Consider the following 60948-nt stretch of genomic DNA (forward strand, 5'->3'; position numbering starts at 1 on the left):
TATCTCTTTTTTGTTCTCTCCAAGACTCCAACAGTCAAATTAATGTCCTACACTCCTAGTACTTAACACAAGACTTCCAAAGTCCATTGAATCATTTACAACACATCTCAAACTTAAACAAAACCATTCATCACCCAAACAAAATCCAACCATGACAATGATGTTGAGGGAACAAGAAGCAGCTTGCAAAGCAAAACCATTCATCATTTATCCTAATGACAAACACTACAGGTAATTTTTTCATTTCTCCTTTTTTTTTTTTCCATTGTGTTTGTCTTTTCATTTCTTCTTGATAGACAAAGTAGCATGCCTTCCAAAGTCTCAAAACATATATGTTCAAGGATTGTTCTGGTTGTTTCAATTTGAACATGCCAGATTGCATTTAGGTCTCGTAAAAGGCTTTACAAGTTCAAACCATTTCTTCTAGGTGACATATAGGATGTATAAATTAATAATCTTTTATGTTTAGACTCATCTTGACTTGAACTATTAAGTGATTATTATGACCTTTCTTTTTTCTTCTTCTTATTTCTTTCCAGGATATGGCAGAATATTCTTGTGACTCTCGCCTTCTACATTCAAATTGTATCTTCCTTCGTGTTTGCGTTCGTTGATGAACCACAAGCTCGAGTTTTCAACATCTTAAACTACTTTGTCAATTCATTTTTTTGTTTTGACATCATTTTAAATTTCTTTGTGGCTTTTCACCATAAAAACACTTTTGTGATTGTAGACAATCCAAAAAAGATTGTGCTAAACTATCTCAAAACATGGTTTGTGGTTGATGTCATATGTAACCTCGCTCTAATTGTTGCTGGAATGATCTTACATCCTCTACATGTAGTGTATGTCATTTTCTTTGTACTTCAAATACTTTGGTGTGTTGGAAAAGTCTTCTCTTTTTTTAATCGGTGAGACTATGAACCTTTGTCATTAAAAACTATGGTATGTTTCTTTTGTTGGGTAACTAATGATATTAAATCTTATGTTTTTTTGAGTGTAGGCTTGAGAAGGATATAAGGTTTAGTTTAACTCAAGTTCGGATTGCTAAGCTTATTTGGGTAAGTTTTTTAATGTTGCTTTTATCATTTTCATAGAGATACATATTTTGCAAGTGCTTCTACTAATAATTTGAATTTGAATATTTTTTACAGTTTATCCTAATCAATGTGCATCTTCGAGCATGTTGTATTCACTTTGCTGCTTCACATTATCAAATCATGGTCGAAATAGCACATGAATGAGGGAAGCAATGGATCTTAGCTTGTGAGAAAGTGATGTGAATTCCATTTTCTTGTTTGAGTCTTTTAGGTACTACTTTTAGAATAGTTTCTCTTGGAGATTTGCATGCTAATCTAGTGGAAACAATTTTTATTGTCTTGTTTAAGCTAATGTATTTAACTGATTGATTGCCTTGCATTGGTCTCAACCATTAACTAATTTTTATCCCTTCAAATTGATCTATGTTATTGACTTTTTGAGATGATTTTGTAATATTATTTTCCTTTTGGCTTCAAGTCGTTTCACTTATTTTGTTTTCAATTAATGCAATTCAATTTGTTTTGATGCACTTGTGACTTGTGATTATTGGCCAACTCTATTCAATTGGTCTAGCCATATTGGTGTGAAACGGTTAATGACAAATAAATTAAATTTGTAAGAAAGTAAAACAAGTGTTTTTTTTTTTAAGAAGAAAGTGAATCAAGCTAAAAAATAGAGTAAAACAACTAATGAAATAATGAAAACAAACACACAATAAAAATTTAAACTTTATCAATATGTGTACCATCAAATAAGGGGGGGAAAAAAATTAAATCATGAAATCAACACATGACATACAAGACATGAAGTTGCTTGTTGCAGTAAGTACTCTACTAACCTTCAAAGCATTGCTCATAAAGTGAAGGAAAACATAGTATTTTTTTTTAGCAGGAAAAAAAACAACATATGCAAAGACGAAAATGCATTTACATGTGTATGATCTGGTTGAAGATGAAGATGATAGTTTGACTATCATTTTAAATTTGTATGCTTTCATTTGATTTTCGGATGGATGAATGTATTTGTATTTCAACTATGTTTTTTTATTTTAGTTTAATTATGTTTTTTTATTTTAGTTTAATTGATGGATGCTTTGATTAAGCTGTTTGATGAAGATTTAGGATGGAGATATGTTTTAATTTGTTTGATGAAGTTGTTTCAATTTGAGTATGAAATATTTGAGTACAAATATGAAATGGTTCGACGGTTATGGACGGTGAATATCGTAACCGTCGAAAGTTAGAGAGTAATAAGGGGATGAAATGTTACGTTTCTAGAAAAAATATGATGATCTACAAGGGTAACTTCAAATGAGATAAGTTGAGGTAAACACGATCTTGGACCTTCATGGATCAACTTGTCCATGTTATAGAAAGGATCTTTTTAAGCAAGCACACATTTTGTAGTTATGTGTTTCACTATTTTTAAGATAACAAAAATCTAATAAAAGTTTAAAAAAATAAAAAATAAATTATATATAGGAACCAAGAGTTACAATGTGATTTATGTATCTAAATCATGCATTTTTTTTTAATCATGGTTTGCAGATATTGAAAGAGCTAAATGATCTAAACATGAATGAAAGATTCGAGAGAAACTAAAAGGAAGGCCATCCATCGTAAGGATATGATAGATCCACCTCCAGCTAATGGTTCATGTCATAGCTATATTATAAGTAAAAACATTGTTTCAGTCACACTTTGAATACTATGTGATTGAAATTTACAACAAAATTGTAAATTTATAACTGATGCATAGTTACAAACTGTTTTCAAGACAACACTTCAGTCACACTTTGGATATTATGCGATTGAAATTGCAATCACATCACTCTAAAACCAGAATAAAGAACTGCCAACGAATTTGGATGATTTGGAAAGAAAGAAATGAAAGGATTTTCAACAATCAAAGGAAGGAGGTGGAGGAGATGGTGGAAGAAATCAAAGCGGTATCTTGGTTTTGGGCGTTGAGTAGACTAAAGATAGCTTCATTCCTCTTCTATGAGTGGACTTGTAATCCTAGAGAGTGCCTAAATAGGAGATGAAGGGCGCTGTCTTTTGAATCTGCTAGGGGGCTTGTTTTTTAGGTTCCTTAAGCTGTTATTGTAGCAGGTTTTTATTATTGCTGTCCGGTGTTATGGGGGTTTGTACATAGCTGGTTTTTTCGGTTTACTAGTTTTGTTTTCCTCCTGTTATGCTGGCTTTTTCTTTTCCTGCTATCACCTTTGGCTGCTGCGCTATTATCAGTATCCAGGGGTGTTTTTTTTATTGTAACAGCTAGCCATTTTAGTACTTCTTGTGCGTGGCTTTTCATATATATGCTGATTCAAAAAAAAAAGAACTGCCAACGAATAAGGCTCAAAGAATTTCATGCTTAGCCGGATATTGAAAAGGAAACTACATCCCAGAAAATACACAGGGCATTGTTACTTTCGTTTATTTGCTATGACTTGCTCAACATTCAATTTTTTATTTTAATTCGAATTTTTGGTGCAACTGATGTATCTTCCGTGGCACCGTTTTTGTATCAATCTCTCCGATTTCTGATACAGGATTATAACCGCTGGGTTCAACAGATTTCAGTTGTTTTGCATCGTCCACTTCAGGCTCCTCTTTCTTACATGACAAGTTTATAGAGGATCTTTTAGCTTCATCGCTTGGCAGCTTTGCCAATTCTTTTTCCTTGCGTTTTTTCTCTTCAATCATTTTTGCTGTCCATTGTGACTTTCCCGTTTATGTTTCTTATCCTTGTGTTTGTGTTTATCTTTCTGACGAGCAGGAACTTCTTTGCCACATGATTCTCCATCACGATCTAATCCAACTAAAATTGTTTGAAGGCTAGCAAATCATCGTGCATCAGCATCTATATTGTTATCTTGAATAATACTAGACAGTGATGGATCTTCTAGCTGACGTTGTGAGTAAACTACACTTGAATCGGCAGTACATTGGAGTTCTTTGACCAATTCATCACCGTCACTCAAAATCTTTGCACCGCCAATGCTGGCAGTCATGCGGGAACCCTGATATTGTGATTATCAATGCTAACAGTCTTAGCAAAATTCCTCTGAGGTGCATCTACTGAAACTGATATGCTAGCTCTTGATCAGTTTCATTATGACCAACGTTCGGTCGATTATCAGTACCAGCCCTACTGGTGGCAGAAGATTGTTTACCTTGATTTTGATTAGGCTTTTCTTTCATGGCTGTTGGAAACAGCATCTACCTCCTTGGAAATTTCATTCGGAGCTTCAATTGGTGCTTCCTTTATAGCTACATGTACTTCTTTGGAAGTTTCAAAAGTGTGGTCCTTAGGAGCTTCATCAAACCCTCAAGTTATGATGAAATCTTGTGTAAGGTTTTGGGGGGAACCTGACAAATCCAAAGGTTTACTGTCGGAATCAAGAACAATGCTCCTCTGATAGTTAGAAGCAAAGATTAACATCATAATGGACTTCTTTCTTGTAACAAGCACAATATATAGTTAGAATTTGTCAACATTGAATGACCAAATATTAAACCTCGTGTGCATGTTAAGTTAGTAACCACTTAAGAAAATTAGACTATATTTCTCACTCCATTTTTTCCCTTTTACCTTAATTGAAATTTATTAACTAATAATTAAATCTTAACCATCAAAAAGAAAATTTTGGACAAACTATAAATATTTTGAAACCAGGCCAACGTTGATTAGGTTTTCATACATGGTTTTAATATGATCACCAATTCTATACTGGTACAACTTTAGCTAGATTTTAACAGATGATTTTACCTTTACCAATTCTAAACAACTTTCTAGATTGCCAAACGTTGTCATTGATCTTCTCTAAGGAAATGATTTACAACCTCTTAAGGAAGGCTCCTCGTCAACATAAAACTAGTGCTTGTTCAATATCAAGGATTGTTCTGCTTGTTTCAATTTGAACATGCCAGATTGCATTTAGGTCTCGTAAAGGCTTTACAAGTTCATATTTCCGATCCTGTAGCGAAGTTTTGGTAATAGATATGTTCATTACAACCTTTGAATGGAAGTATGATACTAAATAAGAAGGCGCCTACAAGATGAATGAATCCCAAGAGCTTTGGGCAATCTGGGCCAATGTCCGGATACTGTCTCGTTAGTTTTTATCAGAAAGGAGCTTGATTGTCAAAATGTTGTTGACTATTATGTTAAAATAAATCTAGAATAACAGTTCATGAAATACATAATCCAAAACTAAAAACATTTGCATCAACATGCACACCTCTCTTTAAAACTTAAATATTGTTTTTTTTTTGTTTTGCCACACTTATTTTTGGGGCCTATGACGCTCACCACTTATTTTTGTGGCCTATGTATGACGCTCGTCCTCTTTGTCCTAGCTTGGGTATGGCTCCGGCCCATGTACATTGGAATGAAAAGCCACGTCTCATAATTCATTGAACCTTGCACAGTACTGGCACAATAATGTAAAATTCAATAATGTGAGGAATTTCCTGAGATGCTAATAGCGTCTGCTGTCCATATGCACTTATTCCGTGTCTCATAACTTTGTTATGTATCATTGGCCATGATAACATATCAACTAGCTTTGTATGTATTTGCTTTTACTTAGCATGCAATTACCGTAACCAAGGCTCAGAGAATGAGAGAGACGTATCCACTATGCAGGGGCTCATGTATGTGTAGTCATTTTATAATAGTATTCTAATTTCCAAGTTCGTGTATGATTCAATTAGAAACATGGTATAATTTTCAGTTGGGGTCAATGTTTTATGTACCTTAATTGAAACCATTCAATCAATGCAACATGAATTCACCTCTTCGCTACTTAAAAAAAAAAAAGAAAAAGGAATTCAACTCTTTATATAGGCTTAAAAAAAAAAAAACAGAATTTTATGAATAGACGTAAGAACCTAGGTAAGTTGATTACACGCATATTCAACTTTTTCACTTCTCCAAATTTAATGTATATATATAGAGACGGGTTTGTAAGTTAAGGATTTTTCACTTTTTATTTAAGTCGATAATAAAATGTTATCTTTTCCAAAAAAATATGTAATCTGAAGCGTAATCTACTACAAAAACAATAAATTCACACCTAAAGGCCACAACATACTGCAACAAAATAAATAAATAAAAATTGAGGAAAAAAAAGATAAAATAAAACTTTTTATTTTTTTCGAGGGAATAAAACTTGTTATTTTAACAAACAAACTATTGATATTATTCACACTACCGTAGAAAAAACCGGAGTATAAGTGCCACAACAAAAAAGATTGCAAACCCTATTAAGATCCAATAAAGAATTGCAATATCTTCTGGAGCTTGACTGGGTCCTGGACTTGGAGTATCAGCTGCAATGTCACACAATAACAAACATCAATTGGAATTGAATGCATTTATATAATTAGTTGCGAAGTAATTTCATGCTTTTGAACCACACATTGATGGGTGGCACTTTGGTGACATTAATGTCACCGTGCCATTGCATCTGGGCCACACATTGTCATTGCCATTGTATCTGGGCCACACAACACATCTAATGTCACCCAATGTGTGGCCCAGATTTAATGTCACCGTGACATTAATGTCACACAAGTATTTCCCCACATTGAGGGTGAATGAATTGATGATGATTGGATTGACAATGACATACATAGGGGAGTAGAGTGGGACTGCCCAAAAGTATTTCTATTTAGAGAAACACTTGCTTGGGCATAAGCTTTTAAACACATCATTTAGGCACTCACACACAAAAGTATATTTCATTTAATTATTTAAAAAAGAAATATTATTTAATTATTTTCTCTCTCTACATTTTTTCAATTATGTATGTGTGCTCAATACTAGTGTTCAAACCCTTGTGCCCAATTAAGTATTTTCCTTCTATTTAATCACTTACCATAACATGGGAGTGATACGCCGCAAATAGTAGGTAGCTTCGTTGCCTTTGTGAGACCCATTGACCAATTGTCACTCTCCATAATATCACAAATGCAATTGGTATCGTTTGCTGATATAGATTTCACTGCAAGACAACATGAATGATCTGGTTGTTGTGAATTATCATCCTCGATAAAATATGGTAGACATTCCACCACCATGTAAGTTATAATGGCCCTACAGTAACGTGTTCTTGGTGTTGAAATTGGGGAAGAAATCTTCGATATAGCTGAGAATGGCATCAAAGCATTACTAGTTTCCAAGACCATCAATGCAAATAGAATAGCTGAAAGAACGAAAACATTTGCCATATTCATTACTTCAATCGAATCGAATCTCTCCCTCACAAAAGTTAAATTATTGAATATGGTCCTAACGTAAATGTATCCCAGGAATCGATCAATATTCTGAAAGAGAGAGACTTATTTTTTTGGCGGTGTATGTGTTTAGTGAGTATGAAGTTGTGTTAAAAGTGCTTTGAGTAGTTCTAGTTCTACCAAATAAAAAGTACTTTGAGTAGGTTTTTTTGTTTTGTTGTGGTGACGTGCTACGAGTAGTTTTAGTTTTTTTTTGTTCCTTATATATTGTTCCTACTTCCTAGCCACCACAATAACAGGGTAATATTGTTTTTTCCAGAGGGTATAGGGAAGATTTGTTACCAAATATAGATAAGCTTTGATCGAGTAAAAATATTAGTATTTTTTTGAACGGAAGTAAAAATATATTATTACTACTGTTATATTAAAACTATTGTCCATGTTTTTTTCACCAAAGGAAAATGAGATATATTGCTCAAAGCTATAGTGATTCATGTCGCACAAAAAAGTGGTGAAACACTAAGAGTTTGTTACAAAGTCAAAGGCACCTATCAAGAGACCAAACAAGAGGCCACCTGCAACCAAAATAAATAAGAAACTTACATGACACCCATACAAAGAAGCGGGTGTCGCCATCAATCATTACTTTCAACTTTAATTTTTCAACAATATTAAGAGGATTGGTGATCGCTTTTTTGAAGATACGATCATTCCTATCCTTCCATATTGCCCATGTGCAAGCAAACCAAATAACCTTAAAAGTCGAATGAGTAGATCTCGGCATACCCGCCAAATTAGTAAACTGAACACAGTGCATCGAAATTGAACTTGAAGAAACAAATTAAGGACATGCCTAGCCATTGACATATTAAATACCAGACAGAACCAAAAACGTCACAACCAATGAAGAGATGATCCGCCGTCTCAATGCTTCCACACCCTCCAGCGCACAAATTATCATTTTGTTGAAGTGCACTTCGTCTCACCAAATTAATTTTAGTTGGAAGCCAGTCTCGCAGCAGACGCCAAGGAAACAGAGAAACCTTTGAAGGAACCTGCCTGTGCCAAACATCATGAACAACACCCCTATCCTCTTCTTCATCAGCTGATGTCAGAAATTGATAAGTTCCACGAACCGAGTAACCTTGGATAGGGTCTAACAACCACCTCCAAGAATCATGTATATGATCCTGCAAAACAACATTACTCAACAAAAAAGAGCACTCCCTCACGCAATCCTCCTCCCATACCAAAAGACACCTCTTCCACACCCACGCATTCCTACCTTCCTCCCACCCCAACACAGCCATCTACTCCACCGAACACTCTATATTCATGGCCAAGTAAAAAAGGCGGCGAAATTTGATCTGAAGCGGAACTCCACCTACCCAATTGTCCATCCAAAAATAAGTATTATGGCCATTTCCTACCACCCGCCTAGAGTTATCATCAAATCAGCTCCCCACTCTCGACCCAACCCCTTCCCTAATGTTACACATCATCCTCCACCACCCTGAAAAGCGCCTACCCCCTCCTGAATCCTACCTCCCTCCTCGTCATACCGAGCCTTTAACACTCGATACCATAACCCAATCTTGTCCACCAACAACCTCCAACACCATTTTCCTGACAAAGATAAATTAAATTCTCTTAATCCCCAAACCCCCATCCTCCTTAGGTAAACAAACGGAATCCCATTTAATCCAAGCAATTTATTTAGATACCTCCCCCCCCCCCCCCCCCCCCCCAAAAAAAAAAAAAATCTTTTAAATATAGATTTGATAGAAGAAATTACACATGCGGGAGCCTAGAAGAAGGAAAGAAAGTACCAGAAGAGAAGACATCACAGACTTCAGAAGTACGAGACGGCCACCAAAAGACAGAAACTTATTATTACTCCACAATGACAATCAAGCATTTATACGGTCAACAACAGGTTTCTAGAAACAGATTTTCCTACTATCCCCTCCGATAGGCAACCCTAAATACACAAACAGAATTGTACCAGTTCGACAATGCATAAATGAAGCAGCTTTGATAACCAAGTTTGAGGAATTGTCCATGTTTTAATATATCTACCGGTAATCTAATATCTATTCCCTTCAACGTTAAAAAAAAAAAAAACTATTCCCTTACAAAAGACAAATCTAATATCTACTACGTACGACAAACAATTTTATTATTATAATATGTCTTCGGTTAGTTTTTTAATTTCCTTAATTTAATGTACTATATTTCCTCAAAAAAGTTTAATGTACTATATGGTGATTTGCAATACATACATCTACTACGTGCTTTTTTTTTTGGGTACAAACTACTACGTACTTTATATACAGTAAAAAAAAATCAACGTCCATTAAAGTTTTGTCAAAAAAATAAATTTACTAATGTGTCATTGATCAATTTCTTACTGACCATAATTTATTGTTATGGGAAAATCACCGATAGTCCAATCCTTGTTCTCACGCTAGTCGAAGCTCGCTCATTCATATCATGAATAAATCATTTCTTCTTCAAGACTTTCTACAAAATCTCTCTCGACACTCTATAATACGTCTTCTCCAAGGCAATGAAAACTAAGTGCAATTCATTTTTTATCCACCCGATATCGCTCCACACATGTGTAAGCAAGTAGATCGCTTCCATAGTAGACCTCTCAAGCATAAAACCAAATTGGTTTCAGTAACTTGAGTCTCTTTTTTTAGTTTTAATCGTTCAATCACTTTTCCATAGTTTCATGGTATGACTCATTTAGTTTAATTCCCTATATAATAAGCGCAATTTTGTATATCCTTGTTGTTCTTCTATATCGGAATTAAAGTGTTTCTTCTCCACTCATCCGACATTTTCTTTGTCCTCGTAATCTCGTTAAAAAGTTTGGTGAGTCACACAGTTCCTCTATCTTTAAGACTTTTCCACACTTCACTAGATATATTGTCTGGCCCAACTGCTTTATTTTTATTTTTTATATGCCAATGTTATGAATGATGAGTGGTAGCAAATTATTTATTGATTCACCATGTGGTTTTTAATTTTGTTATCAATGTTTTTAGCAAAGATTAGGCTATTTTGTACTTCCATAGTTGTTTTTTTACTGATTTAACTTAATGTTGCATGTTAATTTATATGCTTGACAGGAATGAAACGAAGATAACGATGACAACTACCCAGCCTCTTCCTGATGACGATGATGATCCATTTGAGTGAAGAACTAGATAGAGGGCTTTCCAGAGTTTAATTTCCGGATAGTTTTTTTTGTTCTGTTTGTTATGAATTGAAATGTATTTGATCACAAAGAAATTGGGAATTTAAGTTAGCAGTTATAGCTAGTGTCGTCAAGGGTCATTTTATCAACTATGCTATATGTAATGGTAACTATGCTATCCTAGGTATTAATCCTTTGACAGTGATGCAACGCAGAGCTTATTTATCTTGATAATTTTTTGAACATGTGTGCATGAATGAAATTGGCTTCTCGTAATAACGTTCACTTTTTAGAATTATATATTTGAAGTACCAGATATTGATTAATTAAGGAAATTTCTGTCATGGAAGTTAAATTTAAGGTATGGGTTTAGTTTATACAAGTTAGCCTGGTCCATCATGCATGTAGGTTGAGATGAAAAGCCACGTCTTACAAGTCACAATGCACTTATTTTGTGAGGAATTTCATGAGATGCTATGCTAATACTGTCCAAGTGTCCATATGCACTTATCTTGTGTGTCATAATTTTGTTATGTATCAGGGCAATAACAGCTAGCTGTATGTATTTGCTTTTACCTTTTTTTAGTCTAAAGTATTTTCCTTATATACTTGAGACTAAAAAAAGGTATTTCCTTATATAAAAAATAACCCTTTCTTCCTCTCTCTCTTCTCTCCTTCTCAAACCCTAGTCGTCACCCCCCCCCCCCCCCCCCCCCCCCCCCGTTTTTTTTAGAGGGGTGATTTAGGGTCAATTTTGACCCAAAAATCACTCATCCGAATTGTTTTTCCTTCTATCCTAATTGAATAAGTGATTTCACATATTTTCTGTTTTCTTTCGTTTTTTTTTCTTCTGATTTCGTCGTCTCTGAACGACGTTGTTTGTTTTGATTTCCCGTCTTTGTGCGGTGTGTTTTTGATTTCCCGTCTTAGTGCGGTGTTTATTTGATTCAGGTTGAAAGATTAGCTTTGAGCAAGTGCAGATCCGATCAATGACAATGACTTTGGAGTCGTCAACGTTGCAGATCCGGAGACATAAGTATTCCGGAGACATGAATATAGTCATACTAGTCATATTTGTAGGCATATGTACTTTGCCGTTTTATGCTATTAACATGGATGTTGTGAGTTTGTTCACAGATTCATCCCTTTTGTTTTTAGCGAATTTGGATTTGTATTGTATCGATGTACTCTATCAATTTGAATGAATGAATATCGTTTATTTTTGTCAAAAAAAAAAGTATTTTCCTTATATCAATATGGACCGTGATTGACTTCAGTCGGCAATTTGCCACATTCATGCAATTATGCATTCTTGGTCGTCCGATCATGATCGGATGATCCTGATTTGAGACCAGAATTATAAATAAAAATTAAATACTTTTTTTCTGAGTTGTTTGATCAAGATCAAATGTTTATTAATGTAATAAATGCGTGACCGTGAAAAAATGTAATAAATGCGTGACCGTGAAAAAGTTAATGTGAATCATTAGAATTCATTGATATAGACCTAGATAGTAGATGCATGTCATATAATTAATCTAACCAAGGCTGAGTGACTGAGAGACATACACCATCCGGTCACTATTATAAGCAAAAATCAACATTTTGGATTCATTTATTTAATTATGTATATGGTCTATAATAAAGACCACATAAATCATTAAATGAATGAACCTACAATATTGTTTTTTTGCTTATAATAGTGACCGGAGGATGTATATACTATGGAGAGCCCATGTAAGTATAGCACTTTATAATTCAATGTATTCTTTTTTCTTTTTTGACATGATTCAATGTATTCTCAGAGACATGGTATAATTTTCAGTTTTGATCAATGTAGTATGTACCTTACTTGAAACCCATTCAATCAATGTATCATGAATTTAACTCTCCGCTTGTCAAAAAGAAAAAAAGAATTCAACTCTTTACATAGGTATCAGGAAGCAAGATAAAATGAATGAAAGTGAATTCTCATTGATTGTTGAATGATTACAATAGGTATATATAGACATACTAAGGAGCATCATATCATAATATGTGCATGCAATATCATAACAAAGCCCTAGCTTCTATTACTTGCGCAGCAAGTTATTGTCTAAAACTAATCATTCTCATCATAAAACTAATCATTCTCATCACTCTGTAATAGCCCCCCACAAGTTGGAGGTTGATAAATGTTGATCAACCCTAACTTGGATAAAAGAGCATGAAAAGTCTTGGGAAGCAAGGCTTTAGTAAAGAAATCAGCCACTTGATCCTGGGAAGAAATGGGCAGAAGCTTAAGGATCCCTGCTTGTAACTTTTCTCTAATGAGGTGACAGTCAATTTCAAGATGCTTAGTACGTTCATGAAAGACAGGGTTAGCTGCTATATGAATAGCACTGTGATTGTCACAATATAGCACTGGCAGTTTGGAACAAGTGATGTGCAAATCTTTGAGGAGATAAAGGATCCACTGAAGTTCACAAGTGGCAGATGCTAAAGCCCTATACTTAGCCTCTGAAGAGGATCTGGACACAGTGAGTTGCTTCTTGGTTCTCCAAGAAATCAAAGAGCTACCCAAAAAGAAACATTGTCCAGATATTGACCTTCTGGTGTCAAGACAACCAGCCCAGTATGCATCTGAAAACCCTTGTAATGTGATGGAAGAACTTCTGGGAAAGAACAAGCCTTTACCAGGACATCCTTTGAGATACTTGAGAACCCTAAGAGCTGCTGCATGATGTGATTGTGTAGGTTTAGATAAGAATTGACTCAATTGTTGAGTGATGAATGTAATGTCAGGTCTAGTATTGTTAAGATAAAGCAGTCTCCCAACTAATCTTCTGTAGGCAGGAACATCTTCAAATGGTGCACTTGAATCTGAATGAAGCTTAAGAGAGGAATCAGAAGGTGTTGATAGAGGTTTAGATCCCAAGCTCTCAGTATCTGCAAGTAAATCCAGACAGTATTTCCTCTGGCAAAGTGAAATGCCCAGCTTGGAATGTGCAACTTCAATGCCCAGAAAATATTTCAATAAACCTAAATCTTTGATTTTGAATAAAGAATCCAAAATAGACTTGATGTGAGCAAACTCAGTGAGAGAGTTGCCTGCAAGGATGATATCATCAACATATACCAGAAGAATGGTGAATGAAGTGGGAGTTTTCTTAACAAAAAGGGAATGATCAGAAGCAGCTTGAGTATAGTTTTGATCATACAGTACAGAGGTCAATTTTTCATACCACTTTCTGCTAGCCTGCTTCAAACCATAAAGGGATTTGGTTAATTTGCAGACTTGATTTGGTTTGGTGGATTTGATGCCAGGAGGGAGCACCATGTACACATCTTCCTGTAAATCTCCATGTAAAAAGGCATTGTTAACATCAAGTTGATGTATGTGCCAATTATGAATAGATGACAAGGCAATAACAAGTCTCACAGTAGTGAGCTTGGCAACTGGGGAGTAAGTATCAAAGTAGTCTAAGCCATCAATTTGATTGTAGCCTTTAGCAACCAATCTTGCCTTGTATCTTTCAACAGTCCCATCAGCATGAAATTTCATTTTATAAATCCACCTGCAACCAATAGGCTTCACATTTGGTGGCAGATCCACCAGTTTCCAAGTCCCAGTTTTCTCAAGAGCTTGGAGTTCAACTTGCATAGCCTGTTTCCAACAATCAAGCTTACTTGCCTCTGCATAGGTCTTGGGCTCAGGTTGAGTATGTAAAGACATGACAAAAGAAGAGTGAGTATTAGATAAATGATGATGAGATATGTAATTAGAAATAGGGTATGTTGATGCAGTAATATTATTGCAGATGTAATCTTGAAGATATCCAGGAGTACTGACATTTCTAGATGAATGTCTAGGAGCAATAGGTGGTATATGTGGTGGAGGGGATGGAGATTCAGGTAAGGAGGGAGAGGGAGTGATAATGTCATCAATAATAGGTGGAGAATGTAAATCAGGAGATGCAGGAGAAGAATGAAAATGAGAGAAGTATTGCCAAGAAGGAGAGGTGGAAGAAGAAGTATGAGGATATGGAAGGAAGTTTTCATGAAAGGTAACATGTCTAGAGATAAAAATTTCTCTAGAATTGAGGTCATAGAGTGTAAAACCCTTATAACCTGACTAATAGCCAATGAAGACAGATTTCCTGGCTCTAGGGTTTAGTTTGGTTCTGTGAGAATGTAAAGTTGAAGCATAACATAAACATCCAAGCACTTTGAACAAAGAAATATCAGGGATTTTGTGATGAAGAACAAAATATGGGGATTGATTTTGAAGAATAGGTGTAGGAACTCTATTAATGAGAAAGACAGCATGTTGTAAAGCATAAGACCAATATGAAGGAGGTAACTTGAATTGATAAAGCAATACTCTACCAACATTGAGAATGTGTTGATGTTTTCTTTCAACACGACCATTTTGTTGTGGAGTTTCTACACATGACCTTTGATGAACAATACCATGAGAAGAATAAAAAGAAGACAACATGAATTCAGGACCATTATCAGTTCTCAAAACTTTAGGAGTAATGTAAAAATGGTTCTGAATCATAGTAATGAAGTTTTTAACATGAGATGATACTTCAGATTTGGTTTTAAGAAGAATGATCCAAAGGAATCTACTGTGATCATCAAGAATAGTTAAGAAATATATGTGTCCATGAACAGATGCAGTAGATATAGGTCCCCAAATGTCAAGGTGAATGAGATCAAAACAGTTTGAAGCATGAGAAGTGCTTGCAGTAAAAGGTAAATGTTTATGTTTGGCAAAATGACACAAATCACAAGCATCTTTATTATTTATAACTTTGATAGAGGGATACAAAAGAGACATAGTTTGTTGTCTTTGAGAAGACAAATGCCCTAATCTGAAGTGCCATAAGGCATTATTGGGAACAAAAGTATGGATTTATTACAATGGGAAGGTAAAACAGCATTACAAGAAATATTTTTGGAACTAGACAATTCTAAATTGCAGTCTTTGCTAGAAGGATAAAATTTGTATAGGCCATCCATTTGCTTAGCCAAACCAATCATCTTCAAAGATTGTTGGTCCTGTATGAGACATTTGTCAATGGAAAAGTGAAAGAAACAAGTCAAGGATTCACACAACTTGGCAACAGAAATGAGGTTAAGTAAGAAATGTGGTGAATAGAGAACATGGTTAAGGTAAAACTTAGAGTTAAATTCAACAGTTCCAGCATAATGAACTAGAACAATGTTACCATTAGGCAAAGAAACATGGACAGGTTTAATCTTATAGAATGAAGTAAAACAAGTAGAATCACAACATATGTGCTCATTAGCACCTGAATCAACAAGCCAAAAGGAAGGTTTCAATGAAGAGGAAAGAGGAATAGATACAGGTATACCTACAGATGAATCAGTAGCTGAGATGCTGGTAGAAAGAGTAGGATTGGCTGCAATATGGTTAGAAGTTGCTTGAGGAGTGGGTGATGCAGAAACAACTAAGTTTGATTGTTGCAGCAGAGATACAAGTTGAGACAACTGTTCTTGAGAAAAACTGAGATTGGAACTTGAAGAAGCACCAGAATCAGTTGAAGAAGAAGCACCAGCATCTGAATCCTCTTGAGAAGCAGCATTAGCACGAGGCTGCCTCCTATTAACATTGGGATATCCATGTTTCATATAGCAAAAATCAACAGTGTGATTTGTACGATTGCAAAATGTGCAAAATCTAGAAGGTTTGTTTTGTGAATAACTCTTGCCACGCCCTTGAGGTCTTCTAGTATCAGAAGCATTAACTTGAATAGAGGTATCATCAGTAACACTCAGAGAAGGAATAGAGGCATGATTACTCTCCTCTTGAACAACTAAAGAATAAACCTTGTTCAAAGAAGGAAGAGGATCAAGAAGCAACACTTGAGTTCTAACCACTGAGAATTGATCATTCAAGCCAGTAAGGAACTACATTATTTGATCTTCATTCCTATGAATCTTTGCAGTTCTAGAAGCAACACAACGACACTGATGAACACATACACAGTTTGGTATAGGTCTGTGTGAAGAAAGTTCTTCCCAAAGGGATTTCATTTCAGTGAAGTAATCCAAAACACTTTTATCACCTTGTTTCAAAGTGTTAATAGAGGAACGTAAATTTGCAATGCGAATACGATCTATTTTTGAAAAACGTTCTTTCAAGTCAAGCCAAACCTCAAGAGCTGTATCACAGAATATAACAGTTGGTGCAATTGATTCTGAAACTGAATTGATGAGCCAAGATTGCACCAAATGATTACAACGCTCCCAAGCTGCACGGTTCAGATCATCTTCATCAGGCATAGGAATAGATCCATTGATAAACCCGAGCTTGTTCTTTGTTCCCAAAGAACGTTCAACTGTGTGACTCCATGCAATATAGTTGGAACCAGTGAGTTTGGGAGTAATAGAAAGAGAATTAGGATTCTCACTAGGATGAACAAAGTATACAGACTCAGTATCTGGAGAGGAATTGCGAGGCGCCATGGAAATGCAGAGAAAACTCAAATTTCAGAAAAACAGAGTATGAAAAGCTTCAATGAAGAAGATGAAGAAAAGGTGAAATTGTGAAAAACAATGGCGTAACAAGGCTGAAACAACCACAAGAAGCAAGAATCACGATGGATAAACAAGAATCAACACCGAAAAAGCAAGAATCAACGATCAAAATTATTATCGGAGAAGAAGAAGGTGCAGCGGAGAAAACGGTTACAGAAACCGTTATGGATCGTAACAACCTTTCTCCTATTGAGAGAAGGCGCGTGATACCATATCAGGAAGCAAGATAAAATGAATGAAAGTGAATTATCATTGATTGTTGAATGATTACAATAGGTATATATAGACATACTAAGGAGCATCATATCATAATATGTGCATGCAATATCATAACAAAGCCATAGCTTCTATTACTTGCGCAGCAAGTTATTGTCTAAAACTAATCATTCTCATCATAAAACTAATCATTCTCATCACTCTGTAATAATAGGCTTAAAAAAACACAGGATTTTATGGATTGAAGAACCTAGGTATACACCTTAACCAACAATAAAACGAAAATGATGTTTTCAAGTACAATTTGAACCTTGATTTTTTACTTCTCTACACATAATGTATAAAATTTTAGTCACTGACGTATTTGACAAATAAAATAATATTCAAAATTGAAAAACTAAGAGTCCATTTAAATAAAGGGAAATGCTAACCGGTGCCCCCGGGGCACTGGTTAAGGATATGAAAAAGGAAACTATACAATAGTTAATGCATAGAAATTGTGTAATTAATTCATAATAAAGTTAAAAACAGTTTTCTTTTATAGTAATAATTCCCTTTTATGGTATGCTTACCCCGTGCCCGGAGGCACCGGTTAGCAGGACCCTTAAATAAAATATTCAAAAAACATAAAAATAATTAATTCAAGCAATCTTTTTTGGTCTATTGTACATATTCACCTCATATGGTGAATAAGTGGAAAATCTGTGTTCAAACCCCGACCCTTCCATATAATGTCCATTTCAAATTGAACTATGTTCGGGGGAAAACTCCAACAATATTTAAAAATAAACTAAAATCTATAATTGTTTAAAATAATTTTTATTAAATACATTTAACTTATTTTCACATTTGAAAGCCCATTTTAGTCACTTGCAAAAATAGTCAATCGCCACAATTTATTTACAAGTATTTCAACCACTGACATTCACTACACTTCCGATAGGTTATAATGGTGACTTATTTAGAGATGAGTTTTTTTTTTCTTCAAAGAAATTTAGAGACGAGTTTGTAAGTTAAAGATTTTTTATTTTTATTTATATTTTTATTTACGTATCAACGTCAAAGTCAGCAATAAAATGTTATCGTTTCTAAAATTCAAAATATACGTAATCTGAAGCATAATCTTCTAACAGAGAACTACACACATAAATACCGCAACAAAATAAAAGATGAAGATTTTTCCGAAAGAAAATAAAATATGAAATTGTTATTACTCTCTCCGTTTTAAAATGAGTATCGTTTTAGCCAATTGCATGCAGATTAAAGAATGGAATAAAGTAGTCAAATGTCATAGCAATTTTACCAAATTATCCTAATCAACTATTGGTTTGTTTTTCATTAAAGAAAAATAATCCTTTGGAAGTAGTGTAACATAGTATTAATTGAAGGGTACAATTGAAAAGAAAAAGTTATTATTGCATTGGAAACTGAAAGTGACATTCATTTTGAAACAATTTTTTTTGGTTAAAACGACACTTATTTTGAAACGGTGGGAATATTTTTTTAAGCAATGAAGTTGTTATTATAACACACCGGGCTCATTAAATAAACCCAATATAACCCAACCACCAAAAATGATCATACCCACGATAAGGAAACAACCAAGAAGCATTTCATCTGATCCTGGCGGTGGAGAATCTGGAGCAGGACTGGGTCCTGGATTTGTTGGAGCATATGGCCCGAGATCATCAGCTGCAATGCCATAACAGACGTAAATTCATAGTATCTAATTGAAATTCTTTAAAGAAAAAAAAAATAACTAATTGAAATTGAATACATTTATAATTTAATTAGTTGCGAAGTAATTTCATGTTTTTGAGAAAGATGGCTTTTTTTGTTTTACGATAAAAGATGAAATTTGTTAGTGGATGAAAGTTACGTTATATTAAGAGAATTTTAACCTATGTTTTGACATTTAATATGATATGTGTGGGTTGAAGTGGTTCTGGACAAACAACATATTCTGGGTGCATTGATGATTGGGCTGACGTAGGGGTAGAGTGGGATTGCCCAAAGTATTTCGATGTAATCTCAATTTGATTTGTTTATTGTATGATGGGTTAATTAAGTTTTTGATCTTTATAAATATATTAATTTTTTGTTTTAATTTTTTTAAAAATTTCTTCAACTTTTATTCCCGCAAAATTTTCAACCACTACTTTTGAGCCCTGAACGTTGTAAAAATCTCTCACAACAAAATATATACAAAATTCATATTTAATTTTTTTTGAGAGATTCTTATAATATTAAGAATTTTTTCTAAAATTTTATTTAAAAAATATGAATTTTATGTACAAGCATACAAATAGTTTACTGAAAAGGAGATCTACGAATGAGTTTATTGAACACGAGGATGAAAAATGAAGATGAAAAACTTTTGAAGGAACTAAGTTGATGTATTTTTTTTTGTGGTGGCCGGAGTTTGAACCCTGGTCCTTGCATATATTATGCATCGGCCGTACCAATTGAGATAAATTCACATGGACTAAGTTGATGTATTTAGAGAGACTAAAAACATATCCTTATTTATTAATTTTGTTAGGTCTGCAGCAACTTAACCTAATATTTTCCCTCCCATTTGCTTTATTAGGTTAGCAGTAATTTAACCCAGCGAAGACAATTTCCTTTGACTCTATCATTTGCAATGACAATTAACAAAAGTCAAGGCAGTCGCTTAAACATGTTGGTGTATATCTACCAACACCTGTATTTTCTCACAGACAGTTGTATGTTGTTGTTTCAAGAGTTACATCCAAAGAAGGACTAAAGATATTGATCACTGATGAAGATGGTGAAGATACCAATGTAACGTCTAATGTCGTATATGAGGAAATATTTCGCAATGTGTGATGAAACTATACGCCAATGTACTAAAAATTTCATATTATTTACCGAATTATTGATAGGATTACCGAATTTTCTTTTATAATATTTTCAGATTTCATATATTTTATGAAGTGTTTTATTTTGTCTATTCATATATTTTATGAAGTGTTTTATTTTGTCTACTATGAATTATCACGTGTTATTTTTTTCACCGTTACCAATTATATATTGTATTTTATGAGTTGTATGTCAATCCCTTTACAATAAACCCGTGCGGAAAATCTAGTTTATACCTTCTATTAATTCAACTATCAAACTATAGATACAGTTAAATATGATAAACAAAAACAAAAGTATAAAGTTACATAGCTGCGTATGATGAAATTAATGACTTACTGCAAGAGGGGAGTGATACGCCACAAATGGTAGGGAGCTTCATAGCCAAATCCATTGATGAATTCTCAGTCTCCGCAATATAACAAATGCAATTGGTATCGCCGTATGCCGGTAATGATTCCACTTCAACACAACATGATCTATCTGGTCCTGAACCAAAAAATAAATAAGGTAGACACTTCCATAGAATGGTCCTACAATAACTTGTGCTTCGTGTTGAAATTGAGAAATATGGGGATGGCATCAAAGCAGTATTAGTTTTGAAGAGGAATGCAATTAGAAAAACTGAAATAATGAAAACATTTGACATCTTGCTTTACTCGAATTACTCCCTCAACTGGAATAGAAAGTAATTATATATGGCTTGTTGTGTGTGTGAATGAACGGATTTTGATCATTTTATAGGAAAAAAAGTGTAGAATGAGAAAACTCAGAGTTGTTGGTAAATTTAGAAAATCATGGGTTGTTACTGTAACAAAGTTATAATCTACTAACAATATATGAAAGTTGAAGTACCGCAGAATTTCATAATCGTCCTCTTCTACTAACAATATATCTAATAACAATATATGAAATAACAATATATGAAAGTTTCCTTCAAAAAAAAAAAATATATGAAAGTTGAAGTACATCAAAATTTCATAATCGTTCTCTTTAAAACTCATAATCTCCTTAATTTTATGTGCATAATGGTCATTTTACAAAATTTAATTTAATTGTTTTTTATTTTTAAAAATTAATTATGGATAATGGTTATCACAATTGTAACAAATTTCTACGGATAACTATAAAATTAATTAATTAATTAAAAAAATTATCATCACAAATCTAACAAATTTTCACGGATAAATATAGAATTTATTTATTTGTTTTTTAAAAAATGGCTTAAAAACAAATAATATGGAATTATCCACGGATATAAAAAAATTCCACGCATATTTATTTTTGTAGGATGCAAAATTAATAAGTCTCTGAAATACTTTTAAATCATTATTCGTTTTTTAATTAAAAACAAAAAGGTGTAACCAATTTTTTCTCTACAAAAAAAATTGTAACTGATATGCACTTCCATGGATAGGTGGATATAACAAATTTATTTGTTTTTTGGATGCAAAACTAATAAGTCTTTGGAATACTTTTAATTTTAAAATATTATTTGTTTTTTTAATCCACTAACAATATATAGAAAAATTATTTAGAAAAACAATATATAAAAATCGAAACTAAATTAAATTTCATAATTGTCCTTTTTTTAAAGCCAATATATTATCATGATAACTATGGACGACTATCTTTTTTATTTGATTTTGGAGATATAAGCACATAAATTCTACAATGAGTGCGGTGTAAATATATAACGGTGTTTTGGAGAAACAATATAGTGATGTTGATTTGATAAAAAATATACAGTGATGTTGATATTTTAAAAAATAGTCACGAGTTTTCCAAATTTTATCATATCGACTATCACATATTGTTACATAAAAAAAATCTGCATATATAAGCTTATAAAATCCTCAACGAGTGCGATGCAAATATTTAACAGTGTTTTCAATATAAAATAAAAAGTTATTTAACAGAAACACTGCATGGATGTTTATATTCTAAAAATAATTGAGTTTCCAAAATTTTATCATATCTATTTTTTCATATATGTACATAAAAATTTATTTATGCATATATATAAGCACAAAATATCTGCAATGGGTGCGGTGCAAAAATGAAACGGTGTTTTGCATAAAAATAAAAAGTTATTCAATAGCAACAACATAAATTCTACAATGAGTGTGGTGTAAATATATAACGGTGTTTTGGAGAAACAATATAATGATGTTGATTTGATAAAAAAAATATACACTGATGTTGATATTTTGAAAATAATAACGAGTTTTCCAAATTTTATCATACCAACTATCACATATCGTTACTTAAATAAATTCTGCATATATAAGCTTATAAAATCATCAACGAGTGCGATGCAAATATTTAACGGTGTTTTCAATAAGCTTATAAAATCATCAACGAGTGCGATGCAAATATTTAACGGTGTTTTCAATATGAAATAAAAAGTTATTTAATAGAAACACTGCATGGATGTTTATATTCTGAAAATAATTGAGTTTCCAAAATTTTGTCATATCTATTTTATATGTACATAAAAATTTATTTATGCATATATAAGTACATAAAATCTGCAACGGGTGTGGTGCAAACATTAAACGGTGTTTTGCATAAAAATAAAAAGTTATTCAATAGAAACACTCTATTAATGTTTAAATATTCAGAAGATTAATGAGCTTCCACAATTTTATCATATTAACTTTCTCATATATTTACATAAAATTTGTTTCTGCATATAAAATGCATAAAATCTACACGGGTGCGATGTTAACATTGAACGTTGTTTTGCATATAAAATAAAATGTTTTAAATAGAAACATTGCATTGATGTTGATATTTTGAAAATAGTCATGAGTTTCTAAAATTTTATCATATCAATTTTCTCATATATGTACATAATTTTTTTTTAATGCATATTTAAACACATAAAATCTACAACGGGTGCGGTGCAAACATTGAACGGTGTTTTGCATATAAAATTAAAAGTTATTCAATATAATCACTATATTAATGTTTATATTTTGACAATATTAATGAGTTTTCACAATTTTATCATATCAAACTTCTCATATATTTACATAAAATTTGTTTATGCATATAAAACGTATAAAACTACAACGGGTGCAATGCAAACATTGATCAGTATTTTGCATATAAAATAAAAATTTATTTAATAGAAACATTATATTAATTTTTATATTTTGAAAACAATCTTGAGTTTTTAAAATTTTATTTTATTAACTTTCTTATATATTTACATAAAAATTTGTTTTCGCGAACATAAGAAAATAAAATCCACAACATATACGATTCAAATATTTAGCATATTTTTCTATATATATAATTAATAGAAACATTATATTAATGTTGATAATTTTCATTTATTATCCTTAAACATTTAACAATATTAACAATATAATTACTTTTTGGGAAATGTTAACTTGTGCCCTTAAGGCACAAGATAAGGAACCCAACATAGTAACTTTTTGTTGGAATGTGTGCATTCAATTGAATTTTTGAATTTATAATAAATAGAATGCACAAAATTTGAGGGAATATTTCTACTTTTGGGTTCCTTATCTTGTGCCCTAAGGGCACAAGTTAACATGACCCTTACTTTTTATAGATTACAGCAATGTTACGTGACCCGTGCAAAAACACGGGTCTATTACTAGTTTTCTTTAGGGAAACAAACTTATAATTTGTCACGATGAAGCTACAATATTTAATTCTTTTTTTTTTTTGTACAATCCTTTATTTTCTTAATTAAGGATTCATGTTCCCCTTTTACATTTTAAATAAATTGACACAGCCAAATCCATCAATTGACAGAATTGACACGTATTTAAGTTTAAGAAGGAAAAATATTTTTTATCCTTTTCAAATCAACAGTAATATGTGATCTTTTCCTAAAAAATATGTAATATGAACCAAAATCTTCTAGAAAAAACAAAAGATTCATTAAGTTTTAGAAGGAAAAAAAAAACCTAAAAACAAATAGATGTTAAAGTATAGACACATGTAAGAATTAAAAAAAAAAATAGCCTCCTTACTAATATACGAGTAAAAATACAGACACATGTATATATTAAAAAAATAATAGATTCATGTATTAATAAAAATACAGACACATGTATATATTAAAAAAATAATAGATTCATGTATTAATATATGAGTAAAAATATAGACACATGTATAAACATAAAAGATGTTTGTATTAATATATGAGTAAAACTATAAAGTAAACTAATGTGTCAAGAAATGTATATTGGTTAACTATTTATAATATGCTTACTGGAAATATTGACCGCTTTGCTTGTGTGATTCTCTATTATTTATGCATGTGTAATTGGATTGAGTTTTGAGGTATGTTGTGGACTTGTGGTCACGGCTTGAAATTGTTTTATATGGTAAGTTAGTGTGATATATGTTGTGGGGTCACAATCTGAAATTGTTTTGTATCGAATGTTGCAAAATGCTAAAGAGAAAATATTGACATGAAATCAATGGTTTTGAGACATGAAGTTTGTTGTATATGCTAATTTGGTTGCCCGGGGAGCTCCCCATTTTAGTGCAACTTGAGATTACCTATTAAATTTTGTAACTTCTCTTTTCATTTGGTTTTGCTTTTCTTCGAACTTACTCTCTATGTTGCCATGTTGGTACTAATTGCAAATTGCAAATTCAAAATTAAACAAATCAACATAAAGGAAAACCAATTTAATCGATGGTGCTAAGTGGAAAAACAAAGTGGAGTTGTTTTAATTTTGGACAGGTCTAGAAGTAGAAAAAATATATACTCAATAGAAAAAGCAGGATTGATTGGAGTGAACATCTAAAGGAGAAACGTAAAAAGCATTGGAAAAAATACAATACATGGGATGAGTTAGTTAGAATGAATTGAACTCAAATTATAGTGAAAATTACTGTCTCTATTATGGAGAGATGCTCTAAGCAGATGAATCGAGAAATAAGCATTGGAATAAAATGGTATATAATGTTATGAGTTTTCCTGCAACTTAAATGTCAATGGATGTTTTTCAGGCTTTGGAGCAAGACACGACAATTGGGGTAATACATATATGTTTTAAACTTTCAGTTAATTGACACGCTCCCATTATTTTACTCGCATTACTTGATGATTTTAATTTATGCTTCCTAATGTTATTATCCCTTGGAGATGGGAAGCATAAGTTATACTGAAATAATACGGTGGTAAAGCCTTTCAGGGAGGAAATTTATTGTTTAGCCAAAAATCAATGAGTTTTGCAAGGCAACTTGAAATTTCAAGAACTATATCTTGAGTGTCTCTGGTATGGGTAGGTTTTCTAATATACCTTGTGTTTGAACATTGATAATAAGAACCTAGGTAACATGGGATGGGCTGGAGTGGAAGCATGATGGCTGGTGAATTAAGGAACCAAATGTAGTTTGTTACTAGACCAACGGGTGGGTGATAGATACAACATACAAAGTTACTAAATTAAGTGGGAGCATCAGGACTCAGGAGTAAAGTTGAGTAACAACTATTGGGCACTGTTCCTATTAGATTGGCTTTACAGTATGTACTATGTATGGCAGATAAAAAAAAAATTAAACGTAAAAGGAAAATTGGCTTTACAATTATTTACACTATTCGTTCAATTCGTGGGTGATATATGTCGTGCCATCATTTATTATAATTTGAGTTGAATTTAACTCAAAACCGACTTAGAAGGTATGGATTGTTCTTCAAATAGTTATGAACTCAATTTTAAACATTTTCTCTCATTAATGTGGCGTACACTTACCACACCCCCTCATGTCCATGAGTAGAAATCCATAGCGTGAACTTAGTTGTGTGATAGCGAGTGACTCTCTTAAAATTCTGTTTAGACTTAATTCAACAATTACAAAATCAACTTATAAAGGGAGCTTATCCAAGAACATGTCGGTTCACCTGCAATCAAATCATTCATATCACACTCTAGATGTACAATCATAGGCATGAGGTTGTGTTAAGAGACTTGTATTTAATGAGATAATGGACGGAAATGAGTTTATAAGTAGGATTCATCCTTACCTTACTAATGAGGAGTTTAGGGAACACTCCAAGCAATAACATGTTGATGATTAGGATGATAAAGTGAATTGAACACCACATCTCAACCAAAAACCTTAAGACATGATTCGAAATGTGTCTTAACTCATGCTTCAATTTCAACACTTACAAGTTAGTTTTCTAAGTTGAGTTATGTCACACATAAATTCTAAAACTATTCAATATTCCACGATTAGTTGTGAAATAATTTACCTGCTTTTGAGCAAGATGGATTTTTTTGGCGTAAATCGAGTATCATTCGCGCGTGCAACTGCTGAGATTAATCTTTAAGTTAGAAGAGACATACGTCATCTTATCTAAACACTATTAGGTAGCAGATGGAATTTGTTAGGGTCGGTAAAGTTACACTCAATTAAAAGAGTCAAAATATGTATATTTACACATGCAATAAAGTGAAGTACAATGAAATAAATTTAATATTATAATGGAATGAAGAGAGGGAAAAAAAAGGAGTGAAATCCCGTTTTACCATTCAAAATTGAAGGGAAGAAAAGAGTAAGTTATTGATATGTAATTTACCGTATTTACATCTTTAATAAGTGTGATTTTTCAAACAAAAAAAAAAACTTTAATAAGTGTTTGTAGAAAGCAAATTAAGTCAATTGAACCATTAAATTATCTACTCTTTACTTTCTGTCACAAGGCAGTGATACACCACAAATAGTAGGGAGCTTCATTGCCATTGCCACATCCATTGAAAAATTCTCCTTTTCCATATTATCATATATCGTTTGCTGCAATAGATTCAAATGCACAACAAAATCAACATGAGTCATTGAGTGTGAATTATCGTCCATCTACAATAATGTGTGCTTGATGTTGAAAATGTGAGACGGGCATTGGATATATACATCAAACCATTATTTACTTTTTGAAGATCAATGGAAGAAAAAAAAAAACCTAAAATGATGAAAGAGTTTAATTTATATAGAAAAGTTTTACACGTGCTTCAAATGAAAAATGCTATAGCCCGCGAATAGAAAGCTCGCGAATCAATCGCGACTGTGTATTCTGGTCAACACTTTTTTTATTGTCTTTGACTTTTCTCCACCCCCATCCCCCCCCCCCCCCCCCCCCCCCCCCCCAAATTTCCGGCAAAAGCCTACTAAATTTCCGGCAAAAGCCTACTATTCATTGGTTAGTTGGTGTTTCGGGATACATTCTTGATGAATTGCTCTCTATATATAGCAGAGCTGGCTTCAAATATTGTGTTTCCATATAAATTAATAAGGAGCAGTGCTATTTAGTGGGAAAGAAAACACCAAGAAATTATCAAGAATGGTTTGGAACCGTCAGATCCCATCAGATCTAGTCCTTTAATACAATGCATGGGTAGCTGGCAAAAAGTAAGGCGAAGAAATGCACTGTTGTCGTGATGTTCTCGGGAAGTTATTTATCGGGACAACTAGCATTTCCTATTAAGAAGGTACGGTTTAATCATGCGTTTTTAACTCATTAAATGATGTACAATACATCATTGGATATGTCTAAAAAAATTGTACATTGACAGTGTGTATGAATTAACTCATTAATTACTTTATGTTTTGGTCAAGTAGTATAGTTGTTAGAAATTTATCTCTTAAGTAAATAAGTGGAGAATTTAGAGTAACATCTACATATATAATACAATGTCCAATTCAATTCGGATAAGGTACAAAGAGAAAATAATTTTATTTGACTTGTATCAATTGATGTTATACTTTTTGAATACTTCATTCGTTCCTTTCAATAGAATTATCTAACAAAAAAAGATTATGCTAACCAGTGCTCTTAGGACATTTGTTAAAGGTTTTGAAAAAATTGAAGGTTCTTATTTTTTTATTTATTTTTTACTATTGGTTTGCGTTGGAGTTTCTTGAAATTAGAATGTATTTTTTTGTTGATAATGCTTTTTGTCAAATTTGTTGATAATTTCGTATAAGTTAAAATTTATTTGTTATTTATAAATACAATTAAAAATTCATTTTGTTTGTACCCAAAAAAAAATCATTTTGGTAATTAGACACTCAAAATCAATTTTAATCCCAATCTAGCGAAACAACATGAATTATTGAGACTCACGTTTATGTAAGTATATCCACACATAAATCAATTTGAATTCAACTCACTTTTAATTAAAATCAATTCTGTCGAACTCAATTCTTTCGAACTCAATTCTCACCGCCGCATAACCAACACATACCTAGTGTAGTCGGATACATGTATCTTCAAAATTTTAGGAAGATTGAAATGAAAAGGTTGAAATATTTATAGGAATCAAAGACATATTTAACCCTAAGTTAAAAGACTAGGATTGAAAGTTCATTGATATAACTTGTAAATAGTATCCGTAGACTATACAAAATTTCTATTTTCAAAAATACCTTTATAATCATCAATTTGGTTTGAGTATCTCATACCTTAAGTTTTGATGATAAGATAGTAAACAAAACATAGAAATACTATCTGGTGTTAGTTATTTATTTGTTATATTTACCATTATAGTTAGTGTTCGACATTGACTCAAATATGGTTATCGCTGATCAAGTGAACCTATAAAGTGAAAAGACATAAATTATCTTTAAAAATATATGCAGTATGACATTTCGTATATAAGTATATTTTGATTGAGTTTTGATATAAAAAAAAATTGAGAATTATGGTTTTTTTTTTGGGTACTAGATATTGAGAATTATGAGTTGGGTTCCAATATTAAACTATTTAATTGGAATTAAAATAAAATATATGATTGGGCCATTGGCACTTTATTATTTTGCCAACATTATAAAAAATAAAACTATACATATATATATGATTAGCAAATGTGAATGTAATCTCATGTGAGTTTAACTTTGTTGGTAGGGACATTGCATTCTGTATGAAGGGGTCGGGTTTCAAGTTTAGTTTAAGTGGTAAATATCTAACCACTAGAATATTTGACAATACAATGTAAATGCAAATATAATTTTTCATCTTTTCTATTCATGTAAATTCCATCAAAGCATTAAAATTAATTATGGGACACATAATAAAATAAACTAAACAATTGTGTCAAAGAAAAAAACTAAACGGTTTAATTGTATGTTTCATCCCTTATGTTTATTTTAGGTTTCAATTTGGTCCTTTATGTTTTAAACATTTATGGTTGATCCTTATATTTTAAAGTTTTAAATTGGTTCAAAACGTTATTCACGTTAGAATAAGTTAGTCTTTTCACCACATAGTATTGAGTATAAAAAAAAAACAAAAATGAAATTTAAAAATGTACTAAAACTGATTTTGTAAATAAGTTAAATTACATTATCCATTTTCTCAACCCAAATCTCTAAACGGCGAAGGGATGGAATGAACTAACTTATTCCAATGTGAGGAATATAAAAGATCGACTTAAAATTTTTAAACATAAAATTAAGTCAAACTAAACAAAACAGAATCATGTTCTGATCTGGAATAGATTCTCTCCTGTGAGAATATCTGCAGTTTTCTCCAGTGTCAAATCTAAGTCATTAGACATCTTCTCTCTCTTGATTTTAACATTTATTAATATTTAATTTCTCAAATACATTTATTTTTCAATGGGTAGGATTTCACTAGACTCTCCAGTCACTGGAGAGAATCCAGTCCCGTTCTGATCGGACTATACGGAACAATATAACGTAGTAAATTAAAAAAAAAATTATTTGATGCATGAAACAAGCTTTCTTTAATAAAAATATATACTTTTGACCGGATTTTTACAATTCAAAAAAGCTCTTTTTTGGGTCGAAGTTAACTGTGGTCGAAATTAAGTGCATGTTTGTTTGGCTTGTCTACATTTTACTGACATTGTTAAATTAAAACAAAAAAGTCAATTGAAGTATGAAATAAGTTTTTCTTTAATCATAATAGTGTACTTTTTTTTTCCAGGTCATAATAGTATATTTTTTAAAATTTGTTTATTTTTTTAACAAACTAAAATGAGATATTATAAACATCAATGGATCACCCCCCGCACAAGGCGTGCAAAGGGAGAACCACCCAAAAGTATTTACAAAGTTAAGGTGCTAAAAAACAAAGGCACCAACAAAACAGACAAAAATAATTACAAGTGGACACACATACAAGGGATTGGGTGCTTCCATCAATCATGATAACTATAGTTAAGAGTATGAAAAATTTCTTTGATTAAAAAGAGCTCTTGACCAGCTATTACTCTACAACACAGTATAGTACCGTTGAAAGATGGCAAAGAGATGATTCTTTTGGGGGATGGCTGAGAAGATAAAAGGGAGATTATTATTAGATTAATATTTATTAATCTAATCTAAATAGAAATGCTTTGTATGTATTTTATTAAATTAAATTAAATTTACATTGTTTACATTAATAAATACACAAATTAAAAGAAAGTTTGTTTTTCAACAACATTGAAAAAGGACAAAAAGAAATAAGACAAATATATATAAGTTTGGTAGTAATTACAAAGATTCTAGTCTCTTGACCAAAAAAGAAAAAAGAAAGATACTAGTCTGGTGGCAATAAGCAATTCCACTTTTCACTACCTGAAGTTTGCCCTTTTTTGTCAGAATTTTCCTTTGCCATTTCTCCGCAAACGGCCGCTGGAAATCAACAGAGGATGATGCATTATGGTTCCCTGCCCTCACACTATTTCAATTTTCTTACTAAAATGAATCCAGTACACATGAGGATATTGCCTTGACATAGACATAACCTATTGTGAAATACTCCTATCCTTAGTGAGTAGCAATAACAGTTTTTGACAACATCTTCCCCCCAACAAAAAAAGATTGGAAGTTAATCTATATCCATTGAGTTTCCTTATGAAATATTCACAAAAATTGCGCGATTGTGCGATTTTGACCCCCACGTTTTTTTGAACGATTTTAGCTCTATGTTCTACCGCTTTAATATTTTAGTAGTCCGTTTCCAATTGTTCTTTCAAGTTTATGTTAATGTGTATTACACCTAAAGATAATATAGTTGTTAGCCGAGAACAACAAACTGTCGAATTTCCCATAATCAAATGAATGCTAGAAGGATTAATAACGGTCAAATACGAGACACGCTAGTCTTTCTCAAGTCCATATAGGTTCACGGAAATTGTAGGAGTGTTAGAATTAGTCAAAACTAAGTCGAACTTAACATTTCATTTGGATTTAAATTGAGAGGAATGCACGGTCCAATTTTGCAAGATTGAATCGTCCACCGATGGCAATGGTACCTTTGCCATCCAGTGTCGCAACCTGGACCAAATAGATCGCCTACTTTTACAGAGACCGTGCGAGATTATAGCAATAGTTTGGGACCAAATTTGGATTATATATGACATGGGAAACAACACCAAACTCGACAAATAATAGGTCTGATGAATGTTATGATAGATAGAGATCACCGGTAGATAATTTGTAAGCAATGACATTTTAATCGTGAAATACATTCATACATCCATCAAACAAACTAAAATTAAAACATAGTCAAAATACTAATACATTCATCCATCATAAAATTAAACTAATCCATACAAACTTAAAATGATACTTCACTATAAAAAAAACAAATATCATCACCCTAACATTAAGTTCACCAAAAAACTACAAATACATCCAAGAAATAACGAGGATCATGAGATAATAGCTCAAGGTAGATCCATCCTACCCTCCATTCGCTTCCATCCTCATCCTTTCAATTTCACTTAAAACTTTGTTCATGTATGGATCAGCAAGCTGTTCACCAGGCTGGACCAATTGATTTCTCAGTTTCTGCCAACCACAATAAGTAAATGCATGATTTAGGTACATAAATCACATTGTAACTCTTGGTTCTTGTAAAAAAAAAAAATTTAAAAAAAAAGAAGCTTTTATTCGATTTATATTATGTTAAAAATAACCACATAACTAAAGAAATTGTGCTTGCGTAAAACGATACATGGAAATTACTATATGAACTGTTGAGTGAGCCAACGTCTCACTTAGACTTGATCCTAATTAAATGTGAATAACAGCATCGACCATTTTAAGTCTAAGATAGATTTGTGTATAAGAAATTTACTGAAGTTAAATATAAGATAAGAGAAGGAACATACAAACTCTTCTGAACATATATCCAAACATTCATGAAGAATATTTAATTTTAAAGAACAGCAAACAAATTTGTAAATTTACAACTGATGCATAGTTACAAACCGTTTTCAAGACAACGCTTCAGTCACACTTTGAATACTATGCGATCGAAATTGCAAGCACATATCTCTAAAACCAGAAAAAAGAACTACCAACAAATAATGCTCAAAGAATTTCTTGCTTAGCCGGATATTGAAAAGGAAACTACATCCCAGAAAATACAAAGGGCATTGTTACTTTCATTTATTCTAAGACTTGCTCAGCATTCAAATATTTATTTTAATTTGAATTTTTGGTGCAATTGAAGCTGAGTGAACCATCCCAAAAGCTGAATCTGTCTAGTGACATGAAAAGAAGTTCCAACTTTCTGGAGTTCTTTTTTATCTTCTCAAAAAGGTTGGGCGAGAATTGGGACAACAGGGAAACACCCTTATCTCCCCACAAACACTGTACAATTTTATTGTCAAAAAAATAAAAAGGAATTTCGAAAAAGCAACTCCTGTTAACTCAGGTGCTTATGTTTCCTCAATGGATAATTCTCATAACAGGTTTTCCTTGTTTGGATTTCTCTCTTAACACTTATACTAAACAGTAGGGATAATGGTAGTAAACTATATATATTCACAAACAAATTAGCATGTATCTGAGGCTGAATCCTCCTTAATCCTATTTGGCACAAGTTGCCAAAGTGATTGTAGAAACAAGTTAACTTTTAGCTATTACTGATAAAAAGCAAAAGGAGATATTTTTTCCAACTTCTTTGCTCAGACTTACGTTCTACATTCATAGGCTACAGCTCACACCTAGAGGTTGTTTGGAAATTGGAAGAACTTAATTAATCTTATTATAACATAAGCACTTACATTAATATTTGGATACACCATGATGTTGCCTGTTTACTTATTAATAGATTTTTATATTGGACTTAACTCGTCCTTACAATACACTTTCATCTCTCAAGTCTCTATAGAGGAATTAGGAATAACTGATTCTTTCCGTAATAGTTGGTATGGGAAAAATGCTAGTTAGTATACCTGCAAACTACTTGGCATAAACAAAATGGTCTGAATCAGGGCCTTCATTTCACTATGCCCCCACTTCTGGTTTAATCGGGGAGCTTAAATGAGTTTATGTATCGTTATAAACAAGGATTAGTATTTATTCTTTTTAATTAGGATCAACTTATTTAGTTATTTTTTAAGTTAGGATGTTACGTTATACATACCTCAATTTCGTTATCCATTATGCTGAGTTTAGCATCTGCACTGTCCCTAAGAATGCCGAAGAGCGTGTCGCGATCCAACTTAAGGAGCTGACATACTTCCATAGTCGTAGCGGTGAAAACTTGTGGCATATAACAAAGCGCACAACTTTGACCAAAAACATTTCCAGCTCTGACTGTTCCGCCGTCCTGAAATTAGAATCTAGATTTAGTTTCAATTTTTAAATTACAACAATACTTATTATTAATATATACTAGCAAATACTTATAAAAAAAAAAGTATATACTGAGAAATAGACTTACCCGCTCAACCCCATTTCTGGAATATTTTAATTCCTGTCAATAAAGTAAGACAAAGGAACCACACTTTATTAGTTTTTTTTTAAGGACTTTATTAACTTGTTAAAAAACATAAAATGGTTTAATTTATATACATCTACATTGTAATTTTTTTTTTTTTTTACATATGTATCTAATTAAGTCATTTTATAATACCATATTTTTAGGTCAACTCTAAAAATATTACAACATTTGTTTGTCATTATTTTATTGGATTATGTGTAAAAAGAGTTAGTTATACCATCAATGTATAGAAATTAATTTTAAATAACACTATCAACATATTTTAGTACAATGTAATTTTTATTAATTTCAAAATTTATTGATAATTCATATAAAAATGTAGACACTTACCAAAGAACCACGAACAACAAAATAAAGACAAGTCGGGGACTCGTCTTGTAGAATCACCGTTGTATTGGCTAGGAAAATGATAGGCTCCATCTCATGTACCTTTTAGAGTTTGAATAAAAAATATATCTAAGCTTTCAATGCAAATGAAATATAAAAGTAAGTATTTTGTGTAAAACAATAATTACCAATCGTATATGAATAGCATTTGAAACTCCCTCAAAAAGATGACAAACTCTCATCACATAATTATTGTACAAATACTGCTGAATCATTCCAGGGATTGGTCTTGGGAGGGACTTAAAAATACCATGCTCCTCTGATGGTTCTAATCTGGAAACATACTCTGATTTCAAGTGAGTGGACACCTGACCTCGAATATAACCAGGCAGATTATGATGTCGACAAAAACGTAAAACACGACGTCGACGTGCTCTCTAAAAAAAATTAATAATATAGTTAGGTTTATACAACTTCCACAACATGCGATAATTAATTAACTTAAGAACACGTTATTGTTTATATATACTTACGTGACCAATAGCAGGGACAAGTAAGTTATTGAAATTTCCTCCCACATATGCCATTACTATAATATTTTGGAGCAAAAAGAATATAGAAAATATCTTCTCCAGTGTTGTAATGGCATGCAAGTCTCCAAATCCAACCGTAGTGAAAGATGTCACAGCCCAATAGATAGAATTAAAATATTGCACAGTTAAACTTCGCTTTAGAAAATTTTCGCCAGCAAGCTTAAACCAAGTGCCTTCAGGATTACCATGAAATGTAGCTATATAGTAAAACAAGCATCCTCCATAATGACAAACAAATATGCAAACCTATAAAAAAGAACAAAAAACTCAAATATTTGTCCAATCCACCCGCATAAGTTATATGTCTATGGATATTCTTTATTTCACAAACCATTCATTGTTTTGTCTAAGCTTTTTGTTTTGTTTAAGTAAAAAATTTGGACAGCTTTTCTGACAATCGACATTCATTTAAATAGGACATGTGATATTTTTAACAATTAGTATTCTGGTAATTATAATTTCTGCATAATTTATATGTATTTAGCTATATGATATTCATAATAAATTCAAAAATAAATAAATAAGTGATTTCAGTAACCCAAAATGATAATTAATCAAATCTTTAAAAAATTGCAACTTTTTGAATTGGTTAGGAAAAGTAACCAAGACGGTCTAGTCAAACAAAAATTGGGACTCAAGAAATTTCCTTTTTTTTTTTTTTTTCAAATTGTTGATATAAGAATGGTTATTATAGTATCTTCCTAGCCATTCATGCTATTGCCATTTCATTTTTAATGATTCCTTTCTATTAAATTCTGAAACCTGATGATACTATGCACTCAAACAATTTGATATATATATATATATATATAAACAATACAAATTTTATAACATAGCATAACATGTTCAAGAGCTTACCAAAATCATCTTTGCCAAGCGAACCCGGGTATAACTAAAATTTTCATTCTCTTCAAACCTACACTCAAAAACATATTCATCATTAGAAGTCATGGCAAAGAAAGGAAATATACATAATTTTTTAGTAGAAAGCAATTTAACTTACTCAAAAAACAAATGATGAACTCTTGACGCCCGAAAAAGACGAATTATAGCACAAAAAGTCGTGAGTATACGATACATTGTGCTGGAAGGGTGTGATCGCATCACAAGAAGCTCAAAGGGGAAAATCAAAATGATACGCGGAATAAATGTTTTAGAAGCGTTCAAAAAGATTTCATTCCTATTGTCCACAACGGCAAAAGATTCTTTGTCAACATAAGCGACAAAAAATAAGGACAAGATGATATCCACACCAAAAAATGCATTGATAATAGTCTCTATTACAATAGCATATAATGGTAATGGCGCTATAAATGCCTTTAGGAATATAGAAACGGAACATGAGTAAACGGAGAGAACCACAAGAAAATACTGAAACATCCTGCATAGTCAAAAATAAAAATATAACCCACATTAAAAATAAAAATGAAACACAAAATAGAGAGAACAACAACTAATTTTGTTTAATAAGATGTTAAATAGCCATATGCAATACGGAGCCACATGTATTCAAATAGGGGCTGTGGTTACAAGCATGTAATTCTACTAGTCCACACATATAAATGTGTACCGACCCCTATCTAATCTAATATAGATAAAAGTTATCATTGATCAAATTAACAACTCTTTTTCAATTGATATACCAAACTGTTGTTGGTGCTAGTTATACTTCCACTTAATTTCACACACACACACACTAATCGCTACTGCAGTGTAAAAAAAGTGTCAATGGATCTATTTAATTGAAAATGGAAATATAGGTAGAAGAATAAATAACATTTTTATCAAGTTTTATAAAAAATAAAAGAAAGGCTTAGAAATGAGCTAAATGACTATATTTATTAAATTGTTCAACCCCGTCAACAAAATTTTCTAGTTCCATCCCTGCTTATTCAATATGTCTAAAGAAAATGAAAAAGTTGTTAAATAGTGTCCATACTTGATAGTTTTGAGTGAAAGATGATAATAAGAGAAATGTTGTTCAATATGTCACAAAGTCTAAATAAAATTGTTATTTTTATATCAATGTTTTAGCGCATATTATCACTATTACGATCTCAATGAATTTTACATGTATATAAAAGAGAAATTTTTTTGAAAAACATAAAACTAACGATTTCATAAATCTCATAAGAAGTTCTAAAAGTTTGCAATTTCCCCAAGGGAGAAAACAAGGCATCAGCAAGATGTGATTCTAGATATACGCAGACAGAGACCATTGCACATTTTCACTGGTTTATTGAATCAAAACAAGAAAAACTGAATTATATTGTCTTAACTCTTAAAACTAAAAAACTAAATTTCCTATCATACCACAGCAAAAGTTCTTTAGAGAAGAAACATCCTGCTCTCTTCCCAATCCTTAAGGGTGAAATTCTAACCACGATACTATTTGACCCAAAAAAAAAGAGTAGAAGGAATAAAGTAATGTTAAATGTTTGGGATATTGGACGTGAAGTGGCTAGTATAATACATGTTACAGCAAGAGATCTAAGCATTGGTAGAAGCTAAAATTGTGGCAACACCTTTGGCAATAGTCCTGTCTAACTTGATTTTTAAAACAAGTCATACATGTGATTCAAGATTCACACCCACAACTCCAATGAGTATCAATTTCATATATACAAATTCTAGTCTTTACGTTTCCTTCAACATCTAAGACTTATTTATTTCTTCATTTGCTCTCATTAGCTTTCATTAATACCAAAATGTAAATGAAATCTATATCTACAAACCTGTAAGTGTTGTTGTTCTCAGGATAAATAATGAAGGGTCTTGTGGCCATTCTTTTGGAGATGGTGAATGAATGGCTGCAATGTAGTGAGTGGTGTTGGAATATGAGATTGGGTACACAAACAAGTAGAAAACGCGGCCAAGTGAAGAAGATACACAGTAAGAGAGAGGAGTGTCTAAAGAGAAAAAGATTTTTGGTGTAGTTTGTTTTTCATGGTTTAAGCTGTATTGGCATTGGTAGTGCATTCCCTGTCTCTGTTTTTAGCCATTTTAAGGAGGGTAGTTTTAGAGACTTTTTTTTTTTTTTTCAGTTGAGTGTTGTGCCTATCTCTCTCTGGTTTGTTTAATTCAATAAATAAAAGTAAAATTTCATATTGATAGTAAAACACAATGCATAGAGCCTAGTCCTGTAAAACGTTTGTACAGTTCTTATATGGGTTCCTGAGAGCTACTTTGTATGATATCACTGCTCTTTGTATAATAGTTTTATAAAAAAATTAGTAATAGGTCATGCATAAACAAAACTTTTGCCATAAATAAAAACTACAAACCAGCTATAATGCTATATTGATGATATTCTTTTTAATTGTGTATAAAGCATAGCATAAGATACTCAGTTTTCTTACTCAAATACTATATTTTAGTCAACTGTAAATGCATCAATAAACCATCAGGACTGACCCGTCTTTAATTGGACAAACAAACACTATCAAATTAGGAGGAATCTCAAAAGTTGGGTTCAAAATAAGCCAAGTGTTCATCATATCATATTATAGACCTATGTGACCAGATCCATAAAACAAATTCTAACATAAAGGATAAAAGTTACGTATAGTTTGAATTTTTGGACCGAAAATAAAATTTTGTATAGTTTGATAGGTCCTGATTTACTGTTATTCAACTAAAAGATAATAGGTAGACCATAACCACTCATCATGAGATAACACCTTGAGTTCAATCCTATGAAGCAAGACTCTGACAAGACACCTGACACAACACTGATATGTCGATACCGTCAATGCAAAAAATATAGGACATCGACACTGCTACTTATATATTAATTTATTTATGAATGATCTAAATTGAAAACCAAAATGGATACATATGTATCTAACTTGAACAATGTATTTCATTAAAAAATGATCTAAAACCAGATAGGATAGTATTTGACCTTTATTTATCCATCTACTAATGAAAAAACTAAAAGCGATGTAATGAACTTTTGTTGATCAACACTTTTCAAGACATCTTTAACTCTTGAATCTACTATGCGTGTAAGCAGAAGAAAAAAAAAATATTTCTCTAAGTTATTCGGCACACCTCATATGAGTGCTATATAAGTGTTGGACACCGGTTAAAAAGTGTCGAAGTAAAGAAAAAAAAATATATTTAGGACATTTGTTTGAGTTGTCAGACACATGTTATACAACTATCATAGGAGTGTCGGACACTGACGTGTGTCAGACACCGCGACATGTTTAGTTCTAAAGGTGTATGTGCTTCATAGGTACTTCAATCTCTCTTTGTTCTCTTGGCCTCTTTCTCTTTCCATTATCGAACCCCTACCCTTCTTCCTATGTTTCTCACAGTGTCCTCCACGTGCAACTATAAAGAATAATCTCTTCGGACAATTGAAAATATATTTGAGGGATGCATGTTTCTCACCGTCTGCTTTAGAATCCCAAATTGCTGAAAGAAATACTTCGGCAACTATTGATCAATGATCATCCATCTGATATAATATTTTATGTTGTATACTGTGTTGTCAGATTTAAGATTTTCATACAAGAAATCCTAATCGTTAGGGAACTAACATTTAGTACATTTTCAGTGAGGTAGAGAATGTGATTCTCATTCATATTGATACAACAAGTCACTTATATAGCCTTATTCCACAGTCAAGTGATAGTTTCCACACTTGCTTATACTACAAGTAACCTCCTTATTAGGACTACTTATAAGACAAATAATGCTAATAACGCTCATTTTAACACACTTTTTATTAGGTGAAATACATATGGCCCCCACTACTTTATGTGGGGTCTATTTCAAAAATGGTGGGACCTATGTGTATTTCACCCAATAAAATAGTGAGAATGCTGCTAATATTACTTACAAGACCACTTCTTCAAAAAAAAATATTACTTACAAGACCAATTACAATAAGTCCTAACAAAATCTTCCCCTGAACTGAAAACTCCTATAGCCATCAGTTTACAAAATCTAAAGCAAATTAATCTAATAAGCTTGACCAATCACAAATGCCAAGCCTTTTTCTCAGATTGCAAAAGGACTCAAGCTTCAAGGGGCTTCAAGAGCTTAGTCATTATTATATCTGACAATTGTTCTTGAGAGCTGCAGTGAAACAATTCAGTCACTCCACTTTTTATGAGGTTTGTAAGAAAGTGGTACCTAACATTAATATGTTTGCATCTTCCATGCATTATAGGATTTTTAGAAAGCTTTATGGAAGAGATATCATCACATAAAATAGTTGTACACTTGCTTTGAGATTGTCCAATCTGATTGAGAATTCTCCTAAATCATACACCTTGACAAGCACAAAATTTTGCTACCACAAATTCTTCGAGTTGTGGAGAGCGTCACAATTTGTTCCTTCTTAGAAGACCAAGACATAGCACTTGATCCAAACATAAAGACATAGCCTAAAGTGCTCTTTCTATTATCAAGATCTCCTGCAGAGTCAGAATATGACCGCCCATGCAGTTCCATCATAGTGCTTCTTTTGTATAGAATGCCAAGACTCATGGTATCCTTTAGATACCTAAGTACTCTCTTAGATGCATCTAAGTGTATTTCAATTGGTCACTCCATATATCCAGCTATCAGATACAATGAGAATGTGAGATCAGACCTAGTAGGAATTAAGTACATTAGACACCTTATCATTTGCTTATACTTTGTTGCATCCACAACTCTACCATTTTCATATTTCAATTGCTTCTTGGGACAATACTACTGCATACATATTGCAATGTTTCGTATTAAACCTTGTCAAAACTTTCGGTTGGATGGTGCCAAAGCAGATCACGTTCTCATCGTGCAGAACCAAACTGCTGCTGCTCCAGTGTCGATAGCCGTGGTTGTCGGAGAGTTGAGGACACCTGTGTTCATTGGTCGGAGGTTGATTTTGTTCTGTGGTCCCACTGGACTTACAGGAAATTATGTTGGGAATATCCGAAACATTATAAATTCAATTATGATGTTGGGAATGTATCCTCCTGTTTACTCCAAGTAAGTTTAGTAGTTTTTGTTCACTCTACCCAAAATATTGATTTCTCTGGCCAATTGAAAAAATTGTGGTATCTTGTCATTTGTCTAATCTTGATATATATGCTATTTGGAACACATATACACTCTTTTATGTTAAGCTTACATTTGTTGGTTATTTAAGCTGGCATGAAGTATAATTTCAATCTTGCAACTTTGGTACCTATTACTCAAAACTGAACTATTTTGCACAATGTGACTGTTGGAGAGTTGCAAAGAGTTGCATTATGCCTTTGTCTTGGAAATGTATTTTATGTTTCATCCTTGACAACTGCTTGAGATTGCTTGTGCACCTTAATTCTGGTGACTGCCCTCTATTTTCTTTCCCTTCTACATTCTTAATGCATCCATAGTTTCCTATATGCCAGCAGAATTAGGCTAAGATATATCCATTTAATCAGTTTAATTTTTTTGTTCAAATTGGTAGTATATGTAGTGTTTACGGTGGTATTTGTGACTTGCTTGACAACATTGAGGCACATTTCTTTGTCTTCCTATACATCTGTACTGCTTAACTTTGAACTTGAAAGGCCGTGCTATCAAAGTTATTGATTAGGATCACTGCAGTGGCAGTGTATATGCCATTAAGTCGGTAAGATTACTATCTGTCTATTAGTCTTCCACCTGTCTATTAGATCACCTACAATATAATATGTGCATAAGATATACCATGGTATTCCTTTTCATTTTGTCGATTTTACGTTTTACCTTACAGATGCAAATTCTTATTGCAACGGCGTCAACAGCCAATCAATGAAATGCGAATTCTTTTTCCGGTCGTTTCATTTACACATGAAATTCACGTTTGGTATTCTCAAATGTCATTCTCGCAATGTAGCAAATGTCTATCTTAGCTTGGGTTTTCGAAAATGTGACTCAACTCGATTTCGTTTTTTGTAATTTTTTGAAAATCTTAATCTATCAGTTTGTCTCCACTTTATCTGTATAATTCATAACCTGTGGTGTCATTGAGGATTTTGTTTTGTACTGCATTTAAGATTTTTGTTATGAAGGATTTGTATCTGATCCTGGTTGGTGGTTCCCTTTCAGTTAAAATCACAAAAAGATATAGAATTTTGATAAGAGCCATTTAGATTAAATATATTAAGCGGATTAGAAAAAGATATGCTATTATTACTTCACCACCATGAATATATAGAGAAATGGTGGTTGCAATCAGGTTATTACTTTAACAACCTTATTTGAACACTTCAGTTATGTGTTTCGATGACAATTACATTTTAAGCATAAGTAGTTTATCCTTTGGTATTGGATGTAGAACATGATTTGTTTTGTGATCTATGATAAATTTCAGGTATATAGAAGTATCAAATTAGGCATTGGGGATTGATTATGTGGTTAAGGAGGGTAATAATTAATAAAAAAAAATACAATTTGTCCCCAACCTTCAAGTTTTGTAACCAAAAAAAATCTTCAAGTTTGCCTCCTTTACAAATACTATCCAGCCAGTGCACAAATAAATGGTCTTGTTTTTTTTTTTGGGACAAGTAATATTCTTTTCCACAATCTCCATTCACCATCACAACAGAGTCTTTTTTGTACACAGTAGTGTGTCTTGCAATAGACATTGGAATATGCTAAACAATAAATCTGGAGAAAAATTAAACGAACTATTTAGATTTTAATGAAAGACATAAGCTAACTAACTTTGCTAAACATCAGCATTTAAGGACTAAAACATAGAAAGGGATTTTCAAGTTTCCTCTTGTCTCCCTTCAATAAGTAGCTTATACTCGTGACATATTTTCAAAGTCACTTGCTATGGCTAAATTTCAAGAAATCAAATGAAGGTAGCCAAACATGTGCCAGGTTCATTTTGAAGGGAAATAACCCATCCATTGCAAAACTTCATCCTATCTTCTTCCCATACGTGAAATCAAGTGCAAATCATAAAACATACACACGTGCCATTAAAATTGATGAAATGAAACCAATTCTAAATTACAAAATTTACTTATAAAAATGAAGTGTAAGCAAAACATTGACTTTTTAAGATTACTTTTATTAAATTGACATCAAAATATTAATATGTGGATGACTAATCGTGATTATTAGTCCAACATCAAATTCAAGTGAAACCTACGAAAATATACATATTCATTGGCACAACGGGTGCTAAAACAATTGCTTTTAGACTCTTTTAATAACTTTTTGATTTAAAAGATAAGGAAAATGAATATAATCAATTGAAAATGAGCATAAAAGTCAAAGATTTTAACAAGCACAAAACCCCTAATGAACATCAACGAATGAGTGATGTTAATGCTAGAGATGGGATGAAATGGTGTAGACGTAAATATCAAAGGCGGAGTAATGTGATATTTAAAAGGGATAAAATCGATTGTCATTGTTGAAAAGGAACAAAAATCTAAATTTAATCTTTAAAACTTTGAAGCAATTACTCTCATTGGAATCAAATATATGCCTAGAAATCTAAGACTCATGTCTAGCTTTGTTAGGTTCTTAACTTGCGCAAAATCTAGAAGAAGTTGTGTTGAGTGTGTAATAATAATCAACTATAAAATATTCTGCCAACAAAACTATGGGGGTAGCATTAAACACATGAATCCCACAAAACCACATCTTTATTTCTTTCAGCAAGTTGCAAGTACTATTTCTATTCTATCTAATAGTTCCCAAACATCAAACACAATTTTTTTAGAAATATATTCACAGTATTATAAAGGCAATGGAAACCATATTTTATCCCGAAAACAATTTAACACTCAAAATGAGGTCAAATGACCATATAAATGTATTTGAAAACGACACTGTTATATATCACAATTAAATACTTCAAGAAATAAATCACGAATCGCATATATTCCATAATTTTTTAACCATTCAAATACCATTAAAATAAAAATCAATCACTGCATATTCAAAAAGTAACCTTCTATCACATATTCACTTTTATTTTGTCCCTCATGCAACCCCAAACTTACTCTCACTTAGATTATCATTACCCAAACCTTTTTCCTATTGCAATGGAGAGTGGCTGAAGCATCTTGTTCAATGTGTGAAAGTGAAACGAAGCAAATAATCTAAAAAGAAAAAACGGAGAAGAATTAAGAGGAAAATGGAGGCTGTATCTCTCCCAGTCCACCACCGATGTTGCCACGATGAGATCATGGTGTGCGTGTGTTCTTTAGATCTATGTTCCTTCTGTCTGTTTCAAAATTTTCATTGTTCTTTGTTTTTGTAGTTAGATAATAATGAATTAGAAGATTATTTTTACTTTACTTTACTTTAAAGGAATGTATGTATATCCTTGATGGGAGACAATATACAGGATCGTGAATATGAACTTGTAAAGCCTTTTACGAGACCTAAATGCAATCTGGCATGTTCAAATTGAAACAAGCAGAACAATCCTTGATATTGAACAAGCACTAGTTTTATGTTGACGAGGAGCCTTCCTTAAGAGGTTGTAAATCATTTCCTTAGAGAAGATCAATGACAACGTTTGGCAATCTAGAAAGTTGTTTAGAACTGGTAAAGGTAAAATCATCTGTTAAAATCTAGCTAAAGTTGCACCGATATAGAATTGGTGAAATTAAAACCATGTATGAAAACCTAACCAACGTTGGCCTGGTTTTAAAATATTTATAGTTTGTCCAAAATTTTCTTTTCGATGGTTAAGATTTAATTATTAGTTAATAAATTTCAATTAAGGTAAAAGGGAAAAAATGGAGTGAGAAATATAGTCTAATTTTCTTAAGTGGTTACTAACTTAACATGCACACGAGGTTTAATACCTGGTCATTCAATGTTGACAAATTCTAACCATATAATGTGTAAAAAACACTATTCTGTTTCTCAATATTTTTTTCCTTTGATTTTCTTCATTGGTTTCCCCTTTACTATATGAAAGGAAAATACTCTCTATATCTTGTGCAACAATCACTCTTTTTCTTCTGTATACTTTCATTTCAACTTTGGCATTTAACAATGTCTTTCTCCGTCACTACTTGTTCTGCATATTACAAATACTGGCAAAAAGGTAGAAATGTCTCTATTATATACTAATACTTGTAGAAATGAAAAGCTAACTTGGCAAATAGCTAATATGTGGTGCAAATATTACATGTACCTGTATCAGTTATTTATGATTTTCTATTCACCAGTTGTTTCATTTGTGTCCTTTTCTAGAACAAGAGTTTGTTGTGCAAAAAATCTTAAACTCTGTTATGGCCTCAGTCCAACCTATGTTTTTTTAGTCACCTGTTTACCTCAAATATTTTCTGGTTTCTTTTTTAGGTTTGGTAGCAGGGTCTTTCTGTGAAATATTCGCATAGCCTTTTGTTTTTGAGGAGGTGACTATAATAGTTAGTAACCATTTTTTTTTTTGGTAGATAAAGAGGGCCAAGGCCCAGTTAGTAACCATTTTTACTTTCCTACTATAAGCTTTTGTGCTTGTTACAAGAAGTCCATTATGATGTTAATCTTTGCTTCTCTGCAGACCCCCCAACTGTACATGGTATTCCCAGAGCATATGAGTCTTGCAGTAGCTTCTAACTATCAGAGGAACATTGTTCTTGATTCCGACAGTAAACCTTTGGATCTGCCAAGTTCCACCCGAAACCTTACACAAGATTTCATCATAATTGAGGGTTTAAGGGATGCACTTGATGAAGCTCCAAAGGACCACACTTTCGAAACTCCCAGAGAGGACTTAACAGGATTTCCCCCTGAAGCACCAATTGAAGCTCCCAATGAAATTTCCAAGGAGGTAGATGTTGTTTCCATCAGCCATGAAAGAAAAGGCTAATCAAAATCAGAGTTACAATCTTCTGCCACCAGTAGGGCTGATACTAATAATCGATCGGTTGAACGCTCTTTAGGTCGTCATAATGAAACTGATCAGGAGCTAGCAGTTCAGTTTCAGTAGATGCAGCTCAGAAGAATTTCGCTGAGACTGTTAGCATTGATAATCACAATATCGAGGAAGTTAATTCTTGCTATGGTCCTGGTTCCCGCATGACTGCCAGCATTGGTGGTGCAAAGATTGAGTGACGGTGGTGAATTGGTCAAATGACTCCAATGTACTGCTGATTCAAGTGTAATTTACTCACAACCTCAGCTAGAAGTTCCATCACTGTCTAGTATTATTCAAGATAACAATATAGATGCTGATGCATGACGATTTGCTAGCCTTCAAACAATTTTAGTTGGATTAGATCGTGATGGAGAATCATTTGGCAAAGAAGTTCCTACTCGTCGGAAAGATAAACGCAAAAACAAGGATAAGAAACGTAAACAGGAAAGTCACAATGGACAGCAAAATGACACATAATATTTAGAGCAAAAATGATTGAAGAGAAAAAAACGCAAGGAAAAAGAATTGGCAAAGCTGTCAAGCGATGAAGCTAAAAGATCCTCTATAGACTTGTCAAGTAAGAAAGAGGAGCCTGAAGTGGACGATGCAAAACAACTAAAATCTGTTGAACCCAGCGGTTATAACCCTGTATCAGAAATCGAAGAGATTGATACAAAAACGGTGTCACGGAAGATACATCAGTTGCACCAAAAATTCGAATTAAAATAAAAAATTGAATGTTGAGCAAGTCATAGCAAATAAACGAAAGTAACAATTCCCTTTGTATTTTCTGGGATGTAGTTTCCTTTTCAATATCCGGCTAAACATGAAATTCTTTGAGCCTTATGTCGGTAGTTCTTTATTCTGGTTTTAGAGTGATGTGATTGAAATTTCAATCGCATAGTATCCAAAGTGTGACTGAAGCGTTGTCTTGAAAACGGTTTGTAACTATGCATCAGTTGTAAATTTACAATTTTGTTGTAAATTTCAATCACATAGCATTCAAAGTGTGACTGAAACAATGTTTTTACTTATAATATAGCTATGACATGAACCATTAGCTGGAGGTGGATCTATCATATCCTTACGATGGATGGCAATTTCTTTAAGTTTCTCTCAAAACTTTCATTCATGTTTAGTTCATTTAACTCTTTCAATAGCTGCAAACCATGATTAAAAAAATGCATGATTTAGATACATAAATCACATTGTAACTCTTGATTTAGATACATAAATCACATAACTACAAAATTTGTGCTTGCTTAAAAAGATCCTTTCTATGACATGGACAAGTTGATCCATGAAGGTCCAAGATGGTGTTTACCTCAACTTATCTCATTCGAAGTTACCCTTGCAGATCATCATATTTCTTCTAGAAACGTAACATTTCATCCCCTTATTACTCTCTAACTTTCGACGGGTACGATATTCACCGTCCGTAACCTTCGAACAATTTCATATTTGTACTCAAATATTTCATACTCAAATTGAAACAATTTCATCAAACAAATTAAAACATATCTCCATCCCAAAATACACTTTCGTACATCCATCAAACAAACTTCATCAAACAACTTAATCAAAGCATCCATCAATTAAACTAAAATAAAAAACATAGTCAAAATGCGAACGCATTCTTCCATCCTAAAATCAAATGAAACCATACAAATTTAAAATGATATAGTCAAACTATCATCTTCATCTTCAACCAGATCATACACATGTTAAAAAATACTATGTTTCCTTCACTTTATGAGCATTGCTTTGAAGGTTAGTGGAGTACTTACTGCAAGAAGCAACTTCATGTCTTGTATGTCACATGTGTTGATTTCATAATTTAATTTTTTTCCCCTTGCATGATGGTACACATATTGATAAAGTTTAAATTTTTATTGTGTGTTTGTTTTCATTATTTCATTAGTTGTTTTACTCTACTTTTTAGCTTGATTCACTTTCTTCTTAAAAAAAAAACACTTGTTTTACTTTCTTACAAATTTAATTTATTTGTCATTAACCGTTTCACACCAATATGGCTAGACCAATTGAATAGAGTTGGCCAATAATCACAAGTCACAAGTGCATCAAAACAAATTGAATTGCATTAATTGAAAACAAAATAAGTGAAACGACTTGAAGCCAAAAGGAAAATAATATTACAAAATCATCTCAAAAAGTCAATAACATAGATCAATTTGAAGGGATAAAAATTAGTTAATGGTTGAGACCAATGCAAGGCAATCAATCAGTTAAATACATTAGCTTAAACAAGACAATAAAAATTGTTTCCACTAGATTAGCATGCAAATCTCCAAGAGAAACTATTCTAAAAGTAGTACCTAAAAGACTCAAACAAGAAAATGGAATTCACATCACTTTCTCACAAGTTAAGATCCATTGCTTCCCTCATTCATGTGCTATTCCGACCATGATTTGATAATGTGAAGCAGCAAAGTGAATACAACATGCTCGAAGATGCACATTGATTAGGATAAACTGTAAAAAATATTCAAATTCAAATTATTAGTAGAAGCACTTGCAAAATATCTATCTCTATGAAAATGATAAAAGCAACATTAAAAAACTTACCCAAATAAGCTTAGCAATTCGAACTTGAGTTAAACTAAACCTTATATCCTTCTCAAGCCTACACTCAAAAAAACATAAGATTTAATATCATTAGTTACCCAACAAAAGAAAGATACCATAGTTTTTAATGACAAAGGTTCATAGTCTCACCGATTAAAAAAAGAGAAGACTTTTCCAACACACCAAAGTATTTGAAGTACAAAGAAAATGACATACACTACATGTAGAGGATGTAAGATCATTCCAGCAACAATTAGAGCGAGGTTACATATGACATCAACCACAAACCATGTTTTGAGATAGTTTAGCACAATCTTTTTTGGATTGTCTACAATCACAGAAGTGTTTTTATGGTGAAAAGCCACAAAGAAATTTAGAAAGATGTCAAAACAAAAAAATGAATTGACAAAGTAGTTTAAAATGTTAAAAACTCGAGCTTGTGGTTCATCAACGAACGCAAACACGAAGGAAGATACAATTTGAATGTAGAAGGCGAGAGTCACAAGAATATTCTGCCATATCCTGGAAAGAAATAAGAAGAAGAAAAAAGAAAGGTCATAATAATCACTTAATAGTTCAAGTCAAGATGAGTCTAAACATAAAAGATTATTAATTTATACATCCTATATGTCACCTAGAAGAAATGGTTTGAACTTGTAAAGCCTTTTACGAGACCTAAATGCAATCTGGCATGTTCAAATTGAAACAACCAGAACAATCCTTGAACATATATGTTTTGAGACTTTGGAAGGCATGCTACTTTGTCTATCAAGAAGAAATGAAAAGACAAACACAATGGAAAAAAAAAAAAGGAGAAATGAAAAAATTACCTGTAGTGTTTGTCATTAGGATAAATGATGAATGGTTTTGCTTTGCAAGCTGCTTCTTGTTCCCTCAACATCATTGTCATGGTTGGATTTTGTTTGGGTGATGAATGGTTTTGTTTAAGTTTGAGATGTGTTGTAAATGATTCAATGGACTTTGGAAGTCTTGTGTTAAGTACTAGGAGTGTAGGACATTAATTTGACTGTTGGAGTCTTGGAGAGAACAAAAAAGAGATAAGGGATTGTAAACTTTATGATTCTCCAGAGATGTAAGGTGACTTTTACAATGTCTTGACAATGGATCTCCCTCTCTTGTCACGGTAAGTAATTAATTGCATCCCTTGCCTATACTTTTTATTTTTTTTACCACATTTCATTTTCTACTGTTGTAAGCTGAAATTACTTTGCACTCTACCAACTGAAATTGTTTAACTGAAGTATGAAACAAGTTTTCTTTAATCAAAAGTATGAATCAAGTGTACTTTTAACCATTTCTTTGAACCAACTAGAGTCTAGTCTAGACCTGATTTGCACCTTATATTTTCAATGCATGCAAAGCTATAGCTGTCATTGCCATGAATTGTATGACATAAAGATAAAGATATGAGGAAAAGACTTGAGACTAAAAAAAGTAAAAGCAAATACTTTGGGCAATCCCACTCTACTCCCCTATGTCATTCTCAATCCAATTACCATCAATTAATGTGTTGTTCAAAAGCATAATATTACTTCGCATTCAATTTCAATTTGTTATTATGAATTTTGTGCTTTTCAAAATAAAAAATTATGAATTTATATTTTTTATGTGACATTGCAGCTCATGCTCCAAGTCCAGGACCCAGTCAAGCTCCAAATTATCCACAAGATAATACCAGTCTTAATTGTTTCGTAATGTCTTTTTTATATCAAAACAATTTTTTTGAGGAATAATTTTATTGTTTAATTTAATTTTGTTGTAATCTCTATGTTAGTATTATTAAGTTAAAAAAAAAAATTGTTTCGTAATGGTGATTATAGTCTTAGTTTTTTTTTTAATACTTTGTGGTGTTTATATCCTTAGTTGAATGCAAAGTGAATATATCAATAAAAACTTTATCTTTTATTTTGTTGCATTATGTTGTGGCCAGGGGCGGATCTGAGATTAAATTATTAGTGGGGCTAATTTTTTTTTAAGGAAGTAAGACTAAATTTTTTGAAGAAATAAATATTAATAGAAAATGCACAACTTAAGTTACAAAATCTTATCTTAGAACTCGTGCGCGCGCACACACATTATATATATATATATATATATATATCAAAGTTGCAACAAAAAAAAAAACATTGCAAGCATTATAGCTTATTGAAAGATAACCAAGTCAATGTGTTTGGAGTTCACAAGTTCGACTCTCACTGGATTTATTTTTACAAGTAAATTTATTTTTTTATGTTGTTTATATTATCAGGAAAAAATTATCAAAAAAACGCAAAAGTTAAAAGTTGAACCGACAACAACCAAACACAAACAGAAACACAAATGTCGCACCATTAGACCAAAGAATAATTTCACATTATGTTTCGAAATAGAACATATATATTATATAATTATGTTCTGTATATTTCAATAAAAAATTATGCTCTGTTTATTAAAAAAAAAAACGGGGGGGTTGGGCTGGTGTGGCAATAGCCACACTCAGCCTCACACAGATCCGCCCCTGGTTGTGGCATTTATGTGTGAATTTGTTATACTTCAGATTACATATTTTTCGAAAAAGATAACATTTTATTGTTGACTTTGACGTTGATAGTTAAACAAAAAGTGTAAAATCTTTAACTTACAAACTTGTCTATAAATAAATCACCATTAACAGTTTACCTGTGGCATCCGATGAGTGGTTGAAATTGTGGGGAACCTGCAAACTGTGAGAATCGACTATTTTAGCAAGTGGGATAAATTACGGCATCAAATCTACAGTTAATTTAAACATACATAACCGAAAATATTTTTAACGATTTATATGTAATTTTTATAACTTTTTTTAGTTGAAATTGTTTAATTTTTAAATATTGCTTGAATTGTTCTCATGAGTATAGTTCAATTGCTATGGATATTACATGTAATATGGCACTAGTCGGGGTTTGAATCTCGATTCTCCACTTATTCACCTTATGAGGTGATATTTAGTCAGACTAGTCATAAACAAAAATTGCTTGAATTAATTATTTTTATCTTTTTTGAATATTTTATTTAAATGTCATCTTAATTTTTAGTTTTGAATATGTTTTTGTAAATGAAGGTAGTGTCTAGAATTTCATTCATCAAGTGTGGAGTAGTGAAAAATCAAGGTTCATGCTCGTAGCAAAATACATCATATTTTTTTGGTTGTTGGTTATTAAGGTGTATGCTTGTAATCAACTTACATTGGTTCTAATGTCTAACCATATTTTTTTAAGACTGAAAAGTTGAGTTCCTTTTTTCCTAAAAGCAATGAAGAGTTGAATTCATTTTGCATTGACTGGATGGTGTCAATTAAGGTACATAATACATTAACGAGAACTGAAAATTATATCATGTTTCTAATTGAATCATACACGGACCTGGAAATTAGAATACATTGGTATAAAATGACTATGTATACATGAGTCCTGCATAGTGCATATGTCTCTCATTCTCTGAGCCTTGGTTACATTAATTGCATGACATGTATCTACATGTATATTGATGACTTCTGATTGACTCATATATTGATATGAGGAAAAGACATGAGACTAAAAAAAGTAAAAACAAATACATACAAAGCTAGCTGTTAATGCCAGTTTGCCATGATGCATAACAAAATTATGAGACATTGATCAAGTGCATATATGGAGACTATTAGCATATCAGGAAATTCCTCACATTGTTGTGCTAGTACTGTTCAGGGTTCAATGAATTGTGAGACGTGGCTTTTCATCCCAATGTAGCATGGATCAGGCTAACTTGTATAAACTAAACCCATACCTGAAATTTAACTTCCATTGACAGAAATCTCCTTAATTCTTGTAGTTCTATAACCATTATCCACTGCATGGTATTCATATGTTCATTCATCAATATCTAGTACTTCAAATTTAATTCTAAAAAGTGGACGTGATTATGAGAAACCAATTTTTTTTTTCTTTTGCACCGGTTTCCGACCCACCAATGGTGGGCAACTAATCCGGCTCATGTGTAGAGACATGCGCACTGGCCAAAGCACCGGTTTCCAACCCACCAATGGTGGGCAACTAATCCGGCTCATGTGTAGAGACATGCGCACTGGCCAAACATTGTTCTTCCTAGGAATCGAACCCGGTATTCCCCGGATACGTCCTTGGAATGAGCTCCTTGCCACTAGAGCCCAAGCAACTTGGTTTATGAGAAACCAATTTCATCCATGCACACATGTTCAAAAAGTGCATTAATTGCATCACTCTCAAAGGTTTAGTTAATGACTGAAGAAGTCAACTAATTACCATTATATATAGCATAATTGCAGTAATAAAAGTATAAAACTATAAGAAAAAATATGATAAAATGACCCTTGACCACACTAGCTAAAACTGCTAGCTTAAAATCCTAATTTCTTTGTGATGAAATACAATTAAATTCATAACAAACAGAACAAAAAAAAAAAAACTATCTAGTTCACTCAAATGGATCATCATCGTCATCAGGAAGAGGCTTAGTAGTTACCATCGTTATCTCTGTTCCATTCCTGTCAAGCATATAAATTAATTAACAAGCAACATTAAATTAAATCAGGCAAAAAATAACTATGGAAGAACAGAAGAATACCCTAATCTTTGCTAAAAACACATTGATAACAAAATTCCTTACAAATTGTGAAGGTTAATATTACTGCAAATAAAAAACCACATGGCGAATCAATAAATAATTTGCTACCACTCATCATTCATGACATTGACATATCAAAATTCAAAAATAAAAATAAAGCATGTTTGATTAATTAGTTACGTACCCAGCAAGTTTTCTCGAAATTATAGTTATTCTTTTCAGATATTTCATAGTATTGTAGATTCTTCTTCCTATGAAATTTAACTTGTTTTGCTCTAATCTGTCTATTCCTCACATTAACTTTGTTTCAACATAGGTCGACGGGTAAATTTTCACACACACTGATGATTATTAACAACAAATTAAGAGTCACAAATTAGTCATCTGAAAAACAGCACATTGTATGAAAAGGCCAAAATTGATGAAATTATTGAACTCGCTGAGTGAGATCATTGTACCATGTTGGAACACTTATGTATGTCAAATGAGAAGTTACGTCAAAACGACAATTATAATGAGACGTAGGAAGTATATATGAACACGTGTTAGAGCATTTAAATGTTTGACTTTGCGCATATGTGTGTTGCATGGGAATTCTCTCCGGTGAATTTTTCACTAGAGGCGCAGTCCACTCTAAATCTCTATCATCCAATGATTTTGACCAAATAGAAAAATATGTGGATGTAATCGTGATTTGTGAGCTATTATTCTGTGACTCAACGAGTCGAATAAGCAGTAGCATCTTTGATATCACAAACTGTGATTATGAATGTAGTATGTGCATAAATGTGTGTGAAGAATGGTTATTGTAAAAAAAAAAAATCAGGGGTGGTTGTTATTTTAAATGAATGATCTTTCAATTTTTAATTTTCATTCAATATAATTTGAGGGATTTAGGAGATCAACTGATTATAAGTAAAAGTTACATAACTTAATTAGTTAAAAGAACAGAGTCACAACTAAATTAATAAAAAGAAAATCAATACATTTCGCTTTGTATTTATAGTAAAAATGAATACGCTATAATACTACTTGATAGAAATAATATAATATAATATTATCCTCTATTTCATTTATACATTTAAAAAAATAAAAAAAAATAAAAACATGACCAAACGAAAAGCCAAAAAAATATTTGTTCCAAATAAAAAGAAAGCCAAAAAATAAGAAACACATATTCATTTTATAAGATAAAAGAAGGTAGTTTGCAAGTCCTAGCCCAACTGAAAAAATAGTTTTAGCTCAACTATAAAAATGTTAAAATTGTTAGGTCGGACGCCGTGATTGAAGTTCGAACCCCGACTACTTCACTTGTGTGTGTTTCTATTGCCATCTCATATATATATCGAGATATATAAATAAAAGAAGGCCAAATTTATGGTTGTTGTCCTTTAAGGTTGATCTTTATTTCGGGTTGGTTCTTTATGTTTTTCCTTCCCAATTTGGTCCTTCATGTTACATTTTATCTGCACTGTTGGCTTTTAAATATGCTCTTTTTGCATGGTTCTACTTTATGTTGTAGCTATTGTGGAACCACAACTTTTGTTCCGCAACAAGAGATAAACGATATTGAGACGTTCATTCATCGTGTGACATGTCTCACATTAGAGATGAATTTCTACTATTTTAAGTTCATGAATTCTAACCATTGCTCATGAATGAAGATATTGCAACAAAAAGTCCAGTTTTCTAAGATTTTTTTGATTGAGGAATTTTGATTTTAAAAAAAAAAGTGTAGAGAGAAAAGAAATGGTGATCTGAATTGTTAATGATTTTATTTTATTTTTTGTTGTCCATGTTATTTGGATAATTTGGTTACAAAGGAATGGTTTGAGGTTAAGTAGTATTCATGTTAACTATCTCGAAAGGCACGATATCTTCTTCAAATATGCAGGGCCGGCCCATAGCCCGTCGAGGCTGGGCGACGACACCGGGCCTCCAATTTTTTGGGGCCCAAAATATTTTTTTTAATATGTAAGACACGAAAATAATGGTTATATATATATTAAAAGCAAATTATTTCAGTTTGTACAGCTTGCTTTAGTGGTGTGGCCAATTTTTGTTGAGTGTGAGGTCATGTGTTCAAGACCCACCAAAGTGTGATTTAAAATTTTTTTTAAAATGGCTTATTTATTTTTTTTGGGGCCCGGAATTTAATTTTTTTTTTGCATCCCTTATAAAATTAAAACCGGGCCTATGAATTTGTTAAGACGGCCCTGCAAATATGTATTTGCAAATTGAAGAAATTTCAAAGTGACGTATAGACATTGCAAAAGCATTCTGTTTGCCGAAGTCCTTTGGAAACCTCCTCAAATTGGTTGGAATAAACCTAACGCTAATGGTTTAGCCATTGGTAATCCATGCATCTTTAGCAGCTTGTGGGACAATGTTTAGGAATTCTAGAACAACTTTTGTTAGCCGCTTGTTTCTAGCAATATTGTCTAGTCATTGGATTGAGAGTGATAAGTTTGGTGGACTAAATTTGGATTGTGTAGATAGATTATTCGTTGTCTAGACTAAATTTATCTGCACATTCATTGTTTATTCATTGTGTAGATAGATTAACTCAACATGGTCATAGTGTTAGTAATCACGGCCGGTTCAAGGGATAAGAAACTCAAACAAGGGTTTTAGGTCCCAAAATTTTGAGTATAAAAAGTCCTACAAAAATTTAATTTGGTTATATATATGGAAAATAAGTTATAGACATCTCTATAATTTAATTCGTTATTGAAAATGCCTCGAATTTTTTTGGTCATGAGTTTGAATCTTGAACTCCCCAAAATTTATGTATTTTTATAAGTTTCTTTGCTTAATTTTTTTAAAAGGCCTTATTAAAATGTTTGTTTTAGGCCTCTTAATATATTGGAATTGACCCTATTAATAATATGGGAAAAACTAACTTGTGCCCTTAAGGCACAATTAGTGAATCAAAAATATAATAATTTCTTGTTGAAATGTGTGTATTAAATTTAATTTTTAAATTTGTAATAAATAGAATGCACAAAACTTAATGAAATATTTCTACTTTTAAATTTCTTAACATGTAGCATGACCCTAATAATATTGCTTGGGGGACAAAATCGTTACTCATAAATTTGGTCTTTCCAAACTACTCCATTGGTTTTCTTGATTTTGTGGGTTTCTTATCCTCAATTTTGTATTTTCTTTTTCTTTATTTTAATAAATTTTGGAGCGTGTTACAAATGTTTGCTGCTTTTTGGAATGTCAACATAGTTAATATGTCAATCATTCATAATGATGTTTTGAAAGTAGAAACACAATGGGTAATTAATTTTTTTTTTAAGGAGGGTAATTAATCTTATATTCAAAACAATAGAAATCGCAATTCACAACCTCAAGGTAAAAAAGATTGGAACCAATACTTCATGTCAGCATGCTTGTAAGGTAATTTTGATTTTTTAGATTATTTTTTATCATTTTTAAGAAACTTTGGTTCATAGGGAAGGAGACTCTAGTGATCTGATGTTCGGTCATGAGGTAAATAAAGTTTAATAAAAAATCGTGTTTCATATATAATCGAACTTGGATTCTTATATGAAACACATTAACCATTTGAGTGTAATTACTTGGCTAAAAAAGTATATGTGTATATATATATATATATGAATTGCGTTAAAAAATTTGCACCCTTAATCTAGGGTCCTAAAGACGCCACTGGCAGTAAGTATATCCTTATCATCTTCGGAAAAATCTTCAGTTTGTTCTGAATAGTGGCGTGGTATGTGGGAAGTAGTTTTCCCATCTTTTCCTTGCAAAAGATCAAAACTACCTAAAATCCAATTCACTCTCACGGTGGATCATGATCTGCTCCTGATTTCATCAATATTGGGAGGACATTCATTTGATCAAGAAGAACACGTTTAATCCTCTCCCATCTCCACAAGGAGATCATGAACGACCTACACAAACAGGTTTATACTTTCTTATTGTTTATTATGATGACATATTCAAAGAATTCAATGCATTTCATAAACTTACAATGATATTGGTGTGATACTCCATCTCACTTTTGCCATATGAACCAAACCAAATGATTTCCACATCATTAACTAAAATTCTACAAGTTACATGATGCCACCCACAATCACTTAAGTGAATTCAACTTCTACATATATTTATTTTTCTTTATAATACCTCATACTACAAGTCTACAATATATGATTGAATGTTACTCGTCTCTAAAGACTTGACAGGAAAATACGCTCCATGTGCAACATGACCACGTAAAAGACTACAATGGATCTTTATGTTCGAGTATTATTTTGTTCCAAACTCATAATAATACTCTTAAAACACGTGCTCGCAATCCAGATGGCTAAGCCTTGGAAAAAAGTTGCCAAAAGGCTATTCGAAAAGTAGACATAGGTAAATCGGACACTAAGGTTTTGTTTGCGAGTTTGAAAGGGAATGGAATCGAGGGTTTTGGGTTACAACATTCTATCTCTCAACTTTGCAGCCCTAATCGAAATGTTAACGGGCTTATTCGTTGTCATTATATTATATATTTTGATCATTATATTTTTTAACATCATTATCACTTCAGGTCTTTTGATCATTATATTATTTTGACAAATAAATTCCAATTATTCCATGACAAGAAAACCGACTTTTTCATACCTAGCCATCAATTTTTTAATCATCAATCAATTGCATGGGTTGCATATTTATCTCAATCGGTACGATAACTCTTCAAAGGTTCATGCTATATTTATTGAGATATTCTTGCATGAACTCTTATCTAAGAGATCATTCTTACACTCAACCAATAAAAATATGACACGTGTTATTAACTTAAAAAAAAAATGTGATTTTAATTAAGGAAATGGAAACATAAATGGTGGTGGGTGGTTTTTGTTGGTTAAAGAAAGTGGAAAAAGGAGAGAGAAATATTAAAAATAATGAGAAAAAATTATGATATTAATTATTTTTATTATTTTAATGAGATGTTTGATTTTAATCGGTTGGGTGTAAGAATAATCTCTTAGGTAAGAGTTCATGTAAGAATTTCTCATATTTATTTATCTTGTAGGCGCCTTCTTATTTTTTAGTATCATACCAAAATTAATATATCAATAGTAATAATATATTTTTAATAGTCACGTGAACATAGCTCGGTTGGCAAAGACAAGCATTGTTATATGCAGATCGAAGTTCTAACCACTAAACTATTTAAAAAAAAAAAAAAGATTAATGTAGCAGTAGCAATAATTTTCTTTGAAGGATATAGCAGTAGCAATAATATAATTTTACTTCCGTTCGAATAAAATAACATATCTTTACTCGATCAAATCTATATTTGGTAACAAATTTTCCCTGTACCCTCTCGAAAAAACAATATTACCCTGATATTGTGGTGGCTAGGAAGTAGGAACAATATAAGGAACAAACAAAACTATTTGCAGCACGTCACCATAAAAATAAAAATTAGAACCTACTCAAATCAGTTTTAACTTTTAACACAACTTCATACTCACTAAACACATACACCGCCCAAAAATAAGTCTTTCTCTTTCAGAATATTGATTGATTTCTGAGTTACATTTACATTAGGAATTCGAGTTGCTATGTTATTTTGGGTGTGATTGATATCGGGGAAGACCAAATCCAATAATTTAACCTTTGTGAGGGCGAGATTCGATTCGATTGAAGTAATTAATATGGCAAATGTTTTCGGTATTTCAGCTATTCTACTTGCGTTGATGCCCTTCAAAACTAATAATGCTTTGATGCCATTCCCAGCTATATCGAAAATCTCTTGCCCAATTTCAACACCAAAAACACGTTATTGTAGGACCATCATAACTTATATGGTGGTGGAGTGTCTCCCATATTTTATCCATGACGATAATTCACAACAACCAGATTACTCATGTTGTATTGCAGTGAAATCTATAGCAGCAAACGATACCAATTGCATTTGTGATATTATGGAGAGTGACAATTCGTCAATGGATCTCACAAAGGCAACGAAGCTACCTACTATTTGTGGCGTATCACTCCCATGTCATGGTAAGTAATTAATTTCAACCCTTGTCATATTAAGTGATTAAATAGAAATACTTTTGGGCAGTCCCACTCTACTCCCCCTATGTATGTTATTGTCAACCCAATCATCATTAATTCATTCTCCCTTAATGTGTTGTTCAAAAGCATGAAATTACTTGGCAACTAATTAAATTATAAATTCAATTCCAATGTGTTGTTATGTGACATTGCAGCTAATGCTCCAAGTCCAGGACCCAGTCATGCTCCAGAAGATGAAAGAATTGGTAAGGGTTTATTAATAGTGATTGGAGTCATAGTTGTTGTGGCAGTTATACAACTTATACCTAATTGTATTGAATAATATCAATAGTGTGGTTGTCTTTTTTCCTCAATTTTTTATTGTATCGTACCTTAATAGTGGTTGCAATCTTAGTTGTTGCGGGACTTATACACTCAAGTTTTGTTTATAATAACAACTTATTGAAGTGAATTCCTTCAACAAAAAAATAACTTATTGAAGTGAATAATATCGATAGTGAGTTTGTCTTTTTTCCTCAATTTTTTGTTTTAATCTTTTGTTTTATTTTTGTTGCAGTATGTTGTGGCATTTAGATGTGAATTTATTGTTTTTGTATACATATTTTTCGAAAAAGATAACATTTTATTAGTGACTTTGAAGCTGATACTTAAATAAAAAGTGAAAAATCCTTAACATACAAACTCGTCTCTATATAAATTACCATTAACAAATTATCAAGAGTGATTAGAAGAACAACGTCCGGCGAGCAGTCGAGTAGTTGAATGGTAAGGTACCTGTGAAATGTAGGGATTGTCCCGTTGAGCATATTATATGCAGGGGTCGGGATTTGAATGTCATCAAAAATTTTAGTTTTGAATATTTTTTTTGTCAAATAGGTTAGTGGCTAAAACTTTATACATTTAAGTGTGGAGAAGTGAAAAGGTTGAATATGTGTGTAATCTACTTACCTTTTTTATAGCAAAATCACTGCATTTCATTCATAACTAAAGAGGACAAAGTAGAGGGTACATCATAGAAGACATGGGGCTGGGGTGAGATAAGACGGCTCTAGCTATACTATGATTTGCCTTGTTTGCTTGCCTCCGAACAAACGACACCACAAAATCGGGATTGCTTTTCAGTATATTTTTACATTGAAACACAAAGTCCCCAAATTCATTAAGAGGAGTATTAGAGGTGTTAAGTACATTAACAAGTGACCTACTATCAGTTTCAAACCAAACTCATTGCAAACCATTACTTGTGGTTGTTCTACCAAAAAAAAAAATTACTTGTGGTTGTTTTGATAGCTTCCAACAATCCCATGGATTCCGCTTCAAGGACGGTAGCGGAGATTTGCGAGTAGCCCGACATACCAATTAACAGCTTCCCCGTTGAATCTCTAAAGCATTATGTTGTATATGTTTAGTAGACTTTCTTTTAGATAAGTCTACTTTTAATAGATAAGAAAATAAGAACATTAGTTAATAAAAAAATTACGTAAAAATAATGTATTGGATCAAGTTCTAGTTCATGAATGTGGCACACTTAGACAAAAGGCATGCAAAAGGGCAATTCAATTGACATCAAATTCTTTCGATATCACTAAAATTTCCCCATATAGTGTCAACATTGCACCATGTTACTTGAGAGCAACTCTTACACAACCATAAATTTAAATAAAATTCATTTAGACGCACACGCATGGATGATAAAATGTAAAAGTGAAATGATATTTTTTTTGACAAAAAAAGTGAAATGATGTGACTTAATTATTTCTCATTTAAATTCTATTATTTGTGTATGTCCAAATACTATTGATTTGAGGTTATGTCCAACCATGTATTTCTTGTATTTATAACAAATAACTGTCTCATTACAAGTTTACAACAAATTTTATTTTCTCAAGACGGAAACTCTCATAATGGCAACTTTAGAACCTTTCAAGATCCCGTGATAAACAACTTTTTAAATTGGAAAACCTAACTGGCGTCCCTTATCCAAATCATTATTTTAGTAGTTTGCAAAAATTATCAGCACATTCTTCAAC

General features: G+C 32.2%; 3 protein-coding genes, 1 long non-coding RNA gene and 3 pseudogenes across 5 annotated transcripts in view; 3 read left to right on the top strand and 4 right to left on the bottom strand.

The window, feature by feature from the left end:
* The window catches only part of LOC146902150 (potassium channel AKT6-like), a 1541-nt gene extending 24 nt beyond the window's left edge, over positions 1-1517 (top strand). The window contains exons 1-4 of the mRNA XM_085733468.1: positions 1-231; positions 540-911; positions 1004-1061; positions 1155-1517. The exon at positions 1-231 is cut by the window's left edge and continues 24 nt beyond it. Coding sequence (XP_085589594.1) covers positions 152-231; positions 540-911; positions 1004-1061; positions 1155-1244 — 600 coding nt within the window. The 5' untranslated portion in view covers positions 1-151 and the 3' untranslated portion in view covers positions 1245-1517. The remainder of the gene's footprint in view (positions 232-539; positions 912-1003; positions 1062-1154) is intronic.
* A 1984-nt stretch (positions 1518-3501) lies between these two features.
* Positions 3502-4488, bottom strand: LOC146902151 (uncharacterized; annotated as a pseudogene).
* Positions 4489-7821: 3333 nt separating this feature from the next.
* Positions 7822-8905, bottom strand: LOC146902152 (uncharacterized). The gene is made up of 3 exons (XM_085737114.1): positions 8846-8905; positions 8160-8473; positions 7822-7858 (listed from the first exon to the last, which is right to left on the bottom strand). Exons 1-3 carry the CDS (start codon positions 8903-8905, stop codon positions 7822-7824), a joined length of 411 nt encoding a protein of 136 aa, XP_085593240.1.
* Positions 8906-31746: 22841 nt separating this feature from the next.
* On the bottom strand, positions 31747-37585 carry LOC146902153 (potassium channel AKT1-like; annotated as a pseudogene). The gene is made up of 9 exons (XR_015023241.1): positions 37536-37585; positions 35804-36181; positions 35659-35716; positions 34759-35046; positions 34396-34642; positions 34211-34309; positions 33821-33853; positions 33521-33706; positions 31747-31935 (listed from the first exon to the last, which is right to left on the bottom strand). The product of XR_015023241.1 is annotated as a potassium channel AKT1-like (transcript).
* A 7737-nt stretch (positions 37586-45322) lies between these two features.
* On the top strand, positions 45323-46401 carry LOC146902154 (uncharacterized; annotated as a pseudogene).
* A 1393-nt stretch (positions 46402-47794) lies between these two features.
* LOC146902155 (potassium channel AKT6-like) lies at positions 47795-49360 on the bottom strand. The gene is made up of 4 exons (XM_085735834.1): positions 49081-49360; positions 48401-48772; positions 48251-48308; positions 47795-48157 (listed from the first exon to the last, which is right to left on the bottom strand). Exons 1-4 carry the CDS (start codon positions 49158-49160, stop codon positions 48068-48070), a joined length of 600 nt encoding a protein of 199 aa, XP_085591960.1. The 5' UTR covers positions 49161-49360; the 3' UTR covers positions 47795-48067.
* Positions 49361-56534: 7174 nt separating this feature from the next.
* On the top strand, positions 56535-59437 carry LOC146902156 (uncharacterized). Its single transcript, XR_015022413.1, has 3 exons — positions 56535-56805; positions 58778-58903; positions 59113-59437. It is a non-coding gene; the product is annotated as an uncharacterized LOC146902156 (long non-coding RNA).
* Positions 59438-60948: the final 1511 nt, after the last annotated feature.

This window comes from Medicago sativa, chromosome 8 (genome assembly GCF_051527215.1).
Source record: "Medicago sativa cultivar Bolivia chromosome 8, Bolivia_mono, whole genome shotgun sequence".
Classification (NCBI taxonomy): Eukaryota; Viridiplantae; Streptophyta; class Magnoliopsida; order Fabales; family Fabaceae; genus Medicago; species Medicago sativa.

Coding starts and splice junctions, on each gene's coding strand:
- LOC146902155 (XM_085735834.1), bottom strand. CDS start 49,160: ATGACAATGATGTTGAGGGAACAAGAAGCAGCTTGCAAAGCAAAACCA. Junction 48,773..49,080: donor CCTAATGACAAACACTACAG/GTAATTTTTTCA, acceptor ATTTCTTTCCAG/GATATGGCAGAATATTCTTG. Junction 48,309..48,400: donor GTCTTCTCTTTTTTTAATCG/GTGAGACTATGA, acceptor TTTTGAGTGTAG/GCTTGAGAAGGATATAAGGT.
- LOC146902152 (XM_085737114.1), bottom strand. CDS start 8,905: ATGGTGTTGGAGGTTGTTGGTGGACAAGATTGGGTTATGGTATCGAGT. Junction 8,474..8,845: donor TATCGAGTGTTAAAGGCTCG/GTATGACGAGGA, acceptor GTTGTTTTGCAG/GATCATATACATGATTCTTG. Junction 7,859..8,159: donor GACGTTTTTGGTTCTGTCTG/GTATTTAATATG, acceptor TTTTGGTTGCAG/GTGGCCTCTTGTTTGGTCTC.